Genomic DNA, 72,089 nt, shown 5'->3' with positions numbered 1-72,089 from the left:
CCAAGGATAGTAATTGCGTCCGACACGTTATAGACCATAATCAAAAGCATGTCACGGGACATTGCCTTAACAGTTGCTTGTTCAACGCTTTCCTTTATAACCGGACGGTAGTTTGCCGAAAGGTAATATACGGGACAAGTAAACTGGACGTGTTGCTTTCCAAATACAAGGTTAGCAAGTGGGTGACACAAAACCGCAAGTTTTGAGCTAAAATTTTCAAATCTGAAACCCACCAAACCCACAAAAAAAAAAAAAAAATATTTTGCAAACACCGGTAAAGGGTTATTCCGGAAAACTTATCTAGGGTAAAAACTAGATTTCAAAAGATCAAATGTTTTCATAAAGATCCAATTTCCTTAATGGATCTAAATTTTTATAGTCATGTGGGACTGTAAACCATATCGTTACTACCATTGTTTATACCGCCGTATAGAAATCACTGATGTACAAAGTGTGAAGAATAAAGAAGTGATTCTAGTATTTCAAGACAATATTGCTTAAGGACAAGCAACGCTCAAGTGTGGGAATATTTGATAATGCTAAAAACGAACATATATTTCATAGCATTATTCCTCAAGAAAGACAAGCTTTTAGTTGCAATTGTTCTATTTACAAGTGATAATCGTTTAAATAATAAAAGGTGAAGACAAAAGACAGATTCGACGAATTGAAGACGCAAATGACCAAAAAGCTCAAAAGTACAAAAGACAATCAAAAAGGTTCCAATTATTGATAAGAAACGTCTCGAAATCACAAGAGTACAAGATTCAAAACGCAAAGTACAAAATATAAAATTGTACGCAAGGACGTTCAAAAATCCGGAACCGGGACCAGAGTCAACTCTTAACGCTCGACGCAACGGACTAAAAATTACAAGTTAACTATGTATATAAATATAATATAATATATAATTAATTATATTAATTATATATATATTATATATATATATTAAAAACCGTCGGCAGAGAAAACTCCAAGGACTGAGCTGTAATTTCTATCTCCGCGACTCGCGGAGTTTGAAGAGCATTTTGTCGCGAGTCGCGGAGCCCCAAAAATCAACTCTGGCTATAAAGCCAACCGAATTCTGATCAAAATTATCATCTTTTTTCTCCTCATTCATACGATATATATATATATATAATTTATATTTTAATTTTAATTTTAATTTTAATTCTAATAATAAGGGTATGTTAGCGAATGTTGTAAGGGTGTAAGTCGAAATTCTGTCCGTGTAACGCTACGCTATTTTTAATCATTGTAAGTTATGTTCAACCTTTTTACATTAATGTCTCGTAGCTAAGTTATTATTATGCTTATTTAAAACGAAGTAATCATGATGTTGGGCTAATTACTAAAATTGGGTAATTGGGCTTTGTACCATAATTGGGGTTTGGACAAAAGAACGACACTTGTGGAAATTAGACTATGGGCTATTAATGGGCTTTATATTTGTTTAACTAAATGAAAGTTTGTTAATGTTAATATAAAGATTTACAATTGGGCGTCCCTATAAATTACCATATACACTCGATCGGACACGATGGGCGGGGTATTTATATGTACGAATAATCGTTCATTTAACCGGACACGGGAATGGATTAATAGCCACTAGAATAATTAAAACAGGGGTGAAATTACAATCAAGGGTAATTGGTGTAATTGTTAACAAAGTAGTAAAACCTTGGTTTACACGCAGTCGATAACCTGGTGTATTCATTAAACAAAGTATTAAAACCTTGTTACAATTCGAATCCCCAATTAGTTGGAATATTTAACTTCGGGTATAATAATAATTTGACAAGGACACTTGCAATTTATATTTATGACTGATGGACTGTTATGGACAAAAACCAGACGGACATATTAAATAATCCAGGACAAAGGACAATTAACCCATGGGCATAAAACTAAAATCAACACGTCAAACATCATGATTACGGAAGTTTAAATAAGCATAATTCTTTTATTTCATATTTAATTTCCTTTATTTTATATTTAATTGTACTTCTAATTATCGCAATTTTTATTGTTATTTTATTTAATCGCACTTTTAATTATCGTACTTTTTAATTATCGCAATATTATTACTCGCAATTTCATTATCGTTATTTACTTTACGCTTTAATTTAAGTCTTGTATTTATTTTATATTTTACATTAGGTTTTAACTGCGACTAAAGTCTTAAAATCGACAAACCAGTCATTAAACGGTAAAAACCCCCTTTATAATAATAATATTACTTATATATATATTTGTATTTTTAATAAAAGTAAACTAATATAGCGTTGAGCTTTGTTTAAAGATTTCCCTGTGGAACGAACCGGACTTACTAAAAACTACACTACTGTACGATTAGGTACACTGCCTATAAGTGTTGTAGCAAGGTTTAAGTATATCCATTCTATAAATAAATAAATATCTTGTGTAAAATTGTATCGTATTTAATAGTTTTTCGCACTAAAAATAATACTATTTTGTATACACCCCCTACGACATCAACACTCTTAAAAAAATAATTTGTTTTTTAAGTTTTATTATTCAACCTCCTTTTTTCAACGGTCACGTTTTTAACAAAACATTTGACAAGTTTGGAAAAAAGTTTTTTATTGATTATCATCAAAAGTTTTCTATTGTCACTCTACTGGATGGAATTATGGCATACAACCAAAATTGCAACCCAACACTACATAAGAACAAAAAGGTTGTTTTTAATTAACATATGTATATGTGTTAAACTCGGAATAATAATAACTTATTTTAGAAAATTAACATAAGACATGTTGAAACATTTTTGTCACATTTAGCTCATCAAGTCTAATACTTATCATTGATAGATTTTATCACGTCTAGGAGATGTTTACTTTTTTTCTTGTATTAAGTCCTACTTTCATTTACCTTTGTTTGGAAAAAAGTTTTTTTTTTTTTTTACTTTCCTTTCCCCCTTTCTGTAAAACTCATTTAAACACTTTCTTTGTTTTTTTTTAAAAAAAAAACTTCCTTTTTTTTACGTTACCCGTAAATTATAAATATATAAAAAAAACTTTTTGTTTAAATTTTTTTTCTAGTTTTTAAAAGGCCACTTGACCAATTTTTTAATTCTTTCACAACACCTGATATCGTGATCGTGACCTTTCACCAAAGCAAGAGATATTCTTGATAAACTAAACACGGACTCGTGTTTGAAATTGTCGGCCACAAAAAAATTCATTTGATAAAAGTATATATATATATATATTTTTTTAGTTATAGAAGGAGACCACTTCATTTTCAATACTTCATTTTTGACAAAAAAACTATTCCATTTTACCATCCCCTTTTTTTCTTACTTTAACTTTTAAGATATACTTTTAATAAAAATACAAACTATTTTTTCTTATTTTAACTTTTAAGATTTACTTTTAATAAAAATACAAACTACTTTTTGTATTTTAACTTTTAATAAAAGTACAAACTACTTTTTCTTATTTTAACTTTTAAGATTTACTTTTAATAAAAATACAAACTATTTTTTTATTTTAACTTTTAAAATTATAAATTTAAGAATAAACATTAGTATGCATTAAATAAATAATTATTAATTGCATAAGTAATCATAAATGTTAGATAACATATAAAGACCCCGTCGTATTCGTATTGATCGGAATTAATCTCGACCCATGGTACCGTGTTGTCAAATGACGTGTTGCGTACATAAAGTACCGTGTTGTCAAATGACGTGTTGCGTACAATCATGAGGTCTTATTAACATAAATATAAATGTTAGTGAAGTTAATAAGAGTTAGATTACAGAAAATATAATTCAGGTGGTATAACCGACCATATATAACTTAAATAACATAAATATAAATGTTAGTGAAGTTAGTAAAAGTTAGATTACAGAAATATAATTCAGGCGGTATAACCGACCATATATAACTTAAATAACATAAATATAAATGTTAGTGAAGTTAATAAAAGTTAGATAATTTCTTACCTTGATTAGTGACGTGTGCTTGCTTAGATAAACCTTGATTATACGGAGCACTTCGTGCTGATAACGTGTTATAATTCAGTAGGCTTATAACTACCTTTAATGGTTATAAGAACAAAGAGAGAAAAAGAGAGAAGAAGGAGAGAAGAAATATTGATATTGATATTTCAAGAGAAATGGTGCACCTTAAATGGTTAACATACATGTCTATTTATAGTATAAAATATTACTATGCAAGAAATATAATAATAATAAAATTAACATCCAGTCTAGATATTTTATAACACAATCTAGATATTTTATAACAAAAATCAAAATTTCACGAATTTTAAACATGCTTGAAGTTCAATTTAAGCTCTAAATGACTTCAAGTTTAAACCGTATACCATAAGATTAAGTGATTATAGGCAAACAATGAAATAACAAACGTAAAAAGGCTCGGCACAATTAGGTTTTCTATTAATCCTTGTTACTAGTACAAGTTTAAAACCAAATAAATAAGGGAAATTGTTCAAAATACACTTTTTTAAGGCTTCAAACAAAATACATTTTTTTAAAAAAAAATTGTCTTTTTACACCATTCGGTAGACGGATTTTCGTCTACCACCTTTATCTGTCGTCTACTACCATTTTTACAAAGTAGTCGACGGTGAGATAAAGGTGGTAGACGAATTCCCGTCTACTGGCAGGGTTAGTAGACAGCGAGAACAAAGCAGTAGACAGACATTTACAAAGTAGTCGACCGTCTACTGCCTTGTTGTTGCTGTCTACTGCCTTGTTCTTGCTGTCTACTGCCTTGTTAGTGTCTTCCGTCTACCACCTTTATCTGTCGTCTACTACCATTTTTACAAAGTAGTCGACGGTGAGATAAAGGTGGTAGACGAATTCCCGTCTACTGGCAAGGTTAGTAGACAGCGAGAACAAAGCAGTAGACAGACATTTACAAAGTAGTCGACTGTCTACTGCCTTGTTGTTACTGTCTACTGCCTTGTTGTTGCTGTCTACTGCCTTGTTAGTGTCTGTCTACAGCAACAACAAGGCAGTAGACAGCAACAACAAGACAGTAGACGGTCGATTACTTTGTAAATGTCTGTCTACTGCTTTGTTCTCGCTGTCTACCAACCCTGCCAGTAGACGGGAATTCGTCTACCACCTTTATCTCACAGTCGACTACTTTGTAAAAATGGTAGTAGACGACAGATAAAGGTGGTAGACGGAAATCCGTCTACCAAATGGTGTAAAAAGACAATTTTTTTTAAAAAAAAAATGTATTTTGTTTGAAGCCTTAAAAAAAAGTGTATTTTGAACAATTACCCAATAAATAAATAAAACACATCAAACATGGGCTAAGCAATTAAGATAACATAGGATGACAAATTAGTGGTAACAAACCTAAGTCCATGATAACGCATGTTTAAGTTTATATAAAATATTAATCTCACATTATAATCAAGCATTGAAAATAGATTTTTTTTAATGACAACTTATAGGACTATCGTTAAATTATTTTAATATGATGTACAAAAGACTTTTATGTGACCGTTATTGAAAAGTACAAGTTTTATTTTCTTTTTAACGACATCTCCAATACTCTCGTTAGAAAAATCTTTATCAATTTTCAATCGATACCGGAACCATGTGGAATGACTAAAACCATCAGTTTGAAGATTTTGCCATCATGCCATGGCTTGTTATTCTTTGAATAAGCCCAATTGTATTCATTTAATGTTAGCCCAGGGATACGAAAGACATAACACTAAAACAGATATGGCAAAAGTTAGCCCAGATAAGTGACCCAATTATTATATGGGCTTTTACCCTTGAGAAGGCTTCAAATCACTTTCCGTCGGCCTAATAAAAGATTACGAACAAATTCATACAGGAAAAACACTTTTAAAAACAATACTCCGAGTCTCCGAATATAATTAAAGCATTATCTTTTAAAAAAAGGTTATAAAAATCGAGCCTCTATGATCAGAATAGATAGTACTATGAGCAAAGATAAAACAATATCAGTAAGAATATTCCTAACCGTGATGGTGACGTCAAAGACAAGTGATGTACTTTTTGGTGATGTGGCAAGGTCAAGTAGTGAAGTTGTTTAAAGGGGAAGGTCAAATTTGAGGGTTAAATTTGTAGTGGGTGATGTGGTAAAATATTATTGATAGTTGGGTATAAAATTTATTAATTAATAATATATAAAAATATGTGGCAAAATCTGTTTGCCTGAAACAAATTTGACACTTGCGTGAAATTTCCGACTGGCGCCCTGGGCGTCAAATTTTGACGCCGCGTTAGGGGCGTCAAGGGCGTCAAACAAGGTGCCATGTGGGATGACGGAGTAAATGCGACGCTGGGTTAAAACAAGCCTAATACACTACCAATAATTTAGTTCTCATTTATTAATAAATTAAGTTTGAACCCTAAAGGATAATCTAGTGGGAGATATTTAAAACACTCTAATTAGAGACTCAAATTCATTCTCCTTTAACTACACTTTAAGGCATTGTCTTTGAGAATAAAACATACGAAGTTTGTATGAACTCAACAAAAAAAGATGCATTTTTGGGTAGATAAAAACCATATTTATAAAATTGTTCGTTAATTGGTAATTTCGATGGACTAAAATTCCGTACGATTAAAAATTAAAACGACGTGCAAAGATTAAAACTTACTAGCAGGCACGCAAGAGCATAACCTAGTAACAAAAACACAATGTCACGATAGATAGCTACCATGCTTCGAGAGTCAAGTGAGCCATTCGATTTTTTTGTTCTTGAGCCTCCTCGAGATCCATTTGTACCTTAATTTCATTCAATGGTACCATACCATTCCCCGATCTATCATTAAAAACCTTTAGGTTACGATTTTTTCAAATCAAAAAAGTACACGACACTCCACAACTTGCCAAAATTTAGAGCCTAGCTCGGAAGCATTCCGGATACACTCTCCATTAAAAGCTTCGATGATGCGAAGGTTCCTTACACTACCGAGACCCCACCAATTATATACCATATTCCAAACGTCTAAAGCGTGTCTACAAATGAAGATTGCATGACAACAGCTACGTATACCGAAGCCCAACTCAAGTATTTGGATGTCCACAATCAATTCGATATTTTAATTCTGAATAAATTTGACTACATATGTATGCTCCAACATTTTATACTAAAGTAATACTTATGGGCAGACCAATGTGGGAAGCAAAGTGATCAAAAGAAACATTTCATTATTATTATTATTATTATTATTGTTATTATTATTATTATTATTACACTTGAGCAAATAAAATATGCTGTTCACTTGCAATTTTTAATCCTAAAGGGTAATTTTACACCATAGTATTTATTACCTCCCTTCCTTTTTTTCTCTCATTTGATTCCTATAGAGGCTTCCAGATCATTCAGGCGATTTTAACGCCACAATCGCCACCAACCGCCTTCTTCTCCATCGCCATCAATTTTCGTCACCACCGCCACCAGAGATCGTCTCCGTCATCTCCACTATGTCACCGCCGGTGTATTGCTGTCGTACCTCTTTTTATCAATTTTTCTTATCCAAAAGGGTATGGTTAATTCGATTTCGAAAAAAGGTAAGGTTTTTCCCTACAATTCATTCGGTGTGTCTGATTACGTTGTAACCCTAGGTTTATAGATAATCTCTGTGTGTGCGATTACGATTTTCCACCCGCTGTTTCATAGTGAGCGACTCATTTTATTAGATTACTTCAACCTTTGCACATATACTTACACTCATGCTACAATAAAATTAATTCCCGTGTCTCTCATCTCATATTGAAATAAAGATTAGGGTTTGTTCTTGATATATATATATATATATATATATATATATATATATATATATATATATATATATATATATATATATATATATATTTGGTTTTATCAGGTTATGAAGTGAAAGTATGAAACCTAAATCGAGGAATCTATGGCGGAAGGAAAGAAGATAATAGTCCAAGTATGTATAATGGAAAAGAAGGTGAATTGCGGCTTAGAGGTTATGTTCTATTTACATAAGTTGAACACATCAGAAAACACACACTTACACGGTGATCGTTTTTCTCTTCATAACCTGTTATGAGCTGTTACAATACATCGAGTGTTTTCACAGTGATCGTTTTTCTCTTACTTGATTTGATTTGGTATATTTTTGTTTTTGATAATTTAGTGTTTTATTTTTCCGGTGGCGGTGGTGACGCCGCCGTTGGGTTTTCTTAGCTCCAGTGGGTCATACTGGATAAGCTGCAAGCGTTCAGTGAATTTCAAGTAAGTGATTTTAAATATGTTATTTATTGTACTGAACTATTAATATTAATTTATTAATTTTGAATTTATTTTATTTTGGTTACACTTTGAGATGAAATACAAGTGATATTTTTGAGTTGTAATTTGGTTATGTGCAGGTCTTGGACTTCTTGGACTGGATGCTACTGAATGCCTTACAAAATTCAGGTATGTATTAAGAGGTACATTCATTTATGTGTGTGGTGACATTCTTAATAGGGAATTGCATGCTCACTACAACCTTTGTTGCTACTCATGTATAACGTTTAATATGTAATACATATATGTATAATCATTTTAAGTTTGTTTTCATGCATATGAATGAGTCTTCTTGCTTTCATATCAATCAAGCTCCAATATTGACCAGGTACTGCACTCCTATTGGTTACAGCGTATTCTTACTTTTTTAGTATTATTATTTTGGTGTTGACAGCGTTTATCATGAGAGTGAATCAACAGACTTTGATTGAATCCGAGTTTGGAGCACTACTTTATGCTATTTTGTTTAGGCTTCTCCTTGGTAGCCCGATATGTATGGGAAGGTATAATGTTTGCTTCCCTTTTGTATACATTGCATTTGAAAGTCATGTCCTTTTAGATGGTCATTGTAGCATGTAAAAAACTGAGAGTTGGATACACGCATTAGAGGTTTTGAAATCGATACTAACAAGATTTTTGTTCCATTGCATGTAACAATTTTTATTGTGCATTTTGTAACAAAACAAACAATTAACGTAACCCGCAGCGACGCACGGCTGACCATTTACTATGCTAAATTCTGCGTAACTAAGATTTGGAAGATTCACAAGTTTCACATATCTTTCTACAAATTCTCGGTTTCTTCGTAATTTTATAGCTATATATGTTTTATGGTTCCTGTTTAACAGCTTCGACTGTGGAGGTATTATGTTTCTTGATTGTATATTTTGCTTCGTTTTTTACGTATGTACTATAATTCTTTGTTACATGTTTGTATTAATGTAGGTACCTTGCTTCAAATTTTTTGGCCACTTCATATAAGTGATGCTTATTGTTTATTATGTTTCACTTAACGGTGATACGTCTGGAAACTCTTTTTCTGAAACACGTACGTTTTTGTGTGTAGATAGTTATTAGTTGATTGTTTTGTTGGCTTTTTTTAGTCGATTGTTTTACATTTTTATTTGTATTGCAGCTGCTACTAATATGGTTGAACAACTATCTTTTGGTAGTGGTATGATTTCATTTGTGACTGTTATATTTTGGTTAATGAGTATTACTTAATCTATAAAGTGTGTACCTTTTGTTTTCGTCATATTTTTTTAACTGTCTTGAAGCTACAACTAGCATTGTTGAACAAACTTCTGTGTAGCAGTGGTATGGTTTTGTTTATAGTTGATTTTGTTTGTATAATGTCTATGTTATTCCGTTTGAATAATATTTGTAGCACGAGTATTTTGTAATGTGGTAGTTTTTCAGATTTCTAATTAAGGCGTTGTAATCTAAGCCAAGGAGCTGTAATCTAAGAGACTAAACCCTATAGGTTTCAACCTTGATTGTTCTATTCTATTTTAATTGAAAGTGCAATATTATCATCATTGTCATAAAATAAAGGTCAATAGACTTCCTTCAGTTATACAAATATATATTTCTTCTTAATTTTGATAGGATAGCTTTGCACAATGTAAATAAGTTCATCTAAATTTGTGATCTTGCAATTAATCAGCTGCTATTTGTAAGCAGGTAGTTTTCCAGCAACTATTTAAGGACTCAATGATCCATTGCTGATGTAAAACGATACCAAAGCATTCTGTACAATATCCTCAAACCACCTACGTAAAACTGTAAACTATCAACGATCTATCTACGTTATGCTTTTGTAAACTGCCTTTTATCTGCATTATGCTTTTGTAAACTGCCTTTGTAACGTTTACAACCTACATATGTTTAAATGATCCGCCGCCGCGAAGCGCGGCTGGCCATATGCTTGTTTAATATAATCTTAGTATGATGTGCCTTGTCCTTTTATTTTATATTACTCCGTAGTAATAGTATATTTAATATTTAATATTTATTATTGTTATTCGTTATTATAATGGTTTTTTAAAGGCATAATTTTTGTAAACAAAACATCAAAAACATGTACACTACTTTCTCATTTAATCGACATAATCTTGTTTTAAACCACTTTAATAAATTGTCAATCCCGCAATAACAACAAAATTCTCATTACGAATAATTTTTTAGATCCGCTACTATATAGAAACAAACACACACACACACACACACAATCGTAGATGTTATAACCTTCTAATCCGAAAGACCGAAAGGCCTACTATTTACTGAACGAACAGGGCCCATAAAATTAACAGGAAGGCCCTGCCGAAACCATTTACTCGATCACATATTAGAGCTACCTTGTTAGTCCCTAACTGCTACAATCTGCCAAACCTGACCAGCAATCGATCTTCACACAACCATGGGGTGTTCCAGAATGAAGTATCAACACCATTAACGACATATTTAACAAAAGAATTACTAAATTAGATGCTAAAACTATATATATTTTTACATCCACAAATAATATTAAATCACATGCCATCTGAAGAGCTTAACCGGTTGGTTTCGCTCAATAGAAGGCCGCTATTATGACCATAAAAACTATCAATAACTTTGACCCAAAGTGATTTTGGTTCGGTATGGAAAATCCACCACCATTTCCTTAAGAGAGCCAGATTTTTGCAATCAAGAGATCCAATACTAAGCCCCCTTGAATCATATGGAGGCATAAATTTTTCTCACTTGATTTTGCTACCCACCCCCCCCCCCCCCCCCCCCCCCCCCACCCCACCCACCCTTAAAAAAAAAAAAAAAAAAAAAAAAATTTGCCTTTGAATTTATCAAGTTCATTCAACACTCATGGTGAGGCATGATAGATTTAGAATAGATACAAAGGAGGACTACTAAGGAACGATTTCATCAAAGTTAAGCGACCCCACATGACATCAAATTTGCTTTCCATTCTGATGATCTAGATTGAGAATTTTCGATCACTACTTTCCAATCACTAAGTTTTGACATCATTAAGCGAATGGAATACCAAGGTAGGAGCATGGAAAGGATCCAACATTGCATCCAATATGATTTGTTAATCTCACTACCTTACCGTTACTTACACCAATCCCAAATAAATGGCTTCTATGAAAATTTACTTTCAATAATGATGCAAGCTCAAAACACTTCAGTAATTTCACAAGGTTAGACGCATTGTTGGACCTCCATTCACCAAAAAAACAGTGTCATTCGCGTATTGAAGATGGGAAATAAGGATCTTATCGCATCTCACTTCAATACCTTTGGAAAACCCTCTATCAGTGGCAGCTTTAGTGAGGATGTTAAGGTATTCAGCTGCAAGGATGAACAAGTAAGGTGATAAAGAATCACCTTTTCCAACGCCCCTACCTAATGCAAATTCCAGGATGGGAGATCCATTAACCAAAACCGATACGAAAGAAAATTTAAGGAATGTTGAGATCCAATTCCTTCATTTAACCCCAAAACCCATGCTTTGCATAAAATCCATCAAGAAATCCCAATTTAAACAATCAAAAGCCTTCTCAAAGTCAACTTTGAAAATAATCCCCTTTGTTCGTTTACGTTTAAGATAGTCAATTTCTTCATTTGCCAATAGGGCACCTTTCAGGATAAACCACCCTATTAGAAAGGCATTTTGCTCAACACCAATTATATGATAACCCTTCTAAGCATGTTAGAGAGAACCTTTGATAGAATTTTATAGTAACTAACTGATATGACGGTAGTCACCAAGACCTAAAGGATTTTTCTTTTTGGGGACTATATTGATAAAAGACACATTACAACTTTTGGATATTTCTTCTTTATGCTAAAACCATTTCGATGCCAACATCAGGCCCTTTTTTATAGTGCTCCAGTGATTTTTTTAGAAGTTAAAGTTGAACCTGTCTGGACCCAAGACTTTAGTGCTTCCACAATCTTTGATGGCATTCTGTACTTCATAATCACAAAAAGGGATTTCTAAAGAGTCTGCCTGCTCCAGACATAACCTGTCATATCGAAAATCACATAATGAAGGCCTGTTCACAATCCATATGTTAAAAATACTTTGGAAGTGATGAAAAATTTTCTGCTTTTATATCACCAGGAGACTCGTTCCACACACCATTGATGGAGAGGCCTCAGATGTTTATCTTATTGTATTGTCTCTTTATTATCAGATGAAAAAAAATCCCCTGTTCTCATCACCCTCTAATATCCATATATTTCACTCTTTTTGTCTCAACATCTTTGTTTTGGATTTATCTTTGTCCATCCGCATTTTTCTTGCTTCTAGCTACAAAGATTCATCCTGTTCAGTTAGAGGCCTCCCCTTAGCTATTTGCTCCCAATAATTTGTTGTTTTTTATGCTCCTCTATCTCTTGCTCAAGACCACCAAAAACCCCTATACTCCATGATTTTAAAGCAAGCTTTACATCCTTCAATTTGTTTCTAAAGTTACATTCCATTCTAGTAGCCAATTTTAAACAATTCTAAGCTTCATGTATTAATCCATCCACCCCTTCCGCATCCAACCACTCATCAAATATTTTAAAGGGTGTGGACCAAAAGTCAACAATTTTATCCCTAAGTACAAGGGGACAATGGTCTGAACATTTTTTATCCAAAGTAATTGAAGACATATCATCCCAAACAACCTGGAACCTTTCAGCGATTAGGATTCTATCAAGTTTACTACATTTGATACCGTCGTGGTTGTACCTGGCACACCTTGCCACCAAGTGGAAATTAGACCAAACTATTGTTGCTGATAAAAGTAACGCGCAGTACGACCAGCATTAAAATAACAAAATAATATCTTAGCTTCGCCTCTCACCTCTTTGAAATCACCACATACAACAGTAGCGCGATCCAATCTGTTTAAAAGGCTAGATATCATATCCCACATTATCACTTTATTGGTGTCATTGTGCCTACCGTAGACATTGATGAGGACCGTATCGTCACCTGAGTTTTCCATGTACCTGTAATTGCTAGACAAAACTCGTTATCCGTTGCACCATTTACTAAGAAAACATTAGAAACCCAAATAATTATCAAACCGCCAGAAATTCCAACAGCTTCCTTTTGAACGTAACCAAAGTCGCTTGCACCCTCGTGCATTTGAATCTATCTTTAATTTATCGTTTTGCACTTTGTTTCCTGAAAGGCAATTATTCCTGACCGTTCTATGTTTATGATGATTCTCACCCAGTCAATTGCACCTTCTTTTTCGAATCCACGTACGTTAAGAGAAACAATCTTCATAATAAAAATGGAAAATACGATGAAGTGAATATGAAGAGAAGTGCTATTGAGGCATCTTCTCATCTGGCCATCTTAGGCCAAGCAACTTATCAAAGGATCTTAAATCCACAATACTTTCCGATTTAGAATTCTTGGAGGATCCATTCACCTTACAAAATATTAGCATATTATTATTTTGTAGGTGAACGCTTCTAGCTAGTAATTTAAACTTCAACATCCTCGATGAAGCTTACTAATTCCCGATTACAGGTCAATTTTAAAAAGTTCTGGAGAACCTTGCTTGTTTTTTTGAGTGTTTCAGAACGTTTCCATTTGATTTTCTCCTTGAAATACCACTTGTGGAAGGATGATTTTGTATGGGATTTATGAAATTTGGTTGGGGTAGGTTTAAACGATGGAATAAGACTGGGATGGGATTGGGAAAATTTATCGGTCATTAATTGGTTAGTATCTAGAATTGGGTAAAATTGGAATCAACCAAAGGAATATTTTTTTAGGATTGGGTTTGGGCTAAGTTTGGTTGAGGGATGTGATTTGTTTGGTATAGGGCTAGGGGATGGTTGTATGGGGGGTATTTCGGGGTGATAGGTGATATTTGGTTTGGGCTATTATTTAGACTTTTAGGAAATGTGGACTAGGAAATTGGGAGTTGAATTTGTTATAGAATAGAACCCGTAAAGATTACTTTATTATTGATGCATATTTATAGTGTACATTACGAAATCTTAATGGTAAAACCCTAATGGACCAAGCCCACAAATGGACTTTGGCCTAACTATCTAATCCGTCTAACACTCCCCCGCAGTCCGAGCGACGAAATCGCGAAAGCTCGGATTGGAAGAAAACACTACATAAATAAAAGATAAATTTTTTTTGTTTCTCTTGTTTGTTGCACCGAATGAATTGATAATCGTTGATTAGTTGCGTTGCTTGACTGCGTTTTGTTTTTCGTAACGTTTTTATTTTTACGTTGTGGCTTGCTTGATTTGCCTAAGGATTGAGCATAGAACTTTTATCGCCGATAAAATCTTCTTCAGCGCTGCCAAAAAGAAAATATTTTTCGTTTTTCTCTATTTTTCGGGGTTTGGAACTTTGTCAAGCTAGACACCTCAGCCCCACACCGATTATAATTGCAAAAGCTTCGCTAGCTTCACTAATGATAAAAAGAAAAAAATGATAATGATAATAAGGTTGGATGTGGTGGCGTAGCATTTTTAGATGTAGCTACGGACGAATTTTTAGATTTTTAGATGCGAATTGAAAACAGAAAAGCTAGATGACTAACTTAGAAAATTATGGCTTAAAGAAAAGGATTATCACATGACGGTGATAAAGAGAAAACAAACAAATAAATAAATAATACATAGAAGATTGGATGACTACTAGGTGACGAACGATTAATTGATAAATAAGTGTCGGTGACGACCAGTAGGTTTTGAAAGGGTAGATAAGAAGATGCATGGTTCAAGAACATAGAAACAAAAAAAAAAAAAACGTAAAGAGAGAATTATGAATTTCGGTTTGGAAAAAGGGGGGTTAAAGACTTTGGGGCGGTGAACAATAGAGGAGGCGGTTCACCGGATCGTACCCCTATGATACAATGTTATCGAGGCGTGGAACGATTGTAGAGATGGCGGCACGACAGCGGACTGACTCGTACTCTTTGTAGCGATGGCGGCACACACATGGAGGTCTGACTCAAACTCGCTGCAGAGATGGATGCACAACATCGGCCTGACTCGATCTCCAGACCTGAGCTCTGATACCACGACATCGAATAGAACCCGTAAAGATTACTTTATTATTGAATATTGATGCATATTTATAGTGTACATTACGAAATCCTAATGGTAAAACCCTAATGGACCAAACCCATAAACGAACTTGGGCCTAAGTATCTAATCCGTCTAACATGATTAGCTTTTGGTTTCCGAAACAATATTTTTTCTATTAAGTAATAAAATTGTTTCTCCTATTAAGTTATTAACATATATGCATTACATTTCTTATCTATATACTTATATAAAAAAGAGATTTGTTTTGCTTATTTGTCAACAAAATCATTTTTAAAGGGATTAATGACAAGTGAAATTTACACTTGTCAAATTCTCAATGATTGTGATTAAAATCCATTAAATAAATAATTAATAAAAATTATAGAGAATAAATAAATTAATAAAAAATATGAGAGCAATTTAGTACGGGTAATTTTAAGAGATTGTTGTAACTAACCAATTAGAAAAAATATGCTTAATTATAGTAGAACACATCTATCCTTATAACAACTCACGAGTCAAGTATAATTTGTTTTGTTCTTATCTTTATCTTTAGTTTTATCTTTTGGTTCACATGTGCAACTATTCTATATGTAACTAATTCGATACATATGTTAATCTAAGATACACTTAGGGCCTGTTTACTTACCACTTAATAGTTTGTTTATGTACAACTCTTAATTTAGTAAGTAAAATTGTTGTTTATTTGTCACTTAATCTGAAAATTGATCTGTTTCTAGGAGAAATGGAATCAAACACCTTTTCAGAATAAAAGACAAATGAAAACAGAGGCAAATTAAGAAGAAGAAAAAAAAGTAAATAGCCCCTTACTGTATAGCACGCCATATAGATATTACCACTTGTGAATTAGTAGACCACTTACGATACATATTCATTATTGTGTCGTTATTCATTTATATGTCATTATTGTGAACCAAGATCACTAGAGAAAAAAATTATGTTTTTATGTAACTAATCTTCAAACAGATTTTGAATAGCCGTGCAACGCACGGGCTCAAAAACTAGTTTCTTATATCAAAATAAATATTCATGATCCACTCTTGATTATATCTATAACATATTATATCTTGGAGTAAGCATTCTTACTTTCTATGACTAACTTACTTCTTCTCATTACTTCTTCCCATTATATGGGTATGTATGTAGTCCACCAGTCAATAAGTTGTTAATTCATAAACATGCATATTTTTCGTAGCTTATGAACCTTTTTTTACTTACCAAAACGCTCCATTAACTTCAGTAGTTTATTGAGCTTTTAACTTGTTTTGAGAATATTTTAAGTTTTACAATAAATTCTTTTAAAAATCTCTATCAACAAAGGCTCAGAGAAAGCTATAGATAAAAATGAAAAATTAATTAATCTTGTATCTTAATACTTGTTCCTAAACAATCTATATCTATATTCTATATCTATATTATCTATATCTATATCTATATCTATATCTATCTATATCTATCTATATTCTATATCTATATCTATATTATATATAATAACAAAGTCAGATTTAACTAATCAACATTTAAAAAATTTTAATGGAGTAAAAATGACCATTAAATTAAAGAGCATATTTCAATAACAACCCTTAAAATGCTTGATCACTTAACAATTTTTTTCTCACTTCAATTTTATTTGTATATTGACAACACTACCCTCTAATATTCTACTCCCATCAAAATGTACGGGGTCTGTTCCATCTATTCCATTTTTCAAATTTTGGGGTGCGATAGTAGTTCACCAAAATACGCCGAACAATTTCCCCGATCTCCCACAGGAATCTTGGTACGAGCTTCATTTCATTTACTATCTCCTGCTATCTATTCATTTTCATGTTATATGTATGTATGCTTAATAATGATACCGCGACCCGCAAGCGCATGTTATACGCGGGCAAGCACTAGTGTGCGCATGCGCATGGAATCTCTGTGGTGTGCGGTAGCGCATTGAATATTTTGTTCTCGGTATGGCGGTTACTTGTTGACCAAGTTCGGTAATCTTTTCCATAATTATATCCGAGATACAGGGGAGTTAGTTATGAAAAGGATTACCACAATCGTGGAGGATTCTAGAATTAGGGTTTGCCTATATAGCTAACCCTAATCGTCATTCTAAAGATCAGATCTCACGTAGCACATCTCACGTAATAGCTATCATCTTCTTCTAAGGTTAACAGGTTAGTTCTTTCACGACTGTTGCCTACAACCTTATTTAGGGCCTTCCGATCGACGGTCGTCATCGAAGGTGGACTTAATCACTTAGCCACCATCCCGACATCATCATGTCGGCCAGGGATATTCACGGTAGCCGGACCGGAGAGCCAAGTTCTAATATCCTTAAACCTCTTTAAATGTATTGAACGTGTGTATTGACCTTTGGGAAATATACGCATGATCAAGTGGTGCTTTCATTGAGAGCCGAATTAATTCAAGACGTGTTTAATGGTTTTTTATTTTAAAGTTTTGAATTATAAGGCTCGTTACTTACAAAATTTTCGAATTTTTTGTTTCTTTAACAGAATCATGACTTCCGGGGAATCATCGGAACGTACTCAAACTGATAATCAGAACACGCCGTCTGGTAATCAGCAGACGCAAACTATGACTACGGAGGCGGGAATCACGCCTTACCCTCCACCTATGTCCGGCGAACCTTTTCAGAGGTATAAGCCGATATACCCAGATGGAATAACACCACCAAGGGCAAACTCGCCAGTAACAACTACACGACTAGATTTTTCCGCAGTGGATCCAAGGGTTATCTCTGTTGGCACTGGCGGAGAAACTGTGAGGCCGCATGTAGTATATTACGGCCAGATGCCCATCTACAACACTACGGGTTCAATCCCTTTGCAGACGCAGAGTGGTCAGCAAAATTCGTCGTTTACACCGTTGCAGCCTTGGCAGCCGTCACGTCCAGTTTCACAGTTTCTAACCCCTGCGGATGCACAAGCGTTACTTAATAGTTGGGGATTCAGTGTCATTCCAGACGCAAACTCGCATTGGACACCACTAACTGCAGAACAGTAAAGCACTGCACATACAGTCGAACTTTTAGCAGCATACCCGCATGTCTCGCAGACATCTGCTCCGCAGGTGTCGATTCCTTTTCATCAAACTGTGTACTATGCACCGTCAGGGCTCCCATATTTACAACAGCCTTGGCCATATTCGCAGACGCCAGGGCAGTCTTGGCAAAATATTCAGGGGCAGGCGAACCTTGTGGGGCAATTTATGCAGGCTGCGCCTCTTGACATGGTTCACTTATTTTCACAACCTAACTTTGTTCAGGATATGATGAAGCGTTTCTTCGCAGGGCTCAAAGGTGACCCTGTTAAACCACCTTTTGAGCTACCAACTACTTTTGATAAGTTTCCTCCGCACATAACTGCATATCCTTTTCCATCAGCACCAAAGATACCTCACACCCTGGATACCTATAATGGCTTGACTGATCCAGATGATTTCCTGCAGCGGTTTGAAGGCGCAATGTGCACCCAAGGATGGGTGGATCCAATTGCATGTCTGATATTTCCCATGACACTGCAGGGTATTGCACGCGAATGGTTCAATAAGCTCCCAGCAAGCAGCATATCCGGGTTCATGGATTTACGAACAAAGTTTTTGCTGCAATATCAAAATCAGAGACCGCGCAAGCGTACTCATATTGAATGTCATGATATCGTACAGAAACCCAAGGAATCTTTGGGTGAATTTCTTACGAGATATACTAATGAGTGCTTGCGCATACCAGACCTTAAACCGGAGCAGCAGATTTCTGGGCTCATACATGGTATAAGTTCAGAACGTCATCCAACGTTGGTCAAGCGTCTACGCCATACGGTGCCAAGAACTTATGCTGAAGCACTTAATGAATGCCACGATTATATGCGGAGTGGCGAAGATAATGACATTCCCACAGCTAGCTCACGCAATGAGAGAAAAGACGATGATGATCGTTCACGCGATCAAAGCTGCGGTAACAGTTCTTGTGGAAGGTATCCTAGTGGTGGTCCCATAAGAAGTGATAAGGGACGCACACATGGTAATTATCGAAACAATGCGCGGCAATAATAATCATAACTATACGCTACTCAAAAGCCTGTCTAAAACACTAAAAGAGATTTTGGCCACTGAACCAGTGTGTGCAACCTTTACGGTTCCAACCCCGCTGACAGAATTTGGTAAGCGGATAAAACGAAGTACTGCGAGTTCCATGACGATCACGACCATGACACCAATCGGTGTAAAAACTTAATGGAATGGGTGTTGGAAGCGTTGCGCAGGAAAGTTAGATCACCTAAAACCACCAAAGAAAGATAAGGGGAAAAGCCGCAGAAGATGGTTCAAAAGCCAAAACTTTTGCATGGCAAAAAACCGATAAAACTAAAGGTACCGATTTAACCATCAATATGGTTGACGCAGAGAAAGTTGGTCAGCGAAGAAAATACAATGACTACCAGGATTGGGAACTTATCCCAATTTCATTCCCTCCTGTCATGTCAATCGACACAGTTAATGAGCCTGTTATCATCACGTGTCATATTCCTGATCGCGGAATACAGATTAAACGCATGCATGTTGATACCGAAAGCGGTGTCGACATTATGTACGAGCACTGCTATCATTTTCTTCCCGCATAAGTCAAGGCGCAGTTGCGCCAACCTGATATTACGCTATCAGGATTCTCTGGGAAAAGCTCATGGCCGTTAGGCCGGATAGAACTTGTAGTAGAGCTTGCGGATGACAAGAATCTGCAGTTGGCTAGAAGCGAGTTAATTGACTTCTATGTGGTTCGTTCGACTTCACACTACAATGAGTTTCTGGGGAGAAATTTTATACGATGTTTTAACATTATACCCTCAGCGGTGCACGGCTTGATTAAGTTTCCTACCATGGGAGGAATTACCACAATTGCGCCGCATGAAATAACCGAGTTATGTGGTTCAGTTGTGCCTGTAGACATTTCCAGCATAGGAGAGCAACTTAAAAGCAGTGCAGTCATAGGTAATCGCTTGCATCCGGACAATCGAATCAAAATTGGCGCAGGCTTATCAACCAAAACTAAAGCTAAGTTGCACGGTATCTTGTTAGCTAACGCAGATGTCTTCGCATGGCAAGAATCAGATATGACTTGGGTTTCGCGGGATATTGTGGAACATAATTTGAATGTTAACCCATCACTCACGCCTGTTAGGTAAAAGAAATGGCACATGGCCCTTGAACGCAGTGATTGGTTATGCGCAGAAGTTGATAACCTGGTCAGAGCAAACATCCTGCGGGAAGTACGGTACAAGACATGGGTTGCTAATCCTGTGTTGGTAAAGAAGGTTGACGGTAAATGGCGGATGTGTGTCGATTTTAAGGACATTAATAAAGCGTGTCCTAAAGATAACTACCCTCTCCCAGAGATTGACTGGAAGGTAGAATCATTATCGGATTTTCGGTACAAATGTTTTCTGAATGCGTACAAGGGTTATCACCAAATCCTCATGGCCGCGGAGGATGAGGACAAAACTGATTTTCATACGCCGCAGGGTATTTATTGTTATATGAAGATGCCCTTCGAATTAAAAAACGCAGGCGCTACCTATCAGCGCGTAATTGACACAACTTTCAAGCACCAAATTGGCAGAAATCTTGAAGCATATGTCGATGAATTGGTAATTAAAAGTAACACCGAAGAAGAAATGCTCGTGGACATCCTAGAAACATTTACGTCTTTGCGCAAGATCAACATGAAGCTTAATCCGCTCAAGTGTAGTTTCGGGGAGGAGGAAGGCAAGTTTCTAGGTCATGTGGTGACGGCGCGGGGAATCAATGCAAATCCTAAAAAGATCGAATCCATTGATAGTTTACCATCTCCAAAGACAAAGAAAGATGTGCAGAGTCTAACCGGGAAGCTCGCGGCGATCACGCGGTTCTTATCAAAAGCTTTGGAACGGCAGTTACTATTCTTCAACGCTTTGAAGAATTGTTTAAAATAAAAAGACTTTGTATGGACTCAGGAAGCAGAATCAGCTTTTCAAGAGATGAAGAAGGTGCTTGCTGAATTGCCAATACTCACTGCGCCAGTATCAGGCGAAACGCTTACGCTATACCTTGCGACATCAAAAGAAGCAGTCAGCTTGGTCCTTATCGCGGATCACGGAAAGGTAATCCATTCTCTTTTATTTATATATATGAATTATTTATTTCGTGGACAAATAACACTGAGGTTTTCTCAGACGCAAATGCCGGTCTACTTCGTAAGCAAGACGCTGACAGCAAGCGAACTAAACTATTCACCAATTGAGAAGCTAGTATATGCGCTAGTTCACACAGCGCGACGTTTGCGTCGGTACTTTCAAGCACACCCAGTTATGGTTCTAACTGATCAGCCGATCAAACAGGTTGGTAACTACCTAATTTGTGGCAAAATCCAGGAATACTGCATTGACTAACGCAATCATCTTTCTTTCAGGTGCTATATAAGCCCGAGATTTCTGGCCGAATGGCTAAATGGGCAGTTGAGTTAGGGGAACACGAAATAAATTTTTCTTCGCGAATTACGGTTAAGTGTCAGATACTTACGGATTACTTAGCAGAGTTACCTGCAGATGTTGAAGCATCGGCTGAACATCGGGACACGCCTGCACCAATTTTGGTACCATGGGAGTTATACACCGATGGTGCCTGTAGCGCATCTGGCGCGGGTGCATGGGTAATTTTAACTGGCCCGGATGGCCAAGAGCATACATTTGCATTGCGGTTTAATTTTGCTGTTACAAATAACGAAGAAGAATATGAGGCTTTGCTAGCGGGCATGCGGATTGCGCACAAATTAAATATTAAAGTTCTGCACGCTTACGTGGATTCAAAGCTAGTATGCAGTCAAGTTAGCAGAGACTTTGAAGCGCATGACATAGCCATGCAGCAATATATATCGCTTGTTCATAACCTCGCTGACCAGTTTGAGGCTTTTCAAATTTCTCATGTAATGCGAGGGCAAAATAAGAAGGCGGATGCGCTTAGAAAGTTGGCTTCATTGGCCTTTGATCATCTGGGGAAAAGAGTTCTCATAGAAGAACTGCATGCGAAATCCATTGTTATGATGCCTTTAGTGGTACCTGTTGAAGAGTCCAGCTTAATGTGGATGACACCCATCATTGCTTTTCTGCGGGATGGCACGTTACCCGCGGACTCTGTTGACGCAAGGAAAGTTCGTACCAAGGCGCCAATGTACGCCTTTGAAGGTGATGTCCTATATCGAAGAAATTATTTAGGACCGCATTTAAGGTGCAATGGGCCGAATGAAGCAGAGGAGGTTATACGCGAAGTGCATAAGGGTGCATGTGCTCTCCATTCAGGGCACAGGTCTATTGTGTCAAAGATTATGCAGCTAGGTTATTATTGGCCAACCATGTACGCAGATACTGCAAGCATAGTTAAGCGCTGCGAATCTTGCCAAATACATGCACCAATCAGCAGAGCACCTGCGCATCCCATGATTTCAGTCTCCTCACCATAGCCATTCTGCAAATGGGCAATTGACATAATCAGACCATTTTCGAAAGGCCTAAGTAATATAACCATTCATTTCATATCATACGCTACATACATCAGTATCTTACGCATACTCTGCATACGCAGGAAACATTAAATTCTTGATTGTTGCAATTGACTATTTCACAAAGTGGGTGGAAGCAAGACCGCTGGCAACAATTTCAGGAAAAAGAGTGCGGAATTTTGTATGGGAAGACATCGTCTGTCGATTCGGTATACCAAAAGAAATCGTTAGTGATAATGGCAAGCAGTTTGCGGGAGATCCTTTTAGCAGTTGGTGCGCAGAGCTTAATATTAAGCAAAATTTCACATCCGTTACGCATCCGCAAGCAAATGGCTAATGCGAAGTCACCAACCGAGATATAGTGGCGGGAATCAAAGCCAGATTGGGCCATGGTCACGTCAGTTGGGGGATGAACTACCAAAGGTGTTGTGGGCACATCAAACAACACCTAAAGCGAGCACTGGTGAGACTCCGTTCAGTTTGGTGTATGGGTCAGAAGCTGTTGTACCCACAGAAATTGGGGTACCAACGTTCCGTGTACAGAATTTTGATGAACAAATCAATTCGGAAGCTTTGCGAGAAAATCTTAATTTGCTGGAAGAGTGCAGACTCTCTGCGGCAGTCAACGAAGCTAACAATAAGCATAAAATCGCAAAGTACTATAATCAGCGTGTGCATTCACGCTCTTATAAGTGTGGGGACCTAGTTTGACGTCAGAATGACGCAAGTCATGCGGAAGATACTGGGAATTTGGGCCCCAGCTGGGAAGGCCCATACAGGGTAGTGGGAACAAGCAACACCGGGGCATACCATCTTGCGACATTAGATGGAAAACCTGTGAAACGCACTTGGCACGCGACGTTGTTGAAAAAATGTTACATGTAGCTGGTTGGACCTGATCACTCCAATATACTTTAGCGCATTATTTTTTCTTTTTTATCTATGTAATTTCTGCCCGTTTGGACGTGTCGCGGTTGTAATCTCACTTAATGTCAATGACAATATTTACTCGCGCATACTTTTGTTATGTGTTTCCTTTTTTGTATGCGGTTTCCTGCCTACGTAAGAGGTGTCCTCTAGCCCCCATGCGGTAAAAGCCTGTATGGTTAAAAGGCTAGATGTACACGACAGGTGAAGGGAATTGGTTTCCCCTAGCTAAGCACCACGTAGACTAGAAGGCTGCAAAGTCGACTTAAAATACGAGCATTGGTTTGCTTGTGCATATTAAACTGTCCTAAGTATTGGTTTACTTGGGGAAACTCTTAAGTATAAAAACTTTGGTTTGTTCTTAATTGCGTTGCTTACCACACAACTAAAGTGCACCTCTAGTACGTGACAAAGCAAGGACGCAGTAACTTTTGAGTCTAAAACGCTTAGGGTAAAAGTGCTAGAATATTGGTTTATTTTTACGCAGTGCCCATGTATGCGCATGAGTTTTGGTTAACTCCTGTGCATAGGCATGCGGTTTACATTTGTTTTACTTCGCGAAATATAAACAATACAACGAAGACGCATGCAAAAGATACAAACATAATGTACATCAATATGAAATACACGGAATTGTTTTAAACGCCTGCCCAACATGGGACTTAGGGCTCAAAAATAAAAATACATAAGCCTGCCTAAGCATAGGACTTACGGCGCAGTTAATGGGGCATTGTTTTAAACTTACAAGTTCTCTTTTTAAAAGTTGGTCGATGGGGGAGTTGGGATCCTCGGAGAATGCGGCAAGCTTAGGGATTTCAATGCGTTGGATCGCTTGTTCTGCGTCCATGAGTATTGCTGCAGTATCCTCTTTGATATGCTTCTGGACGGCGTCTGGATAGGGGGCACGAGGCCGCAACATTTGATTACCTCTCTCACGACCTTGTTATGTAACGACCCAACCCGTCGCATTCAGGCCCGTAATTTTTTTTTAATAATATTACATTAATATTATTAAAATTAAGGTCCCATTTATATTTCCAAAACGCTTCCATTACAATAATAGGTTTGGACAACTTTAAAACGTTTAATACATAATTTTAAATAACCAAACGGGCATATACATCATAGTTTACTAAAACCCGTTTACATCGTCAAGAGATAGTTTCGACCCGACTAGTTTAATTTTCAACAAAACCGAGCATGGTGATTGGGGATACACTACCCAGTCCTAATCAAACCAAAAGCAAGGTTTCTATGCATCAAAAGCTAGCTCACTAGTCCCGGTACTTACCCTTGCCGCCATCATGCGAACCTATAAAAATAAAGTCAACGAGAGGGTAAGCTAACGCTTAGTGAGTGAGAATATACTACATACATATATATGCATAAAATGGACACGCCACACAATAATCAAATAGCACATACCGGAGCATCCAAGCATAAAGGCAAGCTAATCTAAGCATACCGTACGATCGCTATACAAAAAACTAATAAATCAACAATGTAAGTACACCAACGACGATATGTACAACGCCATCAAGCTACACCCGGAGGGTTAGCTACAGTACAACAATACGACAATATATATATATATATATATATATATATATATATATATATATATATATATATATATATATATATATATATATATATATAACAAAGCGTAAACCGCCCAAGGTTAACCCCTTAACCCATCACCGAAAGCCAAATACCAAACACCCGAAATGAAGATTGGTCGAAACTACACGAGCCTTAGTAAATCCGCACCACACGCGACTACTATCTTCAATACCACAACAACATCGAGATTGGCCGAAACTACACGAGCCTCAGTGAATCCGTACCACACGTGGTCACTACCTCAATAAGATGACCGAATCTACACGCGTCATCGTGAATCCGCACCACACGTGATTCACTTCCCAAATCAAAACCCACATCATCGGGGTTACTCAACCGCAACTCAATACCAATCCCACGCCATCAGGATTATATAAACCCACATCATCGGGGTTATCCAAATCACAAGTCCATGTGATAACGTACACACAAAGTGTGCACCTCGCCAAAGGTAGTCAACCAAAACACACAACCGTGCCAATTGGACCTATTACACAAGTCCATCAAATCCACCTATATGTGAAGTGAGCTCTATAGCCGAGGATCACTTCACCCAACCCCCACCCATCCTATACATACATATGCACATAGTATATTGACACTCACCTTAAAATCTTGATGGATGCACAAACTAAAATTCGCAATCACCAAGGGAAAGTACCTATTCCATTTATCACATAACAAACAACACAATTAGGGTGGATTATAAAAACCAACCCATATTGACACCTATTGCAATTTCGACCCAAATGCACTTCCAAGCACAAACCGCGCTCAAAATAACCAATAATCACTAACACAAGTGAGAATAGTCTTAATACACCAATTAAGCCAAAACATAAGTGTTAAACACTTATCTTACCCAAAATGTCACCTAAACCCTAATTTTGAACAATTTCAAAATTAGTCAACCAAATGAACACAAATGGTTTCCATTACTTCAATAATCACTAAATACTAGTGATTACACTCATTTACAAGTCTCACATGTATAAACTTGCTCACCAAACCCAAACCCGCCTACAACACCAATAAACCCGTTTTTCTAGTTCACAACTTCCATTAATGAACCAATGTGGTTTTACTCATGAACAACCATTCAAACCCTAAATATGAACAATGAAGCACAAGAATGAATTTCGGAGTTAGAACTTACTACTAGTATCACCGCTTAGCTAAGAGCGAGGAGAACGACGTTTCTTCTTGCTCCAAAGATCGAATCTAACTTCTTCACTTCCAAATCTCACTTTGAATTTATTGGGGTTTGAAGAGAATGAGAGAAAATGGAGAAGAAAAAGAAATGAATAAATCAGGTGGATGGACCAGATCTTATAGATATGATTTGTCCAATACGCAAAAAGACCAAAATGCCCTCAAAAACCCTTATTTAAAAATGTTGATCAGCACTTTCTGCCGTTATAGGTCGCGGCGCGGCTAGGAAGCCCGCGGCGCGGCTTAAGGCTGAAATTCCATGTCGAGTTTTTTTAAAAGGAATTACCATCAATCCCTTCATTAGCCCGCGGCGCGGCTCCATTTCCCGCGACGCGGCTCAGACCTGGAAAACAGATTTCATTTCCAACTTCAGGGACTGAAGTTGTCTGACCCTGATTCTGATGCAAATTCTGAAAATGCATAAGTTTTAGGTTAACTTTTAGTGGCGCTTTCTGGTGCACACATTTACTGACACTTTCAGGAACATTTTCTGAGGCATTAAAAATCCGGGGTGTTACATGTTACGCTCATGGTCCAGGGCTGCGTCCATATATGCGTTGAATTTTTCGGTCACGGGGTCTGAATCCATAACCTTTTGCGCAAGGGACGGAAGAGAGGCGCGCAACTTTGACAGATCCGCCTCTGACAGCTCGCGGACAGTTACCGCATTCTACTGACCCTATCAAGGTCAGCCCGCAGGCGTTCTGCTTCACCCTTTGCCTGATCAACCACCCCCACCAGCTCTTGATTCTTTTTCCGCTCGACAATCAAGGCGGTTTTCGTTTTCGCCGCAGCGTTTTCAGCAGCCTTGTGTGCCTCGTCCGCGTCCCTCCTATCGATTCTCAATTGATCAACACTCGCTTGCAGCAAACCTAGCTCGGTTTCTTTCCGCAGTGCCACTTGGTGCAAGTTGGTGGCACGACGTGCATAATTCGCAAACATGCCAAAGAATACAAGTCCATTTTGAATGAAGGCGTCGTGTGCTTGGCAGAAGGGCAGCACAGATAGTTGCTCACGAAATTCCGCCGGAAAGATTTGTTGCAAGAAGGCGGACTGCTCCGCGGCATTCTCTGCAGAGGACTGGGTCAGCTGGGCTAGATTGGCCAGGCGGAAGCTACCGGGCGGTGGTGTTGGTGTGGTCTCTGAATCCAGGTCTATGGCCCGGTCTTTGGAGGTGGCGGTCGCTTCAAGATCAGGATTCACCAGCAGCGGTGTTTGATGCGTATCATCAATATGCTCTGCAAGGACGCATAAGTTAGGACACATAATGCGTATGTTGAATGAGTAATGAAATGCTTACCAGTAACTGGAGGAGGCAGGTTTGCAGATGGCTGCTCTATGGGAACAAAGTTGTCATTCCGTATATCCTCTTTTTGTTTAGAGGTGAGCTTCTTCTTCTTGGATTAGTTTATTTGTGGGGTTGCGGCGGCCTTGCGTTTGTTGGCCGAGGTCTACGAAGCGGATACCTTATTCTCGTCAGTCTTTTCCTGCTCCAATGGCTCCTCCACATTTTGTTTGCGAAGGAGATTGCCGCAATCTCCTCCATGGTTAGCACCTTTTTCATCCTCATCTCCGCATACACAAACACGCAGGTTCAATACAAGCATATGTGGCTGCATAAAATAAATGTAGGTGTTACTATTTCTACCCTTGCCATTCGATGCGACTATGGCTGGTCGTAGGTTCTCCCATGGCCAATGGGCATATATCTTCCCCCGCAGCATCACATTCCCATAAGCGCGGTGGACAAGCTGTGCGTTTGCGCATTCCGCAAGCAGCTTGGCTTCCTCATCTTCCAGTTTTGGGGTTTTGTTTACATCTTTTGCTACGCCATCGCACCAAACTAAGGTCTGCGGAAAGTTTATGCCCACGACGATTTGGTCGATGAAGAAAAAGGTTTCTTTCCATTGACCAGCGTTAGATTTGGGGGTTTTCGTGAAACTTTGGCGTGCAAAAAAAGTGAACCAGGACTTATGATGAGTGGCAAGGCGGTATAAATGGCAAAACACGTTGACCATAGGTACTTTGTTTAACGCAGTGCACCACATTTCAAAAAGGATTATCTTTCCTATGGCGTATGGGTATAACTGCCCTAACCCTACATGGTAATGGTCTAAAACGCCTAGAAAGAAGTCTGACGGTGGAACCCTAAAGTTTCCGTGCTTAAAAGCGTGTTCATACATGGCTACCTTTTTCTCCGATGGTTCATGGGCACGTTAATTGGCTAGGGGTGGCACCGGGTTATACTGTTCTAACGGCGGATATTGTTTAATCAAGGAATCTATGTGTTTCTACTCGATGATGGATACTACACTATCTACAAATGTTTCATTCGCTTTCGTCATTTAATAAGAGTAATCGGAGAATTACTGACCTTTTACGACTTGCCGGAATACACGTAGTCTGACTGGAATTGATTTAAGCAGCGTTTTGGAGACGATTTAGCTGAAAAAGTAGAAATGAGAGTTTTTTGCGTGTATTTATAGGCAAGCGTGGGGTGGCAATGTCATTGTGGGCGTACACGTGTTTCAATCTAACGGTCATTAATTACAACCCATGAATCATCATTGGTTGCCGTTCCCAATACATGGCGAGTGGCTCACGTGCGCTGTATCACTGTTGCTTTATGGCTTGTCAGCCGAACAGGCTTCTGTGGCAGTGACAGGCATTAAATGGTCTCGGGCCGCGTGTGGAGCATTTATTGCTCTACGTTTTCTTTTTCTTTTTGCCTAATAGTTTGCTATCATGCGTCTTGTGTCGCATAACACCAAACTGGGTGGACATAATGATATCGCGACCCACAAGCGCATGCTATACGCGGGCAAGCACTAGTGTGCGCATGCGCATGGAATCTCTGCGGTGTGCGGTAGCGCATTGAATACTTTGTTCTCGGTATGGCTGTTACTTGTTGACCAAGTTCGGTAATCTTTTCCATAATTATATTCGAGATACGGGGGAGTTAGTTATGGAAAGGATTACTACAATCGTGGAGGATTCTAGAATTAGGGTTTGCCTATATATGCTAACCCTAATCGTCATTCTAAAGATCAGATCTCACGTAGCATATCTCACGTAACAGCTACCATCATCTTCTAAGGTTAACAGGTTAGTTCTTTCACGACTGTTGCCTATAACCTTATTTAGGGCCTTCCGATCAACGGCCGTCATCGAATGTGGACTTAATCACTTAGCCACCCTCCCGGCATCGTCATGTCGGTAAGGGTTATTCACGGTAGCCAGACCGGAGAGCCAAGTTCTAAGATCCTTAAACCTCTTTAAATGTATATGTATTGAACGTGTGTATTGACCTTTGGGAAATATACGAATGATCAGTTAACACTGTCAATAGCAGATTAATTATCAAACTTGTAAAAATTCATCGTCGATATCAAATTAGGATTTTTGTCGTATTATCGAATTATTGGTTTCTGTATCAAACATTTTTCATGTATTGCATATTTAAATTTTGGGGTTCGGCAGTTTTGGAGTATGATACAAATTCAAAGCGAGCGGAAGCATTTTTAAAACTTTACAAAATCATACTCTTCCACGGATCATTGTACAAAACTTTAGCAAACAAAACAAAATTAATGAAATTAAACAAGAGAAGATTAGAATACAACCTTTGTAGCCTTTTGAAGATCGAATCTGAAAAACCCAAAGAAGAGTTCCTCTAAACGGTAGACACCCAAAGTTCCAACCTTGTTTCAATCTATACCTTCTACTTAACGGATCTTTTCTTTTCCTTATTTCCACCAAAACCGAACCCAATTATAGATCTCAAGTATTTTGGTTACTTGAAAAAGAGAAAGAGAAATATCATTTTGTATGTGTATTTTTGTATCTCAAGTTTCTATATATTTTCAATACCAAGACTTGGTATTATATAGAATAAAATTGATACATATAATACAAATATAAAGATTTGGAAAGATTTTAAAAAATTTGCAAAATCAAATCTTTATATAAAATAAGATTTACAAATCAAATCAAATCTTATTTATATCAAATCAAATCTTATATATTATATAAAATATGATTATAGTACAAATCTTTATATAAAATAAGATTTACAAATCAAATCAAATCTTATTTATATCAAATCAAATCTTATATATTTAGATTTGTAAGTATATGTACATACATAAAAAAAAAACTTACTTAATTTATTAAACCATTAACTAATGATTAATAAATTAATTTCCGATTAGAAGGTATATCAAACAATTTACGATTAGCCTTTGTGTGTGACCGAATAGGATAAATGGACTTTTATTATTTAATGTCATGGGCATATCTTATGAATATATGTACCACGGTCAAACCACGATCGAACCGTAGCCAACCCGAGAACATATTTCTAACAGACTCCCACTTGCACAGACATTAATAATATTGGCCTGTCTTAAAAGACACACCGTGTGTAACAACTAGTCTGCTACGTTACACTCCTATATTTTGATTTATATCAGTCATCCTTTTGTTCAAGATATCTATATGAACGTGTGACATGGTTAAGTGTCAATCATCATCATTCAAGATTATGTTTCCCGATAGAGATTTGTGGTGATCAAATAGACTGCTATTGCATCAATTCAGTCGTAACATGGCCATGCATTTAATGCAGCACAAATCAACGAGGGGCCCAGAGATATCGCTTCAACTTGCTATGAGAAGAAGGAACAAATTGCTTCAACTGTATAGACATCCACCACATCCCATATTGTACCTGATCTGCACCCTTATGACTGGCATTTATGCACAGCGTTAAATACAGGTCAAAGTAGAATATAGTTTATGTCAGGATTCCTCATACATATCCACTCTAGGATAAATGATATTGCCATCTTAGAGCTTACTTGTGACTTAAAACCATGAAGTAATGTCTAAGTGTGGTCATTCCAGAACCTTGAATCAACTATCAAGTTCCTCATGAATGTAGTTTCATATAAGCCTATATTACTACACTTCATAGCAGCCTTAATTCAATTCTCTCTTCCTTAGAGAATGATCGACTGTGGAAGTTTATGAAATAATATTCATTGAAAGTTAAAACATGCAAAATGAAACATGGCAATATACAATGAAATGATCGCATCGTGCGTATAATATAATCTCAATATATTAATCATCAGATCAATTGCAACATATATTATTGCCCAATGTTTAAAGTTTCAAACTTAACATAATAAATACAATCAAACTTTATCATCGATGACACGAATGCCAATAGACATGCTATAAGCATCATGCTTAGTCTGTGGTAAAGGCTTGGTGAAAGGATCAGCCAAGTTCTTAGTCGTGTCTACTCTACTTAATAATATGTCATTTTCTGCTACAAGTTGACGGATGTAATGGTACTTTCTGAGTATGTGCCGTGTGCGCTTTTGTGACCTCGGTTCTTGAGCCAAGACAACCGCACTCACATTGTCACAGAAAATCTCAACAGGATTATGGATTGTAGGAACCACTCCTAGATCCCCGATGAATTTCTTTATCCACATGGCCTCTTTAACAGCTTCATTTACTGCTATATACTCGGCTTCTGTCGTAGAATCAGCAATAGTACTTTGCTTGCCACTTCTCCATGTGACGGCTCCACCGTTCAACATAAATACAAATCCTGATTGTGAAGAGCAATCATCTCTATCTGATTGGAAACTAGCATCTGAGTATCCTTTGACGCTCAGCTCGTCATTCCCACCATAGACCAAGAACATCTCTTTAGTCCTCCTAAGATACTTTAGAATGTTCTTGACTGCTATCCAATGAGCTTCACCAGGATTGGCCTGATAACGACTAGTCATGCTTAGTGCATACGACACGTCAGGCCTCGTGCATATCATCGCATACATGATCGATCCTATAGCTGAAGCATATGGAGTCCGACTCATGGTAGCCGATTCCAAGTCAGAATTAGGACATTGAGACTTGCTCAATATCATTCCAGGGTTCATAGGAACGCACCCTTTCTTGGAGTTATGCATACCGAATTTCTTCAGTATCTTATCTATATATGCACTTTGGTTTAGCCCAATTAATCTCCTTGACCTATCTCGATAGATCTTTATACCCAAAATATATGATGCATCTCCTATGTCTTTCATGGAGAAACATTTCCCTAGCCAAGCTTTGATATCTTTCAATGTCGGGATATCGTTTCCCATGAGTAATATGTCATCGACATATAGTACAAGGAAGACTACAATACTCTCACTAGACCTAACATAGACACATGGCTCATCTTCGCCTCTAATAAAACCAAATTCTTTGATCTTCTCATTAAAGCAAAGATTCCAGGTACGAGAAGCTTGTTTAAGTCCATAAATGGACCTTTGAAGCTTGCACACACTATTAGGATACTTAGGATGTACATAACCCTCAGGTTGTGTCATAAACACATCCTATGTTAGTTTACCATTAAGGAAAGCTGTTTTTACATCCATTTGCCATATCTCATAGTCATAAAATGCAGCTATGGCAAGAAGTATTCTAATGGATTTCAACATAGCTACTGGTGAAAAAGGTTCATCATAGTCTACACCATATTATTGCGTGTAACCCTTAGCCACCAGTCTGGCTTTGAATGTGTGTACATTTCCATCCATATCAGTCTTCTTCTTGAAGACCCACTTACACCCAATAGTTTTAATACCTGGTATATGATCAATAAAGATCCAAACTTGATTATCATGCATGGATTGGATCTCGTTGTCCATAGCCTCCTTCCATTTGGCAGACTCGGGGCCTGTCATCGCTTCCTGATAGGTAATAGGTTCATCAGAATCTATATTTTCATCATCACCCTCAAATATGTGTAAACTATATTTCTTTGGTGTTTGACGCACTCTATCAGATTTACGTATGGGTGGTGACTGTAGGTCAGTTTCTCTTTCAATTGCAGGCTCGTCGACCTCTTGAGGAGAATCGGTTCCAATATCGGTTTCCATGTCGGTTGATTCTTGAATTTCTTCAAGGTCAATTTTGCTCCCACTAGTTCCTTTCGATATGAGATCCTTTTCAAGGAAGACTCCCCTTCGAGACACAAAGACTTTGTTCTCAGTAGGGTTGTAAAACAAATATCCTAAAGAATTAGTCGGGTAACCAACAAATAAACACTTTTCAGATCTGGGTTCAAGTTTATCTTGAGCTTCACGACGAACGTAAGCCTCACAACCCCAGATTCTTAGATATGAGAGAGACACAGTTTTAACATGCCATATCTCATAAGGTGTTTTGGAAACTTTCTTGGTTGGGATGAGGTTAAGGATCCTTGCGGCAGTTTGTATGGCGTAACCCCAAAAACTGATTGGAAGCATTGTGCGGCTCATCATGGATCGAACCATATCAAGTAATGTTCGATTCCTCCTTTCAGCCACACCATTATGTTGTGGTGTTCTAGGAGGAGCTAATTGTGAGATTATCCCACAACCCCGTAGATGATCACGAAATTCATCATTAAGATATTCACCACCTCTATCAGATCGGAGAATCTTAATTCTTTTGTTCAGTTGATTTTCTACTTCGTTTTGGTATGCCTTGAACACTCCAAAAGTTTCAGACTTTTGTTTAATTAAATAAACATAGCCATATCTACTTAAGTCATCGGTAAATGTAACGAAGTATCGTTCCTTGTGTCTAGTAGGTGATCTGAACGGACCGCACACATCAGTGTGTACCAATCCCAACAGATCCTTTGCCCGTTCACAGTTTCCTGTGAAAGGTGCCTTTGTCATTTTTCCTGATAAGCAAGATTCGCATTCATCATACGATATTATATCAAATGATTCTAGAATTCCATCTGACTGGAGTTTGGCTATGCGTTTCTTGTTTATGTGGCCTAAACGACAATGCCATAGATACGTTTTATCCAAAACATCTTTGGATGAATCAACATTGTAGATTGAACTATCATTTAGCTTTGTTGTGGTTTCTAAGATGCCTTTACAAGGACTAGCCTTGAAATAAAACATCCCATTTTTGTGAACAAGTATTGATCCATTATCAAAACTAAAATTAAAACCATCATTAAATAAAGCATCAAAAGATATAATGTTTCTTGCCATTTCGGCACTGTAGCAAACATTAGATAAAACAATACATAAACCAGAATCAAAAGAAATCTTGTATTCTCCAATCATGTCAACAGAGGCAACATTCTTATTCCCCATGATTAGATTAAGCTCCCCGGTCTTCAGCTTCCTACTTCTTGTGAGTCCCTGCACATTTGTACAAATGTGAGTACCACATCCCGTGTCCAATACCCAGGAATTAGAAATAGTAGTATTGTTTAGTTCAATCATGAACAAACCTGAAGGTACGGCGACTCCCTTAGCCTGTAGTTCATTAAGTTCCTTCAAGTACTTAGTACAATTGCGCCTCCAATGTCCTTTATCCCCACAATGAAAGCATATTGCTTCTTCAGGAGACTTGGTTTGCGGGATCTTTGAAGTAGAAGAGTTAGCAATGCCCTTAGGTTTAGGTTTGAAGTTGGACGTGCCAACCTTACCCTTGCCCTTGTTCTTGCCCTTTGCTTTGTTTTTCTTCTTCTTAATCCCACCTTCACGAATGGCTAGAACGGTAGTTGCGGGTTTAGCTTTGGCCATGTTAGCCTCAGCGGTTTTCAACATGCCATGGAGCTCCATGATTGTTTTCTCCATATTGTTCATATTATAGTTCATAATGAATCCTTCATATGCACTAGTCATCGAGTTCAGGATAAAATCCGTTGCAAGCTCCTGACTTATGGAAAAACCAAGGCGCTCCAACCGGTCTATATACCCTTTCATTTGTAGTACATGGACACTAACGCTACTTCCCGTTGCCATTTTGCAAGATACGAGAGCTTTCACGGTGTCAAACCTTTCTTGCTTTGCTTATTGTTGGAACATGTCCTTGAGTTGGTTAAGCATGTCATACGACCCTAAGCTCTCCATGCCCTTTTGGAGCTCTGGAGACATGGTCGCCAACATCAAGCATGCTACCTCATTAGACTCGGAACGCCGTTTTTAAAACTCGTCCCTAGCCGATTGAGTAGCTCTCGATCCGGGTTCTGCCGGTAAGGGTTCCTCAATTGCCCTGATCTTTCCTTCCATCCTAAGAGCAATTCTTAGGTTACGAAGCCAGTCCATGTAGTTCAAGCCCGTAAGCTTGTCCTTTTCGAGGAGCCCTTTAAGGCAGAAATTAGTGATTGATGACGGAGTAGGATTTGTGTTTGTTGCAGACATCTGTCATATTTTATTTTTAAAGTAAGTTGTATTAGTTAGTTTGATATGTTTAAACCTTGTTAAGATAATTACCCAAGTGTGTTTAATATTCAAACAATTATAATTAACAAGGCTAAGATCCATATTTCACTTATGTTAACGATGGGTTCGCCGCGGATCGCCAACCATAAGCTATTTAGGTAGGTAACTATATTACCAATTTCATCCATTATGAAATTCTTAGGTTCTGCGGGATTTAGTGATAATCAATTATTTCACTTGGCATGTTTAATCCCTTCTACGCTAATCTTTCCTCGTGGCGGGTTTGCCGCAAACCACGATTTCAGATTGTAAACAGTCCGTGATAGATACACGTGAAATCTGGCCCAAGACTCTCGGGTATCGCGAAATTCACCTCACCCTTCCCAACACCCAATTAAAGTCTGGCCCAAGACTCTCGGGTATCGCGAACTCTAACAGGTAGAAGGTTCGGATGTGTGTACTACTCATGGATAGCGTAAAGTTTACATTTAAAACGGGTTTTTGTTTTCTTTTAGCAAAAGTAGTTTACACCATTTTAAAACATTTGCTAATTATGTATTGCGTGTTGCGTTTGTTAAACTAATTTTAACCAAACCGTGTTATATGATTATTGTCCCTTTTGTTTTTTTTAAACATTTTCTAGCTAGCATGGCATAGACAAATAATAAAACAATAATAATCATGACACGCAATTATCGGTAGTATGCCTCGAGTCCTATGCGTTTTTCCGGTGAGCCAACACACGGAAAAACATGGTCAACTAGGGACATAACCTTGTGTGAGAATTGGCTCCCACTAAAACCGCCATCTCCATTATATGCTCGGATGGGCCGCCTTGTGAACATCGTCTTCTTGATTTCAATCTTGGTTGCATTATCTTACTAAATAACTATTCTATTTTCTATACTATTAAAAATACAATATAAATAGAAAGACGACATGCAAGTCGTTTAATAAATTATTACATTCATCCCGAATAAATAATAAATTAAATCATACAACCAAACATCCACACAAGGGTCTTATTGAGGCAAATACTACCGATTTCATACAACAATCACATACATAACAAATGGAGTGCCAACCGTCCATTTTCATATAACATGTTTCGATAAGGATTGATTTAAACAACACTTAATGGCACTTATAATATTCAATCCTTGTTTACATAACATATGTATGTAAACTCACTTCATATTTTGTAAGTATGGTTTTCATGCCAAAACTATCCAAATAAACATATTAAGTGAATCAAAACATGTTGGAGATTTATTCACTTTACCAAAGCATAAAGTCTAAAATTAATAATTTTAATTTTCTCATTTCATGTAAAACATGAAAAGAATTCATGTACTTATTTTCCTAAACATTGAATCTTTAATAGTCAACATGCAAGTTACCATTAAAATTTTCGGATTTTGGCAGATTCATACATGTAACTTTAAATGGTCATATATTACTCATTTCTAATCCGTTTTCGATGATTTTTTTTTTTCAAATTTAAGTTCTTTCAGTTAGCTTTCAAATGCAATTGGTCTCATACAATAATATTGAGTTTAAAGCCCCGAAACAGTCCATCAAATACGGACTGTCCAGGCTGAAAAAAATTTCTTAAATGAAAAAAAATGAATTTAACCCATTTTACATTTTGCCAAAATCCAAGATTCAAATTAGTATTTAGGAAACATAAAACATAAATCATGATACTTGTTTTGCATGTTTGTTATGCATGATCATCTCCAAAAATCATGCACAACGCATCCATCAAAACTAAATATCATAAGAAAAGTTTGCTAAAACTTGTACAAGATGGCTCGGATACCACTGTTGGAGTATGATACAAATTCAAAGCGAGCGGAAGCATTTTTAAAACTTTACAAAATCATACTCTTCCACGGATCATTGTACAAAACTTTAGCAAACAAAACAAAATTAACGAAATTAAACAAGAGAAGATTAGAATACAACCTTTGTAGCCTTTTGAAGATCGAATCTGAAAAACCCAAAGAAGAGTTCCTCTAAACGGTAGACACCCAAAGTTCCAACCTTGTTTCAATCTATACCTTCTACTTAACGGATCTTTTCTTTTCCTTATTTCCACCAAAACCGAACCCAATTATAGATCTCAAGTATTTTGGTTACTTGAAAAAGAGAAAGAGAAATATCATTTTGTATGTGTGTTTTTGTATCTCAAGTTTCTATATATTTTCAATACCAAGACTTGGTATTATATAGAATAAAATTGATACATATAATACAAATATAAAGATTTGGAAAGATTTTAAAAAATTTGCAAAATCAAATCTTTATATAAAATAAGATTTACAAATCAAATCAAATCTTATTTATATCAAATCAAATCTTATATATTATATAAAATATGATTATAGTACAAATCTTTATATAAAATAAGATTTACAAATCAAATCAAATCTTATTTATATCAAATCAAATCTTATATATTTAGATTTGTAAGTATATGTACACACATAAAAAAAAACTTACTTAATTTATTAAACCATTAACTAATGATTAATAAATTAATTTCCGATTAGAAGGTATATCAAACAATTTACGATTGGCCTTTGTGTGTGACCGAATAGGATAAATGGACTTTTATTATTTAATGTCATGGGAATATCTTATGAAGATATGTACCACGGTCAAACCACGATCGAACCGTAGCCAACCCGAGAACATATTTCTAACAGACTCCCACTTGCACAGACATTAATAATATTGGCCTGTCTTAAAAGACACACCGTGTGTAACAACTAGTCTGCTACGTTACACTCCTATATTTTGATTTATATCAGTCATCCTTTTGTTCAAGATATCTATATGAACGTGTGATATGGTTAAGTGTCAATCATCATCATTCAAGATTATGTTTCCCGATAGAGATTTGTGGTGATCAAATAGACTGCTATTGCATCAATTCAGTCGTAGCATGGCCATGCATTTAATGTAGCACAAATCAACGAGGGGCCCAGAGATATCGCTTCAACTTGCTATGAGAAGAAGGAACAAATTGCTTCAACTGTATAGACATCCACCACATCCCATATTGTACCTGATCTGCACCCTTATGACTAGCATTTACGCACAGCGTTAAATACAGGTCAAAGTAGAATATAGTTTATGTCAGGATTCCTCATACATATCCACTCTAGGATAAATGATATTGCCATCTTAGAGCTTACTTGTGACTTAAAACCATGAAGTAATGTCTAAGTGTGGTCATTCCAGAACCTTGAATCAACTATCAAGTTCCTCATGAATGTAGTTTCATATAAGCCTATATTACTACACTTCATAGCAGCCTTAATTCAATTCTCTCTTCCTTAGAGAATGATCGACTGTGGAAGTTTATGAAATAATATTCATTGAAAGTTAAAACATGCAAAATGAAACATGGCAATATACAATGAAATGATCGCATCGTGGGTATAATATAATCTCAATATATTAATCATCAGATCAATTGCAACATATATTATTGCCCAATGTTTAAAGTTTCAAACTTAACATAATAAATACAATCAAACTTTATCATCGATGACACGAATGTCAATAGACATGCTATGAGCATCATGCTTAGTCTGTGGCAAAGGCTTGGTGAAAGGATCAGCCAAGTTCTTAGTCGTGTCTACTCTACTTAATAATATGTCATTTTCTGCTACAAGTTGACGGATGTAATGGTACTTTCTGAGTATGTGCCGTGTGCGCTTTTGTGACCTCGGTTCTTGAGCCAAGACAACCGCACTCACATTGTCGCAGAAAATCTCAACAGGATTATGGATTGTAGGAACCACTCCTAGATCCCCGATGAATTTCTTTATCCACATGGCCTCTTTAGCAGCTTCATTTACCGCTATATACTCGGCTTCTGTCGTAGAATCAGCAATAGTACTTTGCTTGCCACTTCTCCATGTGACGGCTCCACCGTTCAACATAAATACAAATCCTGATTGTGAAGAGCAATCATCTCTATCTGATTGGAAACTAGCATCTGAGTATCCTTTGACGCTCAGCTCGTCATTCCCACCATAGACCAAGAACATCTCTTTAGTCCTCCTAAGATACTTTAGAATGTTCTTGACTGCTATCCAATGAGCTTCACCAGGATTGGCCTGATAACGACTAATCATGCTTAGTGCATACGACACGTCAGGCCTAGTGCATATCATCGCATACATGATCGATCCTATAGCTGAAGCATATGGAGTCCGACTCATGGTAGCCGATTCCAAGTCAGAATTAGGACATTGAGACTTGCTCAATATCATTCCAGGGTTCATAGGAACGCACCCTTTCTTGGAGTTATGCATACCGAATTTCTTCAGTATCTTATCTATATATGCACTTTGGTTTAGCCCAATTAATATCCTTGACCTATCTCGATAGATCTTTATACCCAAAATATATGATGCATCTCCTATGTCTTTCATGGAGAAACATTTCCCTAGCCAAGCTTTGACATCTTTCAATGTCGGGATATCGTTTCCCATGAGTAATATGTCATCGACATATAGTACAAGGAAGACTACAATACTCTCACTAGACCTAACATAGACACATGGCTCATCTTCGCCTCTAATAAAACCAAATTCTTTGATCTTCTCATTAAAGCAAAGATTCCAGGTACGAGAAGCTTGTTTAAGTCCATAAATGGACCTTTGAAGCTTGCACACACTATTAGGATACTTAGGATGTACATAACCCTCAGGTTGTGTCATAAACACATCCTCTGTTAGTTTACCATTAAGGAAAGCTGTTTTTACATCCATTTGCCATATCTCATAGTCACAAAATGCAGCTATGGCAAGAAGTATTCTAATGGATTTCAACATAGCTACTGGTGAAAAAGTTTCATCATAGTCTACACCATATTGTTGCGTGTAACCCTTAGCCACCAGTCTGGCTTTGAATGTGTGTACATTTCCATCCATATCAGTCTTCTTCTTGAAGACCCACTTACACCCAATAGTTTTAATACCTGATATATGATCAATAAAGATCCAGACTTGATTATCATGCATGGATTGGATCTCGTTGTCCATAGCCTCCTTCCATTTGGCAGACTCGGGGCCTGTCATCGCTTCCTGATAGGTAATAGGTTCATCAGAATCTATATTTTCATCATCACCCTCAAATATGTGTAAACTATATTTCTTTGGTGTTTGACGCACTCTATCAGATTTACGTATGGGTGGTGACTGTAGGTCAGTTTCTCTTTCAATTGCAGGCTCGTCGACCTCTTGAGGAGAATCGGTTCCAATATCGGTTTCCATGTCGGTTGATTCTTGAATTTCTTCAAGGTCAATTTTGCTCCCACTAGTTCCTTTCGATATGAGATCCTTTTCAAGGAAGACTCCCCTTCGAGACACAAAGACTTTGTTCTCAGTAGGGTTGTAAAACAAATATCCTAAAGAATCAGTCGGGTAACCAACAAATAAACACTTTTCAGATCTGGGTTCAAGTTTATCTTGAGCTTCACGACGAACGTAAGCCTCACAACCCCAGATTCTTAGATATGAGAGAGACACAGTTTTACCATGCCATATCTCATAAGGTGTTTTGGAAACTTTTTTGGTTGGGATGAGGTTAAGGATCCTTGCGGCAGTTTGTAGGGCGTAACCCCAAAAACTGATTGGAAGCATTGTGCGGCTCATCATGGATCGAACCATATCAAGTAATGTTCGATTCCTCCTTTCAGCCACACCATTATGTTGTGGTGTTCTAGGAGGAGCTAATTGTGAGATTATCCCACAACCCCGTAGATGATCACAAAATTCATCATTAAGATATTCACCACCTCTATCAGATCGGAGAATCTTAATTCTTTTGTTCAGTTGATTTTCTACTTCGTTTTGGTATGCCTTGAACACTCCAAAAGTTTCAGACTTTTGTTTAATTAAATAAACATAGCCATATCTACTGATGTAGCGACCCGACCAAATCATGTTTGACGGCGCCGACTACTTCGGTCCCGTTGCGTGGTCATAAGTCTTTATTATGACTTTTGACCAAAATATGTCGCATTTATTTTATAAGAAAAAGGATGTTTCAAGTTTACAAATGTAGTTCGAAAGACTAGTTACATTACAATGTTTAACGTACGAATGAAACCTATGCGACACAATTTAAAGTAGTCAAAAGACGCTCCATCTATGCATGTATACTCGACATCCAAGCAAGTATCAAAAAGAGTGCGGAAGCATGTATCAAGTAGCTTTCAAGGACCTGAGAAAACATATAGAAAACTGTCAACGAAAACGTTGGTGAAATCATAGGTCTTTTAGTAAACGTTGCATTTGAACCACAAGATTTAATATAATATGATTATCTAAATCATTTGCATTCCAAAGTTGTTATTTGTTTCGCGGGCACCCAATTATCAAACTTAACTGTTTTGCACCCTTCGCGTAGTGTTAGAACATACACTAGACCCGAAAATATATTTCATCCGCTAACGGTAGCGAACCGTCCGAATGAGGCTCGTCAAGCCCATGTGATCACATAATATAAGTTCACGTTTACACCCTGCAAGTGTAACTAATGATAATTAAATTGAGGCTTTTTGTTCAAACCCGTACGTGGAATGTTCGTTTTCGTACTTGTGTTTAAAGTGTAAAAGTATGATACGTATATGTTTCTCATCCCATAGTTTAAAGCATAAAAGTTGTTTGAAGGATGGGACTATGATCTCACCTTGAGTGCACGTATGAAAAGTACTTCACAAAGTAACGTGTGCGAAGGATAGTGCTAGTCTTGACCTAAACCAATAGGTCGTATCAATAACGGTAAACACGATAGGTTAAAGATGTTTAATTAGTCCTATGGCTCGTTACGACTCGATTATGTAGCATGTGAATCAAATTGTCAAGTTTCATGCAAGATACAAGTACAGAAACAAGTTAGGAAGGTTGCATAATCATTTGGTTAAGTTTGACAAAAAGTCAAACTTTGGTCGGTCAAAGTCAACGAAAGTCAACAAGTTCGGGTCGGGTCCCGAACTATTTTTCTGAGGTTTTTATTCATATATAAGCATGTTAGAACAAGTCTCATGTGAATCGGAGGTCCATAGTGTGCCAAACATTTTTCGTATTTTGACCAAAGAGGTCAGAAACTGGACACGGCTTAGGCCGCGCCGCGGCCCCAAATTGTCGCGCCGCGACAATACACGGGAACTGGTACCCGGTCAGTCTCAAATGTCCAAGTCTCAATTCCAAACACTTTCAAGCATAACTCGCAAACCGCTAATACTTAGAACTCGTATCTTATATCGTTAGAAAGGTAATTTGACAAAGAACACAACTAAATACATTTCACCAACCAAAAATGTTATTTGTAACAATCGGCTTTCCAAAGTAAATGATCAATTAATGCACACATTTAATACACAAATTTGATAAGTGCACATTTATGATTCGGGCATTTAATGCATACATATAACATGCCGTTTTGTAGGTAATCGAGCATACAATACAACTAACTACTTACTAACTACAATTCATGTCATTCAATGCATCAAATATTCATTTCAAGCTTATCAAACCCTAACCCGAATTCACCAAAATCACTAATCAAGTTTATGGAGTTTTATCAAGCAACCTACACATCAATTTGAAGCTAGTGATACTAGGAACACATTTAATACATGCATTTATAACATTTAACAACATTCAAACAACCAAATCACCAAATCAAACACACCAAAGTTCATACTCAAGCTAGTTACTTCAAATAATGAAATCGAGCATATAAATCATATATTCATGTTAGACTTGAGCCATAGACACTAATTAACAACTTTATAAGTTCAAAAATATCAAGAACACAAAATCTAGTGATTTTAGAAAGTTACCCAAACTTGATGAAGTCGGTATGGAATCGAAGAGGAAGTTGCAAGGATTTCAAATATGTAATTTGTTTTGCAAGACACCCGCTAGCTTGGATTTAGATGATGATTCCTTGTTTGAGAAATTGAGAGAAAATATGGAAGTAGAAGAAGAAAAGGGAAAATGAAAAAGAAAAGATAGGGGTGGGGGTTGACTAGTCAAAGGCTAGTCACCTCTTTGGCATTTTGGCAAAACTAGTCCCTCAAGTTCGGTTGCGGGTGCGTGAATTACCTAGACGAGATATTTTTAAAACACGTATTAACGGGAGATGTTATAAACATATAACGGGATTTAAATGGTTAAACGGAAAAGTAAACGGAAAAAGGCGGGATGTTACATTACCTACTCCTTAAAAGAAATTTCGTCCCGAAATTTAAGTAGGCGTAGTAGTCGTTGTTTCTTCCTCGGAATCCTGCGTTTCCGGAATTGGGAATAAATGAGGGTATTTCTTTTGCATTTGATCTTGCCTTTCCCAAGTAAACTCGGGTCCTCTTTTGGCGTTCCAACGGACTTTAACAATCGGGATTCGGCTTTGTTTCAATGTCTTGACGGAGGTGTCCACAATTTCAACCGGTTCCTCCACAAAATGAAGCTTGTCATCAATAGTAAGTTCCTCGAGAGGGATGACGATATCGGGTTCGGCAAGACACTTTTTCAAGTTAGATACATGGAAGGTAGGATGAACGAAGTTCAATTGAGGCGGAAGATCTAAACGATAAGCAACGTTTCCAATACGCTCCAAGATTTTGAAAGGACCAATATACCGCGGATTTAGCTTCCCGCGTTTCCCAAAACGGATTACACCTTTCCAAGGTGCAACTTTTAACATTACTCGGTCACCGACTTGAAATTCGAGGTCGTTGCGTCTTTTGTCGGTGTAGCACTTTTGACGACTCCGGGCCGTCCGGAGCCTATCTCGGATTTGTACGATCTTCTCGGTGGTTTCGTGAATGAGTTCGGGTCCGGTGATTTGCACGTCGCCTACCTCGGCCCAACAAAGAGGTGAACGACATTTTCGGCCGTATAGCGCTTCAAAAGGTGCGGCTTTAATACTCGCGTGATAACTATTGTTGTAAGATGTGGTGACCCGGAAATTTCGACTAAATTTAAACTTAATCTTAAATGATTAATGATTTCGACACGATAAGCAAAGCCTATGAAGTTGAATCTCAAAATTTTGAACTATTCAATTACCCTTCGGTTGTTCTCAACGATTCGCGAACCATTATATGTAAATAGATACATATATATACTATAACTTGAAAACGTAACAAAGTTTTAATTGCATGATACCATATATTAAACTTATTGGTTTATATATCTATTTGAATATATATGATTTCAAGTTATTTAGTAAACGATAGTAACATTCGTTTATTGATTCGATTGATATTTAGATAAGTTAACTAAAGCGTTTAAGATGAACCAGTAAAACACTAATTTGCTACAGTGTTTTCAAATTGCCACATTACTCAAAATGTAACAGTGTTTTCGAAAATCACTATTTGCTACAGTGAAATTGACTTTGCTACAGTGAATTGCTACATTAAAAATTGACTTTGCTACAGTAACTTTGCTACAGTAAAACACTATTTTAAAATGTATTTTAACAAATAGCGAGACGATGATTTATTGAAGTAAATGACCAAAACACTCAAATGTATAAGTTATAATTTGAGTGATATAATTTAGGGATAATTTAAGTTTATATTGTGACAAAGGTACGAGTCACAAAACGAAAAGTACTAGTTTTCTAAGCGTACGAAAATGCGTTCGAGAAACCAGAACCGGGACATAAGTCGAGTGATGACGTACGACTTATCGGAACGAAAATTTCAAATCAACTATGCACGTGAATTTAATATAATATATAATTAATTATATAAATTATATAAATATTTAATTATGTCGACGAACTACAAAACAAATCAAATTTGAGCTGTCATTTAAGCTCATGCGATCGCATGAGCATACCAAAGAAACTCCATGCGATCGCATGGAGGCTGGATCCAGAAAACATCTATAAATTCAGTCGAATTCATTCCATTTTTTTTCACATATATTACTCCGTATAATATTTATTATTATTATTATTATTATTATTATTATTATTATTATTATTATTATTATTATTATTATTATTATTAGTGTTATTATTTTTGCGATACAAAAATAATAATGTACATAAAATATTACGACGGAGTGTTGTCCAAGTAATTTTCAAAACGAGTTTCCAAGCGAGCTAGAGCTAGGGAAAATATGGGTTATTACCAAGGAGGTTATGGGTAATGTTCGGGGGTATTTTTGTGAAGCAAACCTCGTGTTTATCATCTCCGATGCGTCTACGTGCTTTCCTACAATATTGTATATCAATATTAAACGGTGAGTTTCATTATTCCCTTTTTATATACATTTTTGGGCTGAGAATACATGCAAATGCTTTAATAACTGTTTTGCAATATTTGTATGCGTGAGTTTCATTTGCCTTTTTACCCTTTATATTTTTGGACTGAGAATACATGCGCTGTTTTATGAAATGAATACAAAAACTAAAACTGATTTGTGTGAGTTTCATTGATCCCTTTTTATACATATTTTTAGACTGAGAATACATGCGCTGTTTTATGAAATGAATACAAAAACTAAAACTGATTTGTGTGAGTTTCATTGATCCCTTTTTATACATATTTTTGGACTGAGAATACATGCGCTGTTTTATAAAATGAATATAAAAACTAAAACTGATTTGTGTGAGTTTCATTGATCCCTTTTTATACATATTTTTGGACTGAGAATACATGCGCTGTTTTATGAAATGAATACAAAAACTAAAACTGATTTGTGTGAGTTTCATTGATCCCTTTTTATACATATTTTTGGACTGAGAATACATGCGCTGTTTTATGAAATGGATACAAAAACTAAAACTGATTTGTGTGAGTTTCATTGATCCCTTTTTATACATATTTTTGGACTGAGAATACATGCGCTGTTTTATGAAATGAATACAAAAACTAAAACTGATTTGTGTGAGTTTCATTGATCCCTTTAAATCTATATTTTTGGGCTGAGAATACATGCACTTTATTTTAAACGCAATGGATACAAGTACATACTAAATTCTACACTGAGTTTGAACCGAAAATCCCTTAACTTTGGTAACTAGTAACTGCCGGTTATAAGAACTGGTGGGCGCGAGTAGTTATATATGGATCCATAGGGCTTGATATCCCCGTCCGAGCTAGAGCACTAGCCTTTTAACGGACGTATGCTATTTGAGAAGCGTACACGTTGGTTTGCGTGTATTATTAAGATGATTATACAAAGGGTACAAATTATATAAACATTAAAGTTTAGTTACCAGGGTGCTCAACTTTGTAGAACCGATTGATAAACGTTTCGGATGAAACAACTAAAATCTTGTGGTCCACCTTTTATTTAAAACATATTGATAAACGTTTTGAATAAAATAACTGAACTTTTGTAATCCACATTGATATACGGATTATGTGTAATATTAAAACTATGAACTCACCAACCTTTGTGTTGACACTTGAAGCATGTTTATTCTCAGGTTTCTAGAAGTCTTCCGCTGTTTGCTGATACGTGATACAAGTTATGTGCTTGGAGTCATACATGCTATATACAAGAAACTTGCATTCACCAAACCATTACCATGTACCTTATTTTGACTGTATTGTCAACAGATGTATTATTGTAAACCATTTAAATGGTGATTGTCTATACGTAAAAATCATCAGATGTTAAAAACCTAGAATTTATATATTCATTTATGAAAAACCTTTTCAAACGAATGCAATGTTACAAAACGTATCACATAGAGGTCAAAACCTCGTAATGGGACCAGATGTTGATGTATTCGTCCAGGTGGATTAGGACGGGTCATCACATAAGAGAACTCGGCGAGAGGTAAGTGCTTGTCCCAAGCTTTTCCAAAATCAACCACGCAAGCTCGTAACATGTCCTCCAAGGTTTGAATTGTACGTTCGCTTTGTCCATCGGTTTGAGGATGATATGCGGTGCTCATGTCTAAACGCGTTCCCAACGCTTCTTGCAAGGTACGCCAAAATCTAGAAACAAAACGGCCATCTCGGTCGGAGATAATCGATAAAGGTACACCGTGTCGGGCTACGATTTCTTTAATGTAAAGTTGCGCAAGTTTCTCCATTTTGTCGGTCTCCTTCATGGCAAGAAAGTGTGCGGATTTGGTGAGACGGTCAACAATAACCCAAATGGTATCATAACCGCCCGTCGTTTTTGGTAGTTTGGTGATAAAATCCATCGTTATCCTTTCCCACTTCCATTGCGGGATCTCGGGTTGTTGAAGTAGTCTGAACGGTCTTTGGTGTTCGGCTTTGACTTTGGAACATGTCAAACACTTGGAAACATAAGTAGCTACGTCCCTTTTGATGTTCGGCCACCAATATTGTTGTTTAAGGTCGTGGTACATCATATTGGCACCGGGGTGGATCGAGTATCGTGACTTATGGGCTTCATCTAAAATGAGACTTCGTAGGTTCCCATAACTAGGCACCCAAATCCTTCCGGCGAAATATCGGAGTCCGGTTTCCTTAGTTTCGAATCGAGAGACGAGAATGTTCAAGAGCTCGTGTGAAACGTTTTCATCCTTGAGAGCCTCATCTTGGGCTACCCGAATTTGGCTATTAAGGTTGGTGTGGATGGTGATGTTTAAGGCTCGGACACGAAGAGGCACCACTCTTTCTTTGCTACTTAAGGCATCGGCTACTACGGTTGCCTTCCCGGGATGGTAACGAAGTTCGCAATCGTAATCGTTTAAGGTTTCAATCCACCTTCGTTGTCTCATGTTTAGTTGCTTTTGATCGAAGATGTGTTGGAGACTTTTGTGATCGGTAAAGATAGTACTCTTGGTTCCATAAAGATAGTGTCTCCACATTTTAAGTGCAAAGACAACGGCTCCGAGTTCGAGATCATGTGTCGTGTAGTTTCATTCATGAATTTTGAGCTGTCGAGAAGCATAAGAAATGACTTTCGTTCGTTGCATCAACACACACCCAAAACCATGTTTCGAGGCGTCGCAATACACAACAAAATCATCGTTGCCTTCGGGAAGTGACAAGATAGGAGCGGTGGTAAGCTTTGTCTTCAAGATTTGGAACGCGAATTCTTGCTCGGTAGCCCAAATGAATTTCTTTCCCTTGTGAGTTAATGCGGTTAGAGGACGTGCAACCAAAGAGAAGTTTTCGATGAATCTACGATAGTACCCGGCGAGACCCAAGAATTGACGAATGTGAGTCGGAGTAGTAGGAGTTTCCCATTTACTAATGGCTTCGATTTTTGATGGATCGACTTTAATACCTTGGTCACTTACAACATGACCAAGAAATTGAACTTCCTTCAACCAAAATTCACACTTGGAGAATTTGGCATAGAGTCTTTCTTGTCTTAAAAGTTCAAGCACAAGTCGGAGGTGTTCCTCGTGTTCTTCTTCGCTTTTTGAATAGACCAAAATATCATCGATGAACACGATAACGAATTTGTCAAGATACGGTTTGCACACGCGGTTCATAAGATCCATGAACACCGCCGGTGCGTTAGTGAGACCAAATGGCATTACAAGAAATTCATAACTACCATAACGAGTTCGAAAAGCGGTTTTGGAGACATCTTCCCCCTTAACCCTTAATTGATGATAACCCGAGCGGAGATCAATTTTTGAATATACGCAAGACCCTTGTAATTGATCAAAGAGGTCATCGATGCGAGGAAGAGGATATCGATTCTTAACCGTCAATTTGTTTAGTTCACGATAATCAATGCACATTCGTAGGGATCCGTCTTTCTTTTTAACAAACAAAATCGGAGCGCCCCAAGGTGAATGGCTAGGTTGGATAAAACCACGATCAAGTAGTTCTTGGATTTTACTTTGCAATTCTTGCATTTCGAATGGAGCGAGTCTATATGGTGCACGTGCTACGGGTGCGGCTCCCGGAATAAGATCGATTTGGAATTCAATCGGTCGATGGGGTGGAAGACCCGGCAATTCGTCGGGAAATACATCGAAAAAGTCACTAACAATAGGCACATCATCGATATGCTTCTCATCGGACTCGACTTTCTTAACGTGGGCAAGGATCGCAAAGCAAAACAACCCTTACGGAGTAGTTTTCTAACTTTAAGGCACGAAACGAGGTTGAGTCTGGTGCAACTCTTATCGCCATAAACAATCAAAGGTTCACCATTCTCGATAGGAATTCGGATTGCGTTAAGATCACAAAGGATGTGAGATTTCGTTTTGACTAACCAATTCATACCGATTATTACATCAAAGCTTCCTAGTTCCATGGGTATCAAGTCAATTTCAAATTCCTTACCCAAAATGTTTAACGTACACCCCCGGTAATATGTGTCGGCACTTAATAGTTTCCCGTTAGCCACTTCAATGGTATAAGTGGTATCTAGTGGAAGTGGTGGAGTGCTAAAAGAATGAGTCAAAGTCTTGGATACAAAACTCTTATCGGCACCCGAATCGAATAAACAAGTAACATAAGTGTTGTTGAGGAGAAACGTACCCGTGACTAATTCATTGTCATCTCGGGCTTCCTCGGTGTTGATGTTGAAAGCTCGGCCGCGTGTGTTGGGGTTGGCTTTCTTCTTCGGACAGGCATTTCTAAAATGACCCGTTTGGCCACATTCATAACAAGTACCCGATTTTGGTGCATTGGGCACCTTTTGAGCGACGGGGGCGGCACTTCTACAATCGTTGGCCACATGACCACCCCTTTGGCACCGGTGGCAAAATAGATTGCTACATTCACCATAGTGGTGTTTGTGGCATTTGTTGCAAAAGGGTTTATTTCCGCCATAACTTTTCTTGGCGTCGGAGGTGAAAGGCTTTTTGGTGAAGTTGTTGTTGTAGTTGTTGCTTGATTGAGGGGCTTCCCATTTTCTTTTGTTGTTACCCGACTTGTCCTCGGATTTAGGCGCCGGTACTACGATTTCGTCAACCGTTTCGATCAATTGGCGGGCCATGTTCAAAGCTTGTTGTAGGTTAGCGGGTTTGGATGACATCACCCCTTGTTTGATGCTCTTTGGAAGACCATACATATAAAGTTCGACCCTTTGAGATTCGGGGTTCACGAGGTTTGGGCACATCAAGGATAGTTCGGCGAATCGTTGATTATAGGCATTGAGATCGTTTCCGACCGCCTCCAAGGTTCTTAGCTCTTGTTCGAGCTTTCGGGTTTCTTCGCGAGGGAAATATTCGATGACCATCTTTTCCCTTAAATCGGCCCAAGAGAGGGCGTGAGCTTCATCGGTACCCACCGATTGTACATAAGTATTCCACCATGTAAGAGCGACACCGGCGAAAGTGTGAGTGGAGTATTTGACCTTGTCTTGGTCCCGACAACCACTTATGCTAAAGACGGCTTCCGTTTGCTCAAACCATCGAGTGAGCACAACCGGTCCCCCGGTTCCATCAAAAGTGTGAGGTTTGCACCCCATGAAGGCTTTATAGGAGCATCCCTCGTTTGAGTTACCGGCTCCATTGTTGTTGTTGTTGTTGTTGTTGTTATTATTATTGTTATTGTTGTTGGATGAGTGACCGGCCATGGCCGCATCTACGGCGGTGGCTATCATGCGTTGTAGAGCTTGTTCGGGTGTTTCACGGCGTGGTGCACGACTAGGAGGCATTGTTCCTTCAAAACAAAAGAATACCGTTGGTTAGTATTCTAAATAATACTAACCGTGATATGGAATAAAGATAGAGAGAAAATTTTCCTTGACTCGCCTTAAATTCTTTATGTCATAATGTCGGAACGTTCATATGAGTCACCGTAATATAATCCCGGAAATTATATTACCCTGATTCATATGTGCATTCGACATTATTTCATATAGTCAAGGTGGCGTGTCAATCAAATTAAACAACGTGAGATTTAGATGAAATAAGAGTAGATATGAGTAGAAGCGTTCGAGTATAAATGCACAAATAGTCAAGTAATTCCTACTTCAAGTCTATATGCCGGTTGTAGTCTAGACTCACCAATGTACCCTATGACTCAGGGTTGACACCAATGAACTCTAAATCCCTACAACCAATGCTCTGATACCATCTGTAGCGACCCGACCAAATCATGTTTGACGGCGCCGACTACTTCGGTCCCGTTGCGTGGTCATAAGTCTTTATTATGACTTTTGACCAAAATATGTCGCATTTATTTTATAAGAAAAAGGATGTTTCAAGTTTACAAATGTAGTTCGAAAGACTAGTTACATTACAATGTTTAACGTACGAATGAAACCTATGCGACACAATTTAAAGTAGTCAAAAGACGCTCCATCTATGCATGTATACTCGACATCCAAGCAAGTATCAAAAAGAGTGCGGAAGCATGTATCAAGTAGCTTTCAAGGACCTGAGAAAACATATAGAAAACTGTCAACGAAAACGTTGGTGAAATCATAGGTCTTTTAGTAAACGTTGCATTTGAACCACAAGATTTAATATAATATGATTATCTAAATCATTTGCATTCCAAAGTTGTTATTTGTTTCGCGGGCACCCAATTATCAAACTTAACTGTTTTGCACCCTTCGCGTAGTGTTAGAACATACACTAGACCCGAAAATATATTTCATCCGCTAACGGTAGCGAACCGTCCGAATGAGGCTCGTCAAGCCCATGTGATCACATAATATAAGTTCACGTTTACACCCTGCAAGTGTAACTAATGATAATTGAATTGAGGCTTTTTGTTCAAACCCGTACGTGGAATGTTCATTTTCGTACTTGTGTTTAAAGTGTAAAAGTATGATACGTATATGTTTCTCATCCCATAGTTTAAAGCATAAAAGTTGTTTGAAGGATGGGACTATGATCTCACCTTGAGTGCACGTATGAAAAGTACTTCACAAAGTAACGTGTGCGAAGGATAGTGCTAGTCTTGACCTAAACCAATAGGTCGTATCAATAACGGTAAACACGATAGGTTAAAGATGTTTAATTAGTCCTATGGCTCGTTACGACTCGATTATGTAGCATGTGAATCAAATTGTCAAGTTTCATGCAAGATACAAGTACAGAAACAAGTTAGGAAGGTTGCATAATCATTTGGTTAAGTTTGACAAAAAGTCAAACTTTGGTCGGTCAAAGTCAACGAAAGTCAACACGTTCGGGTCGGGTCCCGAACTATTTTTCTGAGGTTTTTATTCATATATAAGCATGTTAGAACAAGTCTCATGTGAATCGGAGGTTCATAGTGTGCCAAACATTTTTCGTATTTTGACCAAAGAGGTCAGAAACTGGACACGGCTTAGGCCGCGCCGCGGCCCCAAATTGTCGCGCCGCGACAATACACGGGAACTGGTACCTGGTCAGTCTCAAATGTCCAAGTCTCAATTCCAAACACTTTCAAGCATAACTCGCAAACCGCTAATACTTAGAACTCGTATCTTATATCGTTAGAAAGGTAATTTGACAAAGAACACAACTAAATACATTTCACCAACCAAAAATGTTATTTGTAACAATCGGCTTTCCAAAGTAAATGATCAATTAATGCACACATTTAATACACAAATTTGATAAGTGCACATTTATGATTCGGGCATTTAATGCATACATATAACATGCCGTTTTGTAGGTAATCGAGCATACAATACAACTAACTACTTACTAACTACAATTCATGTCATTCAATGCATCAAATATTCATTTCAAGCTTATCAAACCCTAACTCGAATTCACCAAAATCACTAATCAAGTTTATGGAGTTTTCTCAAGCAACCTACACATCAATTTGAAGCTAGTGATACTAGGAACACATTTAATACATGCATTTATAACATTTAACAACATTCAAACAACCAAATCACCAAATCAAACACACCAAAGTTCATACTCAAGCTAGTTACTTCAAATAATGAAATCGAGCATATAAATCATATATTCATGTTAGACTTGAGCCATAGACACTAATTAACAACTTTATAAGTTCAAAAATATCAAGAACACAAAATCTAGTGATTTTAAAAAGTTACCCAAACTTGATGAAGTCGGTATGGAATCGAAGAGGAAGTTGCAAGGATTTCAAATATGTAATTTGTTTTGCAAGACACCCGCTAGCTTGGATTTAGATGATGATTCCTTGTTTGAGAAATTGAGAGAAAATATGGAAGTAGAAGAAGAAAAGGGAAAATGAAAAAGAAAAGATGGGGGTGGGGGTTGACTAGTCAAAGGCTAGTCACCTCTTTGGCATTTTGGCGAAACTAGTCCCTCAAGTTCGGTTGCGGGTGCGTGAATTACCTAGACGAGATATTTTTAAAACACGTATTAACGGGAGATGTTATAAACATATAACGGGATTTAAATAGTTAAACGAAAAAGTAAACGGAAAAAGGCGGGATGTTACAACTGAAGTCATCAGTAAATGTAACGAAGTATCGTTCCTTGTGTCTAGTAGGTGATCTGAACGGACCGCACACATCAGTGTGTACCAATCCCAACAGATCCTTTGCCCGTTCACAGTTTCCTGTGAAAGGTGCCTTTGTCATTTTTCCTGATAAGCAAGATTCGCATTCATCATACGATATTATATCAAATGATTCTAGAATTCCATCTGACTGGAGTTTGGCTATGCGTTTCTTGTTTATGTGGCCTAAACGACAATGCCATAGATACGTTTTATCCAAAACATCTTTGGATGAATCAACATTGTAGATTGAACTATCATTTAGCTTTGCTGTGGTTTCTAAGATGCCTTTACAAGGACTAGCCTTGAAATAAAACATCCCATTTTTGTGAACAAGTATTGATCCATTATCAAAACTAAAATTAAAACCATCATTAAATAAAGCATCAAAAGATATAATGTTTCTTGCCATTTTGGCACTGTAGCAAACATTAGATAAAACAATACATAAACCAGAATCAAAAGAAATCTTGTATTCTCCAATCATGTCAACAGAGGCAACATTCTTATTCCCCATGATTAGATTAAGCTCCCCGGTCTTCAGCTTCCTACTTCTTGTGAGTCCCTGCACATTTGTACAAATGTGAGTACCACATCCCGTGTCCAATACCCAGGAATTAGAAATAGTAGTATTGTTTAGTTCAATCATGAACAAACCTGAAGGTACGGCGACTCCCTTAGCCCGTAGTTCATTAAGTTCCTTCAAGTACTTAGTACAATTGCGCCTCCAATGTCCTTTATCCCCACAATGAAAGCATATTTCTTCTTCAGGAGACTTGGTTTGCGGGATCTTTGAAGTAGAAGAGTTAGCAATGCCCTTAGGTTTAGGTTTGAAGTTGGACGTGCCAACCTTACCCTTGCCCTTGTTCTTGCCCTTTGCTTTGTTTTTCTTCTTCTTAATCCCACCTTCACGAATGGCTAGAACGGTAGTTGCGGGTTTAGCTTTGGCCATGTTAGCCTCAGCAGTTTTCAACATGCCATGGAGCTCCATGATTGTTTTCTCCATATTGTTCATATTATAGTTCATAATGAATCCTTCATATGCACTAGTCAGCGAGTTCAGGATAAAATCCGTTGCAAGCTCCTGACTTATGGAAAAACCAAGGCGCTCCAACCGGTCTATGTACCCTTTTATTTGTAGTACATGGACACTAACGCTACTTCCCGTTGCCATTTTGCTTGTTGTTGGAACATGTCCTTGAGTTGGTTAAGCATGTCATACGACCCTAAGCTCTCCATGCCCTTTTGGAGCTCTGGAGACATGGTCGCCAACATCAAGCATGCTACCTCATTAGACTCGGAACGCCGTTTTTCAAACTCGTCCCTAGCTGCTTGAGTAGCTCTCGATCCGGGTTCTGCCGGTAAGGGTTCCTCAATTGCCCTGATCTTTCCTTCCATCCTAAGAGCAATTCTTAGGTTGTGAAGCCAGTCCATGTAGTTCAAGCCCGTAAGCTTGTCCTTTTCGAGGAGCCCTTTAAGGCAGAAATTAGTGATTGACGACGGAGTAGGTTTGTATTTGTTGCAGACATCTGTCATATTTTATTTTTAAAGTAAGTTGTATTAGTTAGTTTGATATGTTTAAACCTTGTTAAGATAATTACCCAAGTGTGTTTAATATTCAAACAATTATAATTAACAAGGCTAAGATCCATATTTCACTTATGTTAACGATGGGTTCGCCGCGGATCGCCAACCATAAGCTATTTAGGTAGGTAACTATATTACCAATTTCATCCATTATGAAATTCTTAGGTTCTGCGGGATTTAGTGATAATCAATTATTTCACTTGGCATGTTTAATCCCTTCTACGCTAATCTTTCCTCGTGGCGGGTTTGCCGCAAACCACGATTTCAGATTGTAAACCGTCCGTGATAGATACACGTGAAATCCGGCCCAAGACTCTCGGGTATCGCGAAATTCACCTCACCCTTCCCAACACCCAATTAAAGTCTGGCCCAAGACTCTCGGGTATCGCGAACTCTAACAGGTAGAAGGTTCGGATGTGTGTACTACTCATGGATAGCGTAAAGTTTACATTTAAAACGGGTTTTTGTTTTCTTTTAGCAAAAGTAGTTTACACCATTTTAAAACATTTGCTAATTATGTATTGCGTGTTGCGTTTGTTAAACTAATTTTAACCAAACCGTTTTAATAAAACAATAATAATCATGACACGCAATTATCGGTAGTATGCCTCGAGTCCTATGCGTTTTTCCGGTGAGCCAACACACGGAAAAACATGGTCAACTAGGGACATAACCTTGTGTGAGAATTGGCTCCCACTAAAACCGCCATCTCCATTATATGCTCGGATGGGCCGCCTTGTGAACATCGTCTTCTTGATTTCAATCTTGGTTGCATTATCTTACAAAATAACTATTCTATTTTCTATACTATTAAAAATACAATATAAATAGAAAGACGACATGCAAGTCGTTTAATAAATTATTACATTCATCCCGAATAAATAATAAATTAAATCATACAACCAAACATCCACACAAGGGTCTTATTGAGGCAAATACTACCGATTTCATACAACAATCACATACATAACAAATGGAGTGCCAACCGTCCATTTTCATATAACATGTTTCGATAAGGATTGATTTAAACAACACTTAATGGCACTTATAATATTCAATCCTTGTTTACATAACATATGTATGTAAACTCACTTCATATTTTGTAAGTATGGTTTTCATGCCAAAACTATCCAAATAAACATATTAAGTGAATCAAAACATGTTGGAGATTTATTCACTTTACCAAAGCATAAAGTCTAAAATTAATAATTTTAATTTTCTCATTTCATGTAAAACATGAAAAGAATTCATGTACTTATTTTCCTAAACATTGAATCTTTAATAGTCAACATGCAAGTTACCATTAAAATTTTCGGATTTTGGCAGATTCATATATGTAACTTTAAATGGTCATATCTTACTCATTTCTAATCCGTTTTCGATGATTTTTTTTTTCAAATTTAAGTTCTTTCAGTTAGCTTTCAAATGCAATTGGTCTCATACAATAATATTGAGTTTAAAGCCCCGAAACAGTCCATCAAATACGGACTGTCCAGGCTGAAAAAAATTTCTTAAATGAAAAAAAATGAATTTAACCCATTTTACATTTTGCCAAAATTCAAGATTCAAATTAGTATTTAGGAAACATAAAACATAAATCATGATACTTGTTTTGCATGTTTGTTATGCATGATCATCTCCAAAAATCATGCACAACGCATCCATCAAAACTAAATATCATAAGAAAAGTTTGCTAAAACTTGTACAAGATGGCTCAGATACCACTGTTGGAGTATGATACAAATTCAAAGCGAGCGGAAGCATTTTAAAAACTTTACAAAATCATACTCTTCCACGGATCATTGTACAAAACTTTAGCAAACAAAATAAAATTAACGAAATTAAACAAGAGAAGATTAGAATACAACCTTTGTAGCCTTTTGAAGATCGAATCTGAAAAACCCAAAGAAGAGTTCCTCTAAACGGTAGACACCCAAAGTTTCAACCTTGTTTCAATCTATACCTTCTACTTAACGGATCTTTTCTTTTCCTTATTTCCACCAAAACCGAACCCAATTATAGATCTCAAGTATTTTGGTTACTTGAAAAAGAGAAAGAGAAATATCATTTTGTATGTGTGTTTTTGTATCTCAAGTTTCTATATATTTTCAATACCAAGACTTGGTATTATATAGAATAAAATTGATACATATAATACAAATATAAAGATTTGGAAAGATTTTAAAAAATTTGCAAAATCAAATCTTTATATAAAATAAGATTTACAAATCAAATCAAATCTTATTTATATCAAATCAAATCTTATATATTATATAAAATATGATTATAGTACAAATCTTTATATAAAATAAGATTTACAAATCAAATCAAATCTTATTTATATCAAATCAAATCTTATATATTTAGATTTGTAAGTATATGTACACACATAAAAAAAAACTTACTTAATTTATTAAACCATTAACTAATGATTAATAAATTAATTTCCGATTAGAAGGTATATCAAACAATTTAAGATTGGCCTTTGTGTGTGACCGAATATGATAAATGGACTTTTATTATTTAATGTCATGGGCATATCTTATGAATATATGTACCACGGTCAAACCACGATCGAACCGTAGCCAACCCGAGAACATATTTCTAACAGGCAGTAGTTCTACAAAATATGCCGATGATCTCCCACAGGAAAAAGCAATCATGGTACGAGCTTCGTATTATTCATTAACTCCTTCATGTTAGATGTATATTTAATTTAATTTATATATGTATATGTATGTATATATCTTTTAGAAACGTTGATAGAAAACACTATGGAATTGGAGAATTCAAATAGATCGTTCATCAAAGCTTCTCTCAGGATGCTTGTTTGTGATCAACCAATTAGGTAATTATCGTATGATCAACCCAACCTGATCTTTATGGTTAACACTTTATGTTAACACATATATTTTAATGTTTTATTTTATGTTAAAGGAAACCACAGGTCAGTTTACAAAATATATGTGTTAACACTGTTCTATGAAATTAGTATTTATCTTTGCATTAATAGGTGTTGTATAACCCTCAGGAAGACAGCTTTTGAAAAAAAAGTAAAAAATAAAAGAGATTCAAAATCGAACAAACAAGGTTTCTTTTCATCTTCTGTTTCATTTATATGTGCCTCTCATCTTCACAATTGTATGTGTATTAATAGGGCTACTAATCATTTTCACAAAAAAAAAAAAAAAATGGCAAAATCCTACCATAAGAAGAGATGTATTGCAGTACGTTCATTTAATGGCTAAGTGTTACAAGTTTTGTTTCCTGATACTAATTGTTACTTAGTAGGATTGTTGGTGACTTGAGTATTACTTTTTCTTTTAGCACTCTAGCTTATGTAGAGTTTGAATTTTGTTAAATTATATGCATTTTGGAATCATGGAGCTGGTTCACTTACATGTTAGTGTTTGGTGTCAGTAGAGGAGGCAACATCTTCACATTCGACAACCGAAAAAGATTGTTTTTTATACGTCTGATTGGATTGGCCATAAACAAATAATGTTGAGCATTTTACGTTTTTCATGTATAAATAGTTTGGATAATATGATATCAGTAATCTTTAATATCAAAAACAATTCATGTGTTGATAAAAGATTTTGGAAGTATTATGCTTAAGGAATATACTCTGGAAGACTGCAGTTTATCGAGTTCCTTCTAAGCCAACTTTATTGTTAATTTTAATTTTTTAGTTCGTGTTTGAGTAGTTAAAATTGTTATTTCTATTTTTTGATAATGTAATTGAACAGTATGAGATAAAAGAACATTACTCGAATTGACTCATTCATAAGTATATAGATTAGTTTTAGCTGTTTTACTTGCATTTCTTTTGTAGATTTTCAGAATTTGAAGATGATCCTGATCTATATGTGCTCAAACAGTTCAATCTGCAAGTAATTACTTGAATGACCACTTAAATCCCCTTTTTAGTTGAAAAATAGATCGAAAAAGAAGTGTTGGAGGTTGCAGAGAATGCAAAGAAAGCAAGGGAGGAAGAGGTGGGTTACTGCACTGTTTGACATTAAACTCATTTTACTATTGTTGCTAGACTTATATGTGCATATTCAACATTGAATATAAACTTATATGCAGGAAGCACAAAAGGCAAGAGAAGAAGGTGAGAGTGGAAGAGAGAAAGTGGTTATGATCGGAGGGACAGATACTGAAAGGTAAAGTATATAATGTGATGTACTGTATTATATGTTTGTGTACACGATAAATCGACTTCATCCGGGTGTTTTTGCTTGAAATACCATTATGGACGGGTTATATGGGCTGGGTTTCCGTAAACCACTTCCTGTCCAAAATCATTGATTTTTTACAAAAGTAATTAACATATGGTTACAAAGACATAATTCAATTATGCTCTTACTATTATTTAATTTAATATTGAATTTAATTGAATTTAATGTTGAATGACAGAAAGTTTGTATGCATTAACATTAAACGTTGTGGCTTTCGAAGACTTTTCTTATTACACTTTTTCTCGTAATAGATAAGAATTGTGTTGCAACTTTATAAATTCTGATATTTTGTTTTGATCAAGTTTGTTGAAACTAATACTGTTTTTTGGCTTTTCTATCGTCATTACGATGACTATCATATAAGTTTGTTTTATTACTTTAATGAGATTCCTCTTTTTTTTTTACAAGCACAAATCTTAAAATCATAAGTTTTTCGTGTTCATTATAATTAATCTGATGATCACATTTAACTTCTCCGTTACAAAAATAAAATAATCTAAATTAGTTAAAGAAGAAAATTATAGACCAGGTTGCATGCTTTGAAAAAGGCTTTGGTAGCTTTTGGTGGTTTGGTTGATGTATTTTCTCTTGAACTATTATTATTTTTAACTTTTTTCGGTTTGACGCGTAACTTTGACTAAGCTTCAAGAGATGCTAAAAAGAAAACAATTCGCTAAATCATTATTGTAAATTAATGCGTATTACAAGGGATTAGAATCATTATTTATTGTTCACTTTCTTTTCATATTTGCTACACATTCGTTAAACAATTGTATTGTACTTCGTCTTACTAATTGTGATTTATTGTACATGTACTTATATAACATAATGAGTTATATTCCATCATATTGATCTTTTTTTCTTTCGTTTGTCAAATATTATTTATTCCAAGACATTTCTTTTACCTCTCAAAATAGGTTTCGTACACTTATTTTAAAAACCCAAGAAATCGCGAGTTATAAACTAGTTGTATTGATTTGACGAATAGATTAATCGTCCGTTTTGTTATTCTATTTATTTTAAATTTGTTAAAAGTCACAATAATAATTGATTAATATCTTTATCGTCAAATTAATATTTTTTACCCATCCAAAAATGTTGTTCTTTGTAAAAAATGTAAGGTTTAGTGATCCAATAATATGAGTAATTTCAGAAAATTACTCAACCCACAAAGATAAACGAAGACAATAACAAGAAAAATAGGAACATGACAATATAACGTGGTTATATGTAATCAAGGGTTGATTACTTTAATCTACAGACTAAATTAAAGAGATTTTATTGATATAATTCGTAATACATGCTATGAGTTACACTATGGTATTTATATAGGCAGAACTCAGCAAGGAAACAACTTAACGAACAAGAAAACGCGTTTTTGGATACTTTGGCCCGTCCAGACCTAACTCGTGATCGCGAGTCCCTTCCTTCCATATGGCTCGCGTTCGCGAGATATCATTCGAGCCCATCTCGCGAGCTCCTTTTTCCCTTTCACGAATCCTGTCCACACCAATCTCGCGCTCGCGACTTTGAGCCTCACGGTTGGGAGTTATTCTGCTTCTTTGTTTTTGTTTAAGCTCCTTCACTCCAACAAAAATTAATACTCACTAATTGTTACTAAAATTTATCAGACAATAAAATTTAGTCTTATTTAATACTCGTAATTATCATTATAACGTCAAACTTGACTCGAATAAAATAATAAAATTGATATTCACTTAGTATTTATTGAAATTCAATCTATCTATAGTTTCTATTAAAATCCTAAAATGATGATGTTATTATTAGGCTAATTTCTTTGTTAAAAAAATTAAAAAATAAAAGAAAAAAATCTAAGCATGGTGGTGATGTCATTAATCTAAATAATTTTGAATTAAAATTAAATCTTATTAATTAATTATTATTATTAAATCTTATTAATATTAATTAATTATTATTATTAAATCTTATCAATTAATTATTATTATTAAATCTTATTATTAATTATTTTAATTATTAAAGTTAAATAATTTTGAATTATCTTAATTAATTATTTTGTATTGAGTACACGAAAGTATAAAAGCTAGGCAGAAGAAAACCAATTCGAAATTTATATTTTAATTTAAACTTTTAAATAAAATGACAACCAATATTATCTCTTATGATTGGATGTGGATTGTTTAATATGCATTTTAGGTGTTTGATGAAATGTTCAGCTGACGAGTTTCTTAGTCGGACTCTGTGGTTCCACGGGTCATTAAACTAAATGACTTTTGCATTTACGTTCACTTAATACCTAAACATATCATTAAACTGTTTCGTTTAAACAAATACGTGGTTTTACGGGTCATTTCACTATTATAGTACTATAATTATTAGCGAACAATCATAATGAGAAAAGTAAAGTATTTAGTTAATGATAATTATATAACAATGAAAAGACATAAAATAATCGTCTTCTCTATAAATTTGAATAAAACGTCTTTTATGTTTTTATACGCATCTAATTTTAATTTAATTTAATTAAAGATTAAAATTAATAATTTAATAATTAACTAGTAAAGTGGACCGCGCTTTGCGGCGGTGTGCAAAAAAATTTTTGTTTACGATTTCATATAATTATAATATCATTTCAAAAATTACTATGAAATTTGTAGTGCAATTGAATTTGCATAACTTTTTTTACCATTATTTTAAATTGCATACCCAACCGCCGCTTACCACCAGCAAATAGTCAGCCTCCTTACAAATCTGAATCGTCGCACTCTTCCGACACCGCCACCCTTATCTTTTTTTTTTGTCTAAAACTACAACTATGTATTAGTTTATATTTTTATTTTATTTTGAACTGGGCTCAACTTATTCTATTCTTTTTTCATCAAGACAGCATCAGTCACTTTAAAAAATATTACTATCCAATTAGTATAATTATGTGGTTACAACTAATTTAAGAATTTTATTGTAAAAATTTCAGATTGTTATTATTAAAAACAAAGCAGTCACAAATTAGATGGTTTTAAAAAAAAAAAAATGCTACATTAACATTGCTACAGTGATTGCTACAGTATAACAGTGTTTTTTTTTTTTGGCGAGGTGGCTAGATATGATTGTTACCCATTACACTGATTAGTATATATTACTCCCTCCGTCTCATTTCAATGGTCCACAGACAAAAAACACGCAGTTTTAGGAAATTCCACTAACTTCATTTCTCCACCAATGAAATATCTTCTCTCTCCAGATCCACCAATGAAATATCTTCTTTCCTTTTTATTTATAAAAGTGGACTATCAGAATGGGACAGCCCAAAATGAAATACTGCCATATTGGAATGAGACGGAGGTAGTAGCATATTACTAGTATATATAGTATAGTATAATATAATGAATAAAGATTAAAGATAACATAAATAAAGGAAAAACAAAAAAAGAAGTTAAGGAGCTCGTAAAACCCAAACACGTGTCAAAAGCTATCCACATATCCACGCAAACTTGGGAAGGGTAAAGTGGTCCTAAAAACCGTACCCAAAAAGATTAGAGAGGTTTATGGTCACCTGCTCATTCATTCCATTTTCCTTTTTCTAATTTACTTTATTACCCTTCTTCTCTAAAAACATAAATATATAAACCCGGTCCTTAAACCCCCTCCATTTCTTATTTCGATTGTTTTCTCCAAAACCACTTGGCGGTTTTTTATTTCCAATTTCGTTATCGATCTATATACATATATACGTATACATATACATATATAGATATAGATTTAATTTTATACACCTTCTCCATTATTGTTATAATTGCACAGAAGATTTGAAATCTCACGCTTCTTGTACAGTTACGTGTATCATACGAATCGACCTGATCAATCGGTTTTTCATCGAAATTAGGTAATTTCATCCCATCGATCTATACTTTTATGTTTTTGTATTCAAATCGAATTGTATACAACGAATCGCGGTATTCAGATTCGCTAGATTTCGTGTTTATCTATGCGATTTGATCAGATCTCCGACGTAATTGCTAGTGCATAGATCGGATCGGATTATGGACAAAATTTTATCTATATCTCTCCATGTCTGATCGCGTTCGATTTCTCAAAATTGTGAATACGTGTTAATTTCGAAATTAAGCTTTAAATATACGTAGTAATAAGATGATTTGTAAATTTGCTAAATTAAATGTGAATTAATTACCATATTTTTTTAGCAACAAATGTGAATAGTATGATTATGAGATTTATTATGACTATTTTACTATTATATAATTTGTGGATGAGGTTTCTATATTTTTATAAATTATAAATAAGTAGTAGTAAATTAATATTTCGTGGTTTTACTTTTTGGGAGCTGATACGTACATCACTTATTTTACCATACACCAGAGATTGTAGTTTGGTGATATATGGCCAAAAAAAAAAAAAAAAAAACAAGTGGTGTACGCGTCAACTCCCTTTACTTTTAGGTACTTTTACTATAATATTTTATATATATATTTTTACATATGTGTATAATTTTGTTGAAAAATGTTTGACTTGAATCAGGGCGGTTTATTTTTATGTGGGGACTAAGGCCAGCTTTTTATAGATCTGTACTGCTATATCTATTATTAAAATTTGTCATTATCAATATCACCTCCCAAATTATGGGATCGAGTTTTTGGTGTTCAATTATTTGTTCATGTTCATATCATTAAATTGTTGCATTTATCATTGAGTCAAATCGAATTGAAATGGAAGGAAAATTGATTTCCAGATCAGCTATTTATGCTATCGGTTGATTTATCTATTTAATGTTGTTTTGATCTTGATGTTGTGGTAGTTATATACTGTATCAACTAAGAATTCAAGAAATGTTTGTGATATAAAAAAGTTCTGATATTTATATAATTTAATAACAGAAGGCCCTATCAGTTCGACATTGTGGTTGAGGTTCATATTTGGTATGTCTGCCTAAGAGATGGTGGCTCAGAAGAAATTATATTATGGAGGATTTGATGGCTTTCGTGCCCCTGTGGTACCTAAAGCTCCCAGGTCCGTACGGGTAAGTAATGTTTAAACGATTGAGTTTGATAAAACAAATTTATCCCACATGATTTGTTCAGACTTTCAATGACATGAATTTTCTGTTGATTACAGAGGAATTCAAGTGTGAAAAAATGGTCAGTGGGTACCGAAATTTGCCCGTTTGAGTTATTGGCAGCTGTAGCTGGCAAGTTATTGCAGGAGAGCGAAAGTTCTGCTTCTGCTTCAAGCACAGGTCCAGAAGGAAAAGAAGATACTAATGTTCCTAAAAGTGTTGTTAAGCAGGAACCTCTGGAAGCCAAAGTCAAAGTCAAACCTACAAGGTTAGATTATATTGATCAAGGATGCTTCGGTGAGAGTGAGCTTGTTCCCGAACCCCCTAATTTAGAGTTAAAGCTAGACACATCATTAAAGGATCAGCCACAGTCTGATAATGAATCTGGTTTAGAACATGCTTCTATAGTTACCACTTCAGACTTCATAAAAGAAGCTGACTCTACTGTTAAGTTCGAATCATCTGATGGCAAGAATGAAGTTAACTGTAGTCATGGGGGTTTATATGATATTAACATGGATACTAATACAGCCAAGGTACAGACAGAGGCTGTAGAAAAACTAAGTGATAATTTGACTGCAGTCAAATCATATGTGAATAATAGTGTACTGAACAAATCATATAGCAGTGTACATAGGAGAAATGTAAAGATAGGAATTAGAGATGATGATGAAAATTATTTTAGTTACAATCACCGTAGCACCAAAATGAAGGCATTTAGGTTGCAATCGCATGGTGGTAACAGAAGAATAAGGAAGATGCTGACTACTAAGTGGAAAGCAGCTCCGAAGCTGAAAGATTACGAACCCTCTAACACTACCTGTAAGTGGAGACCTCTCTTAAACTATTTTAAATTTGTCATGTGAATATGTGATACTTTTCTTATTAAGTCATGTTTTTGCTTCTTTTAGGTCTTGGAGTCAAAACCTTTGACCCTAGCAGGAAAAATATATACAAGCGAGAACACTATCAAGCAGATATTGCTTCTAAGAGAAGGAAGCTATTTCATCATAGCTCAAAACCTGATTATATTCAGGAGACGAGTAGTGGAAGTATATCTAATATACCCGAGACGAGTGTCAGTGGAGATAAAAGGAGGCCATCTGCTGCTGTGAAAAATAAAGGTCCTTAATTTTCTCCATGTTTATTATGATCATTGATCTGTAATAATTAGTTAACCAACTGATTTTTCGGCGTCACAGAAAAAGCAGTGACATCTTCGGCGCTCAGTCATAAAAATAACTTTCAATCCAAGGAGGGTCACGGTACACTCTCAAGCATTCATATATTCACTGTCGTATTGTTCGTTTTATGTTTCTCACATGCGTGACGTTGTGATGTTCCTTTGTTTAGTGAGATTTTGCATAAAGTCCTTTAAAGTGCCAGAACTACACGTTGAGATGGCAGATACATCAACAGTAGGTTCTTTGAAGGTATACAACTCGAGCCTGCTCTGTTTTCCAAAATCAAGCACTCTTTAATTGTCTCCGAAAAGTATACACGATAGCACGTATTAATTTTTTTTTTTTTTTTTACCACAGAGGAATATTATGGAAGCTGTGACAGCTATTTTAGGAGGTGAACTGGATATAGGAGTACTTTTTGAAGGAGAGAAAATTAGAGATGACGACAGGACGTTACAACAAACGGGCATTTCTGTTAACAGTGACACTTTGGGATTTATATTGGAGCCTAGTCTCCCGCAACGCTCCCAGTCTTTGGAGGAGGATGAACCTCCATTGATGCTGACATGTGACAATAATCAGTTACTAGTTAGGTAATATATATTCTTCCTAAAGGTTGCATACTTGCATGATGCCAATTTGTTGAATATTTCCTTGTATGATATTCATATTGTGCTATTTATGTATATCAGTTATCCAGATAGCCCTGTTATGGATGTTGGTTTCTTGAACTCAACAGTGGATACTCCTCAATCAAGTAACTTGGACAACCAATTTGAAAAAGATCAAGAAAGTAAACCGCTGACAAGTAATGTGTTGACAGAAGAAATTGTGGCAAATAGCAAAGCTATTGTGCCTACTACACCCCTGAACCCGGAGGCACTTTCAATCGTCCCAATGAACCATAAACCAAGCAAAAGATCTGAACTTTCACAACGTAGAACTAGGAGGCCGTTCTCTGTTTCTGAAGTAGAAGCACTTGTGGAAGCTGTCGAAATGCTAGGAACCGGAAGGTAATATCCTGTTCAATGGAATTATGCTATCAGTGAACAGTAGTAAAACGGCCTCTTTCTTATAATCAATTAATTAAATTAATGCAGATGGCGTGACGTCAAAATTCGTGCATTTGATGATGCAAGCCACCGAACTTATGTTGACTTGAAGGTAAGAGTTTTACATTCTGTTATGATGTCTATATTTTTCAACAAGTGTTGGTATAAAATAAGTACTGATGATTATTGTGAATGGTCAATATGTACAGGACAAATGGAAAACATTGGTTCACACGGCGAGCATCTCTCCTCAACAAAGAAGGGGAGAGCCTGTACCACAAAATCTGTTGGACCGCGTGTTGGCTGCACATTCTTTCTGGTCTCAACATCAATATAAGCAACACGGGAAGCATCAGATCAAACCCATTCAAACTCAAGTTGAAGTATGTATGTAGTTTGAACGCTGAAATGGGCCGAGGATGGTGGTGTACAGATTTTAAATAGGAAAAAAAAAATGAAGTTATAACTTGTTTGAATTACTGTATTATTATATCACAATTTCAGAGTTTTTCTTTTTTTAATTTTACTTTTGAATTTATTGCCCTGAAGACTAAAGAGTCTTTTCTACTATATGTTGGAAACTAAGGGCCATTTGGTGAATTGAGTTGGAAGGGAAATATATGTTTAATTTGGTTTATAAACATTCATTTGCACATTATGTTTGTATGCACTTTGTAATTTTTAACCAATGTGATTCATTCTTGTCTTTTTACTTCTTGTCTGGATTCCTTTCGATCCTTTCTGTCTGGAAATTATTATCATGATAATAATAGTTTTAATAGATCTATGTGTGATTTGTTCGTAACTAGTTCTCAAACCCTCGTTTCGCGCCGGAGGTTCGGTTTTCAATGTATTTTATTGCGTTTAGTTTGTAAAATTATTTCGTGGCTAACGATGATGTTGTTGAAGCCGCATCTCCGCATTTCGCCATGGAATTGTCGACTTTTAAAAATTTAACGCAAAATCAACGTGTATGAAAAGTACCCCAAATATTTATCGTTTTTAAAAAGAATCCGTTTTGCGTATAGTTAGTGACGTTGTGTTCGTAAAATTATTTCGAGTTTAACGATGATGCCGGAAAAATTTAACTCGTTGCGAGTGAGAAGATATGACCTGTTAAATATTTGGGTGGGGTTTATTTAAGATTTTTTGAAAGGACCCGTTCATATACATTATAAACGATTCACAATAGTTGATTACATCGCGAGGTATTTGACTTCTATATGATACATTTTACAAACATTGCATTCGTTTTTAAAAGACAAACTTTCTTTACATCGAAAATTGACAGGTATGCATATCATTTCATAATATCTACTATCCAACTATAAATTGACTTAATAATAATCTTTGATGAACTCAATGACTCGAATGCAACGTTCTTCGAAATATGCCATGAAAGACTCCAAGTATTATCTTTAAAATGAGCAAATGCACAGCGGAAGATTTCTTTAATACCTGAGAATAAACATGCTTTAAAGTGTCAACCAAAAGGTTGGTGAGTTCATTAGTTTATCATAATCATTTATTTTCATCATTTTAATAGACCACAAGAATTTCATTTCCAGTTCTCATAAATATACGTCTCATGCATAGAGACAAAAATCATTCATATGGATTGAATACCTGGTAACCGACATTAACAAGATGCATATAAGAATATCCCCTATCATTCCGGAAAATCCTTCGGATATGATATAAAACAACATCGAAGTACTAAAGCATCCGGTACTTTGGATGGGGTTCGTCGGGCCCATAGATCTATCTTTAGGATTCGCGTCAATTAGGCGTGCACTAATTCTCAAAATTAGTGATGTTCCCTAATTCTTAGGCTACCAAGCTAAAAGGGGCATATTCGGCTTCGATCATTCAACCATATAATGTAGTTTCGATTACTTGTGTCTATTTCGTAAAACATTTATAAAAATTGCGCATGTATTCTCAGCCCAAAAATATAAAGGGTAAAAAGGCAAATGAAACTCACCATACTGTATTTTGTAGTAAAAATACATATGACGTCATTGAACAAAAGTAGGGTTGGCCTCGGATTCACAAACCTAAATTAATTATGTATTTATATGTTGGTCAATATTTGTCTTAATATTTTAAGTCAAGTCATAGTGTACCGCAATCCTAATGCTCGAGACTAATATGCAAAAGTCAACAAAAGTCAATTTGACTCAAAATGATTTCCAAAAACTATACATGATTAATATATAGTTTAAATATCGTCGTTTTATATTTTTTTAAATATCTTTAAAAAATTTATTAGAGTAAATAATATAATTCATTTATTAATAAATAAGACTTTATAAAAAAAATATACTTTTATATATCTTAAGTAATAAAATTTATAAAGTTCATTTAATATCATAAAGATAATATGATAGGTATTATTAAAGAAATTTTATTACACGTAGTAAAAATATGTTTGTATCTCATATGTATTTGATAAAATAATATCTATAATAATAGTAAGTAAAGTTGCATTATTTTGTAATAATAATTATTATTATTCTATTAATTAAAATATCAATATTTATAATTACTAAAATAAAATGATAATTCTAATTATGATAACATTAATATTTATGATACTTTTTAATATTATCTTTTAAAATAATAATTCTATTTAAAATGATAATAATAATGATATTTTATAGTAACAATGACATTTCTATTAAAATGGTAATTTTTGTTAAAATGATAGTTTTAATATAACGATACTTTTAATAATAATAATAGTAATGATAAAAAAAATAATAAGAACGATAATTTTATCTAAATCATTATCTTACAATATTTAAATTTTATCATGATACTCATACTCATTATTTCTTAATTGATTCGTTTAATAGCTTTTAATCGTCTTTTATATCGTTTTCATGTTAATGATAATATTAGTAATCATAATAATTAAGTATTACTAATATAAGTTTTAATCATAATAATACTAATGATAATAAATATTATGAATATATTAATGATAATACTAATTATAGCTTTAATGATAATAACGATAGTAATAATAATAAAAATAACAATTTTTAATGATAATACTTTTTATAGATAATAATAATAATAATAATAATAATAATAATAATAATTAAATAAAAATTAGGACGACGATAGTAACGACGATAATAATAATCATTTTTAATAATAATACAAAAAAATTCAATTGATTATAACTTCTAATCCGTTCATCGAAACCATTCGATATCTAAATGAAAAGTTCTTAATTTTTCGCTAGCTTTCCAACGACATGCATATCTTATACCTTATCTCAACCGCATGTGTAACTAATTTAAGATTCAACATAACCTATCTAAGGGCAATATCAAAAGTACAAGCATGCATAATCCTATATACTCGAGCACTAGTCAGAGATACACTATTATTATGTAAAAATTTATTTACGAGTACTCACGTATCAATATTGAGATTCAATATTGCAGGAAATGTACGTAGACGCAACGGAGACGATAAATCCCAAATTGACCTCACGAGCATACCCATGATTCATACTTATAACCTCCATAGCTATAACCCATAATTTTCTTAGCTCTATCCCGCTCATAAAATGTGTTTTGAAATAACTCGCGCGTACCTCTTGTCGTAATATTTTATGTATAATACTAGTAATATTACTCCTAATAATACTAATACTAATAATAATAAGATTAATAATCTTAATAATCTTAATAATAAAATTAATAAATAAATAAAATAAATAAATAAATGATACGGAGTAATATAAGAGAGGTTGAAAGGAGAGGTTGATGAAATGAATTTGGGAACGAGGAGTTCGAGCATTTAAAGAAGTTTCCTTTTTTTTTTTTTGTTGTTTTTTTTTTTTTTACGCTCGCATGCTTCCATCTCATAAACCATTATGTGGTTGCCGACACTCTTTTTTTTCTTATTTTACACATGATGTAGTTTTATATATTATTTAATATATATTATATTTAATCTTTAGAATTAATTAAATATTATATTATATTTACGTGCGTAGTAAAAATGTAACTTTTACTAAAATGACACGGACATGATCTCACGACTCATGTACCACTTTCGGTTTTTCGAGCGCACTTTCGTACGTTTAGAAAACTAGCCTTTTACGTTACGCGACGTGTACCTTTAATAATAATTTGACTTATTTATCAAAAATTTACTTTATGAAAATGTATCTTATAAAATTTAAGCGTCGTGGTCATTTGCTTCTATAAATCAGTGACTCGTTGTTTATCAAAATATATTATTTTAAATTGGGACGTTTTATGACTAAGTTAAAATATATATATATTTTTATTTAAAATTGTAAATTTGTACCTAATAAATATTTTTGAAATATTTTAACTAATGATATAATATTTAGCTTTTCAAAACCAAATAGATTTCAAAGTTCGTTTTAACTCGTTTTTAAATATTAGTAGTTATTTTACCAAATAATGTTTTTAATATGAAAACTAAAGAGCTGCTTTATCGAGGGACACGAGTTAATCAAGTAAAGTATATTTTTGAAATTTAAACGGAAATGATTTCTAACTTTTGACTAACTCTTGTAAATGACACTTTTGTAAATCACTTTTACCAATAATTTCAGATACCGTTAAAAAGGAAAGGTTTTCTAAATCAAAGTGGACC

General features: G+C 35.8%; 1 protein-coding gene and 2 long non-coding RNA genes across 5 annotated transcripts; all 3 read left to right on the top strand.

Moving 5' to 3' along the window:
* Nucleotides 1–7,373: 7,373 nt before the first annotated feature.
* On the top strand, nucleotides 7,374–10,239 carry LOC139895863 (uncharacterized). 2 transcript variants are annotated; one of them, XR_011776058.1, is made up of 8 exons: nucleotides 7,374–7,562; nucleotides 7,880–8,256; nucleotides 8,394–8,442; nucleotides 8,708–8,816; nucleotides 9,449–9,487; nucleotides 9,591–9,630; nucleotides 9,733–9,796; nucleotides 9,997–10,239. It is a non-coding gene; the product is annotated as an uncharacterized lncRNA (long non-coding RNA). The 2 variants fall into 2 exon arrangements; XR_011776057.1 differs by having other exon boundaries at nucleotides 8,394–8,816.
* Nucleotides 10,240–30,038: 19,799 nt separating this feature from the next.
* Nucleotides 30,039–60,974, top strand: LOC139895862 (uncharacterized). Its single transcript, XR_011776056.1, has 5 exons — nucleotides 30,039–30,174; nucleotides 58,524–58,576; nucleotides 58,667–58,760; nucleotides 59,748–59,910; nucleotides 60,005–60,974. It is a non-coding gene; the product is annotated as an uncharacterized lncRNA (long non-coding RNA).
* A 2,842-nt stretch (nucleotides 60,975–63,816) lies between these two features.
* Nucleotides 63,817–68,152, top strand: LOC139895861 (telomere repeat-binding protein 4-like). 2 transcript variants are annotated; one of them, XM_071878413.1, is made up of 10 exons: nucleotides 63,817–64,018; nucleotides 65,031–65,170; nucleotides 65,266–66,028; nucleotides 66,118–66,330; nucleotides 66,409–66,471; nucleotides 66,560–66,639; nucleotides 66,748–66,983; nucleotides 67,083–67,403; nucleotides 67,491–67,554; nucleotides 67,652–68,152. In XM_071878413.1, exons 2-10 carry the CDS (start codon nucleotides 65,087–65,089, stop codon nucleotides 67,835–67,837), a joined length of 2,010 nt encoding a protein of 669 aa, XP_071734514.1. In that variant the 5' UTR covers nucleotides 63,817–64,018; nucleotides 65,031–65,086; the 3' UTR covers nucleotides 67,838–68,152. The 2 variants fall into 2 exon arrangements, with proteins under 2 accessions (XP_071734514.1, XP_071734513.1); XM_071878412.1 differs by having other exon boundaries at nucleotides 65,028–65,170.
* The last annotated feature ends 3,937 nt before the right edge of the window (nucleotides 68,153–72,089 follow it).

This window comes from Rutidosis leptorrhynchoides, chromosome 3, assembly GCF_046630445.1.
Source record: "Rutidosis leptorrhynchoides isolate AG116_Rl617_1_P2 chromosome 3, CSIRO_AGI_Rlap_v1, whole genome shotgun sequence".
Taxonomy (NCBI): Eukaryota; Viridiplantae; Streptophyta; class Magnoliopsida; order Asterales; family Asteraceae; genus Rutidosis; species Rutidosis leptorrhynchoides.
This window is presented reverse-complemented; position numbering and strand designations above follow the sequence as displayed.

Coding starts and splice junctions, on each gene's coding strand:
- LOC139895861 (XM_071878413.1), top strand. CDS start 65,087: ATGGTGGCTCAGAAGAAATTATATTATGGAGGATTTGATGGCTTTCGT. Junction 66,472..66,559: donor TCAATCCAAGGAGGGTCACG/GTACACTCTCAA, acceptor TCCTTTGTTTAG/TGAGATTTTGCATAAAGTCC. Junction 66,640..66,747: donor CAACAGTAGGTTCTTTGAAG/GTATACAACTCG, acceptor TTTTTACCACAG/AGGAATATTATGGAAGCTGT.